This window comes from Aricia agestis, chromosome 3 (genome assembly GCF_905147365.1).
Source record: "Aricia agestis chromosome 3, ilAriAges1.1, whole genome shotgun sequence".
NCBI lineage: Eukaryota > Metazoa > Arthropoda > Insecta > Lepidoptera > Lycaenidae > Aricia > Aricia agestis.
In genome coordinates this window covers 20,524,744-20,576,920 of record NC_056408.1, presented here as the reverse complement: position 1 = coordinate 20,576,920, position 52,177 = coordinate 20,524,744, and the positions used below count along the sequence as shown (strand labels likewise).

At 38.4% G+C, this 52,177-nt stretch overlaps 3 protein-coding genes across 3 annotated transcripts; all 3 read right to left on the bottom strand.

Moving 5' to 3' along the window:
• Positions 1-7,352: 7,352 nt before the first annotated feature.
• Positions 7,353-22,908, bottom strand: LOC121740279 (phenoloxidase-activating factor 2-like). The gene is made up of 10 exons (XM_042132935.1): positions 22,894-22,908; positions 14,060-14,137; positions 13,065-13,161; positions 12,076-12,202; positions 11,655-11,745; positions 9,715-9,821; positions 9,164-9,363; positions 8,438-8,622; positions 8,068-8,232; positions 7,353-7,549 (listed from the first exon to the last, which is right to left on the bottom strand). The coding sequence occupies exons 2-10, from the start codon at positions 14,126-14,128 to the stop codon at positions 7,376-7,378; spliced, it is 1,215 nt and encodes a 404-aa protein (XP_041988869.1). The 5' UTR covers positions 14,129-14,137; positions 22,894-22,908; the 3' UTR covers positions 7,353-7,375.
• Positions 22,909-29,513: 6,605 nt separating this feature from the next.
• On the bottom strand, positions 29,514-30,857 carry LOC121725477. The gene is made up of 2 exons (XM_042112481.1): positions 29,958-30,857; positions 29,514-29,690 (listed from the first exon to the last, which is right to left on the bottom strand). The coding sequence occupies exons 1-2, from the start codon at positions 30,855-30,857 to the stop codon at positions 29,514-29,516; spliced, it is 1,077 nt and encodes a 358-aa protein (XP_041968415.1).
• A 3,443-nt stretch (positions 30,858-34,300) lies between these two features.
• Positions 34,301-43,508, bottom strand: LOC121740280 (phenoloxidase-activating factor 2-like). The gene is made up of 9 exons (XM_042132936.1): positions 43,448-43,508; positions 41,372-41,493; positions 39,658-39,760; positions 39,025-39,213; positions 38,354-38,465; positions 37,676-37,781; positions 37,159-37,334; positions 34,822-34,986; positions 34,301-34,509 (listed from the first exon to the last, which is right to left on the bottom strand). The coding sequence occupies exons 1-9, from the start codon at positions 43,459-43,461 to the stop codon at positions 34,339-34,341; spliced, it is 1,158 nt and encodes a 385-aa protein (XP_041988870.1). The 5' UTR covers positions 43,462-43,508; the 3' UTR covers positions 34,301-34,338.
• Between the last annotated feature and the right edge of the window lie 8,669 nt (positions 43,509-52,177).

Sequence of the window (52,177 nt, the reverse complement as noted above, 5' to 3'; positions counted from 1 at the left end):
GTACATGAAATTAAAAACCAGCACAGTGCGTATCGGGTCACGCGCAATATTGGGCTCTGTAGTACCGCTAGTTTTTGATAATTTTTGTATCGTCAATGAATGTACATTTGTAACGTGTTTTTCACTATCAACAAAACCATCTCAGTTACGTTCAAAAGAATTTGAACGAAAAGTTTCTTTATACTTCTTCGAATACATTTTTTTAGTTGATCGACTATTACTCAATTACTTATTTATGAAGTTTTCTTAGCCGTGATAGTTTTCCTTTAAAGCCAGCACAATATCTCCTACGAATTGTTCCACATTTCCAGAAGCAACCTGAGCTAAACAGCTAAATCTGAACCTGAAACCTGAGCTAAAACAATTTGAGCTAGTGGAAGGGGGACACTGGACTCTAACGATTTTTTCCACTTTAAAACTTCATATTTCACAAGTGGATCCCTAAATCGGAAAATGATCTTTGAATACTCTGAATAATATTTTTTAAAAACGTACCCAACGACACCCCAGACGATAGGATGGACGCGGAAAAAAAATCACCCCCGCTTGATGTGTATGGGGAGGTACTATAAAAAAAATAAAGATTTTATATACCATTTTGTCGCCATCATTAAAATAATATGCATACATGCCGAATTACAGCTTTGTAGATCCTATAGTCTCTGAGAAAAACCGCGGACAGACAGACAGACAGACACACAGACGGACGGACAGACCGAAACTATAAGGGTTTCTTGTTGACTACGGAACCTTGATATGCTTTTTGTTTGTAGAAAAAAGTGATTTTTTGTTAAAAAATAAACACCTTTTTTTGGAGAAAAGTTTATTTTTTTAATAAACCTAATTGATTTTGAAACTGACACGGGTACTTCAGACTTTTCTGGGTCCCAGTGAACAAATCGAGACGCATCCCATAACTGTTGAAGGGTGGGGACGGGGTTCATACAAAATCCCCCATAGGCCTTTAATAATTCGATTGGTCCAATATTTTTTATACTTACTCTACTGATGAAGTATAAGAGTTTCGATTTTGTTTGGATGTTATTTTCCTCAATTTAAGATTATGAGATATTGAGAGCAAAAGCCGCGTACCTACCAAAGTTATCTTGAATGGGTTAACCGTGTTGTAAAACAAACAACATATTAATATTATTATTATAGGCTGTGATGATAAAACTATTAATACTTTTCCTTCCTCAAAAGCAATTGTTTGTTTAGTTTGAGATTTACACTACCAGCCATTTGTAGAGCATCATTGATTGGAATTATAGTGTCAATAATGCAGTAAGTGTATTGTGTATTGTGTTTTAATACATACTTAGTTCAAAATATATTACTTAAGTTTAGGTAATGGACTGATAGGGAAGATGCAGTTATTTTATTATGGCTTAAATTAAATTAATTTCATGTAAGAAAAATCACTAGTACTTATGTTAAAAAAATCGGCCAAGTGCGACTTGGACTCGCTTATGAAGGGTTCCGCAGCAGCAATAAGGTTTACGAAATTAAAAGGTTTTTGATTTATTTTTATATTTCAGTTGATTTAATGAAAGTTGAATTAAGGTTTACCATTTATGACGTAAGTATAAAAAAACTACTTGCTAGATCTAGTTCAAACCAATTTTCGTTGGTAGTTTTTTTAGTAACTTATCATGCTTTGAAGTTAGAGTGGGGGCGGGCACATTTTAGTAGGTACTTTGGAAGAGTCTCTCTATAGCTCTTATATTCTATAATATGTGCTCTTATAGTTTCGGAAAAAAGTGGTTGTGACATACGGACGGACAGACAGACATGACGAATCTATATAAGGGTTCCGTTTTTTGCCAGTAGGCTACGGGCATTAGGCATTTAAAAAACATTTAAATGCCTAATGCCCTACGAATAATAAAAACTAAGGAAAATTAACGCCGTCAAAAAACAATATGTTCTACAATTACTTAATTATACTTGTCAAAAATGTGTACCTAATAGTACGGGAGCCCTAGAATACTGTAAGTTAACTATCAAGCTAGTTTTTTGTGAGTGGCTTCATTTTGATAAGACGAACAACATTTTTATCAGAAATAGAAAGGATTTCATACTTTGACTTGATGGTCCTAAAATATGGATTGTTGTTTTTGTAGGACAATGTTACTCTTAAATTAAGTATATAACTATTAACCTATCAATATACAAAAATCTGATTGTTAGGGTTCCGTTTTAGGGTTCAGTGGTCAACCAAGGTTTGTCAACCCTATGATGTCCAACAAACAAAATTTTGTTTTAAAGGTACAAGATCCTGTGTGGTCTGTTATTCTGGCTGTTGGTATCGCTGGTACAAGCAGGCCCTCAATTCAGGTTGAACATTAACTTGTCGAAAGAATCTACAGGTAAGTTACCTACATTCCTTCTTACCTAAGGAAAATTTATGTACTTACTTATGGAAAAATCATAATTTTTGGTGTTTAAATATTTTGTAGTAAATTTTTGTGTAGGATCCTAGGTAATTACTATTTTACGCTGAAAACTAACTCAAACATGTTAAATATTTTCGTATGAGAAAATGATTTTGGTATTACGTATGTATGAGAATTTCATTGGCACCCGGCCCCTTAAGAGATGAAATGACCTTCGCGGTCCACACATTTTGAGAGATTGTTAAAATATTGATGCAAGCTCTTGACATTAAATTCTGGAGATTTTCATCAGTGAAGACAATAAGTCGAGACTGAAATTTATTTTTAACGAAGTTCATCTACGAAAATGCTTGGTCCGCACACAATGGGTCCGCGGTCCGCCATTTGGTGACCCCTTCCCTAGATCATAAAGTGGCATTTTATTTTAATTTTTGTCGGTCGCGATCGCTTGCCGGCTGCCGCGTTGTCCGTTGATCGTAACGGTAGAAGTCCAAAATAAATAGTAAGTATTTTTTCAGATACCCCGTGCCTAGTCGACGACGTCGTACAGGGGTCGTGTGTTATGTATTACAATTGCAAGAAAATTAACAGAAGCAAGAGGAGCTACTACTTTGGACAGTATGTTTGAAATTTACTATTAACTTGATTTTTTTAAAATATTTTATACCACCAGAAAATCTTCCAACTAAGGGCCAGGCCACAACACTGCGTTGCGGCGTCGCATCGGAAAAAAACTACACTGCTTTTAAAAGGTTGTTTTTGCGATACGACGCCGCAATTTTTTCAATTGTTCATATTTATCAGATTAATAACGATTCTGTCACAGCGGTTAAATCAGTACGTAGATATATGCGACGAGAAAATCTTGCGCGTGCGTCACCGCTCGCTTGTGAGTCCCTAACTCCATAGTGATCTGCCCCCCTAGAGGGGTACTTACAGTTCGATACCTACACGCGCGAGTGGGACAGGCCTGCTTATACAGCCTTTTTAACCGACTTCCAAAAAGGAGAAAGTTCGTCTGTTTACATTTTTTGTCTCTTTCATTGCACACACATAATAATATATCGAAAGACACAACTAGCGATGGGCCAATAGATTTCTTCCTTTTTGGTGGCCGGACTCCATATTGATTATTGAACCTTCCTCATAAATGAAACGAAAGTAAAAAATGTTGGTTTTATTTTCTTTATAAACGCTTGAGTTTAATTGTAATTAAAATATAATAACTAAGTACGTTTTGTTTTCCAGGCCAATACCCTGCAGCCATTACCTGGAGGTGTGCTGTCCGAAGGAGGATATAGTAGAAGATAATGATAATTCGATTGATAAATAAAAGAAAGGGCCTATATACTTAGGGCGTGCTTTACAATAGGCTTGATGACTATTTTTTTTATTGGTAATTGAAAGACCCTTAAAAAATAGAAACATCGCTGAAAGAATGACTCTGATAGCTTAAAAATTCACCAAGATATGACAATTCAAACATCTTATAAAATAGAGCTGCCCGAAACGCTCCATGCAAAGTGCTACGGAAGACTGACGTCATTCTTTCGTAGTTTGTATGCATCGGGAGAGAACTTTGTTCGATAGGTATATTAAATGCGTTTATGAAAGTGGTTTCATAACAAAAGTTGCTTTTAATTGCATAAGTTATCGATTGGTATACAAATATTAACACATTTAATTGAAAAAAAAAATCGACTTGATTATCTAACTTTGAAGGGGCATAACAAAAAAAAATAAAAATGCTATCGAGCTGTAATTTTGGGAACACTTATTTTTCACCAGGATTTCTTTATTTTACTAATAAAATTCGCTAATCTTTGACCTTGTCATCATCCCTATTGCCTAGTAATGTTTTTAATTTGTCTTCCCATTAATACCTTGAGCACACCTACCGAGTAAAGTGGCGACTGGCAAGGCAGTGCCCTCGGCCGAGCACATCCATACAAAACATACCGAGTGCTTGGCTGAGAGTACTGTCTCGCCTCTCTAGTCGGTTGGTGTTATCAAGGCATTAGAGCCTGTCCGACCTGGGGGGTGAGCGAATATCTTTTCTTTATCGCTTCTTTATACAGTGTGTAACAAAAATAAGTGATAATACTTTAGGGTGTGTACGTGTTCCTTGTAGAGAGTTCACTGTGAAAGTAGCAGCTCTGAAAGACGATTTTTTTCTGTAGAATCGCCGATCAAAATGTATGGAATTGACATAAGACGAGTCGAACGTCAACGTGATATTAACGAACGCTTATGTCAATTCCATAGATTTTAGTTGGCGATTCTATAACGAAGCGATAACGAAAAAGTTTTGGCTAAATGGCCTGACCACTGACCACCAAAGGTACCGTCATAGATAGAAATCAAACTCTGCGCCTTTCTTTTTGCTCTCGAACGGTACTATAAAGATTTACGTGGCCCAACAACAATGTGATTAATTATTATGAATAAAATTAGTTTTGAGATAAATCAAATATGTAGTTTTTACTGATTATCCTTTCCATTTTAGCCGTGCGGTCTTACTGTTTTTGCGCGGCATACCTAAACCTACGTTTAGGTATGCCGCGGAAAAACCTAACTACCTTTTGTTAAAAAATACATAAATTATGTAAGTATTAAGTATTAATTTTTTTAACAAAATTAAATTTTGCATTATGTAACATAATGCAAACTTTTGTGGTTTCAAACTGACTATTTAAACCATTAATTCCCAAAGTGGTCCAGGTGGACCCCCAGGGGTCCACGGGAGCCCGACAGGGGTTTACGCTTGCGTGGAAAAAAAATGGGGGTCCACAAGTCGTTAACGGGACCCCCGTTAACGACTTGTGGACCCCCATTTTTTTAATAAAATCGTCGTCGTGGTCGTAAAATCGTGTCTATATCGTGGATTGTGGAAACGTGCCACTTTGCTGATTCAAGCGATGTCATAGACGTGCTATTAAATAATATTTTTCTTTGTAAACCTGACGCGTATATTTATTATTTAAAAATGTAATGGCCATAAATCATAACCACTATAATAATTTTGTGATCATTGACGTGCTCAAAATTTTATGTCGCGTGCCATTGGTTGGCCATCCTTGGAATAGGCGGATAATTTGTTAAGAAGCACAACGACTGTTACTTAATATAATGCCAAGTTTTATTGTGCGGGGGGGGGGGGGGGGGGGGATGGGGTTGATGACACTACGATGAGTATTTCTTCCGTTTGGTCTAATGGGCATATTTTCCATACAAAAGTTTAAAAAGTTACTCTTTCAGTTCGTAAGTTCATAAGGGCCGAGTTGAGACCCTACCATGACCTCCATTATACAATGTATAATGGAGGTCAGTGGACCCTACACACCTTAAAGTACTATTATCACATGGTTTTGTTACCCTCTGTATAATATAAAAAAAGAGTGACTTTGTGCTTTAAACCGTCCCAATACACATTTTTTTAGATTCTTATCTATACATATAAATAAAATTGGAGTGTCTGTTTGTAATATTGAAAGAACCGTTTTTTACTACATGCATATGTAGTAAAAAACGGTTGTATGTTTTTGAATTTTATTGTTGAATGTATATGTCGCAGCCGACTGGTTTAAATAGCCGTTCAATCAAACAGCTAGCCCTTTGACTGAACAACGCCATTCAATCACACGGCTATACGTCGTTTAGCCGACTTGTTGACTACAACGTTCAACACTACAGCTAGACGACGCTTAGCCAACTGGTTAAATGGCAAATTATCTAGGGCGACCATTAGCTTAATATGTAATTTACGAGAATAGGAAAATTTTTTGTATTTTACTCAAAGATTATTCTCGGATTAAGTTTAAGGGGTGACCAAAGTTTAATGCAATAAGTAAAAATAAAAAATTTTGAGGCGTTTTTTGTGACGGTCACTGTGACTGTGCTGCTGCCGCAGCACAGTCACAGTTCTAACCTAACCTACTTTTGGACTTTCTGGATTGTGTTTGTTTTTGTTTTGACGGGGGGCTGTGCCCCCTGAACCCCCCTTTCGGGGGGGGGCAACGTCCATCCATTTCATAATCTCGTAATTTCTCTTCGAATATTTGTTGAAATTTTGATTCACTAGTATGTGCATCCACAATTTTTGTCTCTTTAATAACACTTGTAACTTTTATTAACTACTTTATTTCCGAAAAACAACCACAAACACCAACAAACACCTGCTAGTTGACGTCATATTGTAAATAAAACGCACCTAGCGCCGCAGCGGTGCGCGCTGAACTACTTCAATTAGACGGCGGCTTTTGAATCAGCTGTAGTGTTGAACGTTTTGAGCGACTAAAATATTCAATATAAAAGCTAGACGTGTGATTGAATGGCGTTGTTCAGTCAAAGGGCTAGCTGTTTGATTGAACGGCTATTTAAGCCAGTCGGCTGCGACATATATACGCTACATACACCAAAACAACATTTTTTTACAATTTTTGTTTGTATGTCTGTCTGTCTGTTTGTTCCGGCTAATCTCTGAAACGGCTGGAGCTATTTTGCCGGGTCTTTTTTTGGTAGATAGCTGATGTAGTAAGATGTAACTTAGGCTACTTTTTAACCGACTTCCAAAAAGGAGGAGGTTATATTTTAATTTTTTCATATTTGTTAGCGGACTATCCATCTTTGTTATTATACTATGTTGACGCGGACGAAGTCGCGGGCAACATTTATTAAAATTCAATAGATACATTTCAATTAAGAACATATCTTTTAACATTGTAGTCGCAAAAATAAAAACATAATATATTTTATGCATCTCTATAAATTAATTAGTTACTACTTACGAATAAACTAAGGCCCAATTTTGGCCCAAACGACTGTTATAACTTATAGTTAATGCTCGAATTAGTATCACGTTAACCCTTCTTTTTTTATATGAATAAAAGACAAGCTGTAAACACTAACAGACATTGGTGAAATTGGGCCTTAGTTTTATATGAATAAAAAAGTATGTTTCTTTTATAATATTTAATTTTTTAAATGCGCGCGTTGTGATCGTACGTGTTGAGGTCGAGTCCGCGGCCGGCCATCTTGTCGTCGATCCACGGCCGCAGCTTGACGACATCAACATAGACGCCGGGCACGCCGTCGCCGCCGCAGCCGATGCCCCACGCCACGATGCCGGACTGGTAGTAGCGGTTCTTCTCGCCCTAAAACACGAATAGTCTTCGATGAGAGGCTTGCCACTCGGGCGCGGGCGGTTGGCAGCTTACGTCAGCGTTAACAACAATTTCCACAGGAATATATCCTATCGGCTTCAGCCCTGTTGGGCAGGGAAGTGGGCAGCGCGAGGATGTAAATAGTCATCGCGCTGCCACTCGTCATGCCGCTGCCACTGCCCGACGCGGCAAGTACATACGTTATAGAGGGCTGAGTGTAAACGATATCTCGTGTCGTTACGTTTTAGGGGCTTATCGCGGTAGGCGAACGGCGTCGGGGCGGGCATGCAGCGAATTCGTCACCGACGCTCAGCGGGAAGTTTTGGGCTTTGTACTGAGTTTTTTTCGGACGTCCTTGGTGCGCAATCCTGCAAAACGTGTCCGCGATATATTCGCTGCATGCACGCTCCGCCCTAAAGCCTCTTGCCAATATATAAAAATCTTAGAGACCGTCATCCAAATCCCAAATTCAGACAGTAAAACACCATGTCTTCTAAGTTTTAACCCACCTCAATGGGACAAACAAGCGGTGATCCACCGTCGCCCCTGCAAGTGTCGCGGCCGGGCTCGCCGCCAGCACACATGAAGGTAGAATGCAGCTCGAACGCCGAACCCAGACGCGTGTTGCGAAGCTGGCTGCGGCAGGTCCGCTTGCTCACTACCGGAACTTCAACCTGGAGAGAGAGAGAAGAGTAGAGAACTCATGTCACCTCAGTTCTCCCGTGACAACGATGGAAAGGAGCTTTTATAAAGAGTTATAGGTACCTATATAGTAGCTAATGTATCTAGTTCAGTTTGGCAAAAATGTATATAATGAAAACCTATGGAAATATGACGTTTCGCGAACTGGACCATAAAAATGTTCTAACAGAGAATTACCTTCTTCAATATAATCGCGTTTTGGCCCTCCTCGCCGAACCTGGTCTTGCCCCAGCCGGTGGCGAAGCACCGCGTGTCGTCGGGCGTGTCGGACTCCGGCGGCGGCAGGCACGCCACCCCCACGTTGGGCGCCAGCTCCATGGGCGTTGTGAAGAATAGCAGAGCGATATTGTAGTACAGGGTTTCTGGAAGTATTTGGTCCCGATAGTTATTTTACCAGAAAGCCTTGTGAAATACAGCGCTTTTTATAGCCATTCAAGTTTTAAAGCTCATAAATCGTGTGACGTGTCATAATACAATGCGTAATTGTGTCTGTCTGTTTCATTTTCACGGATTAGGCGTGAAAATTTAAAATTGGATATGGAGATATTTGAGTATGTGAACAAGGCAAAAGCGTTTCCACTAGATATGTGTTCCGAGGAATGTGTTTTTAAGATCCAATAGAATCGCTGCGCTGAGCGAGGTTGGTGGTGGTTCTCAAAAACACATTCCTCGCTGCATCTCTGGTTGAATTTGGAAACGCAGCCCGGACGAATTTGCGGGCAACATCTAGATTCTAGAATAACTCAGTGTCTCGTTGCATGTCTATCCGTACACTGTCCCCTAGACCTGTGTTCGCTTGCATTCTGATAGATTATCATTCGAGTAATATCGGTATTATCAAAACCACAACTAAGTTTTCTTTAAGACAAAGTTAATCCATATAATATTATGGTTGCTTCTTACGTTTGATGAAGTCCTTATGCACGACGACGCTGGCGACGTCTCTCTCCTGGTGCGGATAGATCTCTCTTGTGGTGACGGTATCCCACTCTCCCGCGCGCACCTTCAGGTCTCTCTCCCCGGACACTAGGTGGGCTGCGGTGAGCACGGCGTTCGGATGGATGAGAGATCCGCCACCGAGGTAGGTCTCTTTCGGTAGTTTCCTGAAAATACGTGTCAATAACAATAAATGATATGAACAGTTCTCATGGAGCCTTTTGATTCCTTGAAACACGCCTCAATTTCAATATCTAACTTGGCAGTTAGGTACTAAGCTCTTTTCTGTTTTACGAGTCAAGATACTAAAATACAGTGGCAGCCTCAGGGGTCGATCCGATTCCGATGGTACCAAATTGTGGCACTCACTGGACTAAAAGTAACAGCTGCCCTTAGAGGAGTAGAAGACCGAATAAAATGGAAGAACTTAACTACCGAAGTAGAGGAGAACTTTTCCAGGCGCGACCTTTTGTAATAAAGAAAACGACAAAGAAGAAGAGATAAATTGATGAGCTTACTTCATGACGGCGACCATCCAGGGGAACTCGGCGAAGCCGGCCTCGCCGTCCACCGACTGCACGCGGATGCTGATGCCGTTGGGGTTCCTCCAGCCGCAACCTTTTCTCTGCAACAAGTTGTAAGGCGGAAATGAAAAAACTGTGGATACAAATTCATCTAGATAACAAATAGGTTAGATTAGGCCCTATTATTACCCAACCGCTCACGTGTTTAATATTTCACATAACGAAGTTATTCCAATACAGCGCATCGACGATGGACAAACGGTCCAACGGAATCTTATCTATATCTATACTTATAATAAAATCGTAGAGGTAAATTTTTTGTACATTTTAAATAAACTTGAAAAAACGAGCATAGTAGAAGAGTAATAGAACACATTTTAACTGTTTTTGAAATTTTTGTTTCTCTGTCTGTCTGTTTGTCGGTTTGTCTGTTTGTCTGTTTGTACAGGCTAATCTCTGAATCCGCTGTACCGATTTCAATGAAATTTGGCATGATGATACCTTACATCCCTGGTCAACATCTTAGATACTTTTTTTGAACCGACTTTCAAAAAAGGAGGAGTGAATGTTTACTTTGCTGTTTGTGGTCAGATTTTCAAAATTCTTTTTTTGTTATATAAATTTTGTTACTTTATTGTAAACGTGGTATCAAATTCGGGCAATTTGATACCATGTTTACAATAAAATCGGCCAAGTGCGAGTCGGACTCGCGCACGAAGGGATCCGTACCGTTATAGAGAAAAAATAGGCTGAAAGTTGTGTTTTTGTATGGGAGCCCCCCTTAAATTTTATTTATATTCTAATTTTATTATTAATTATTAAAGTACACATATAATTAAAGAGTCTGTGAAAATTTCAACTGCCTACCTGATGTCATTATTGATATCGAGCAAAAAAGGCCAAAAAAATCATGTTTGTTGTATGGGAGCCCCCCTTAAATATTGATTTTATTTTGTTTTCAGTATTTGTTGTTATAGCGGCAACAGATATACACAATCTGTAAAAAATTCAGAACTCTAGCTATAATGGTTCTTGAGATTCAGCCTGGAGACAGACAGACGGACAGACAACGAAGTCTTAGTAATAGGGTCCCGGCTGTTTTTACCCTTTGGGTACGGAACCCTAAAAACTCCTCGAAATTGTGGTTTAATAATTGTAGATTATGAATCTGAGAATAAGAGGTAGGTTAAGGAGGGATAGAGATGCCTACGTCACATGTTCCTTTCCCCTGTCCTGTGGCCCCCATCCCCTGTCCACGCCAAGCGGTCTTCGAAGAAAGGATTTTTCAAAACGATAAGTATCTGAGGTTCAAGTTTCCTGGGTCTTTGATGTAAATTTAAAATTTCGTGTGTAATATAGATCCAAATAAAATAGTCGTAGATGGGTGTTCAATTTTCTAAATCTCGATTTTAATAACATACATTCACGCGGACGAAGTTGCGGGCAACAGCTAGTCTATAATATAAAAATGAGTCGCTGAATGTGTTGCTAAGCGCAAAACTAGAGAACGGCTGAACGGATTGGGCTAATTTTAGTTTAAAAATATTCGTAGAAGTCCAGGGAAGGTTTTTAAGTGACACGAAGTTCACCGGGACAACTAGTATTATATAAAATTCTCGTGTCACAATGTTCGTTCCCGTACTCCTCCGAAACGGCTTGACCGATTCTCATGAAATTTTGTGAGCATATTAGAGTAGGTCTGAGAATCGGCCAACATCTATTTTTCATACCAAAAATTATTTATATGGCAAAACAACGTTTGCCGGGACAGCTAGTACTCATATAAAATAATATCATTTAGGACTAGCCCCTTTCCCAAATCCCACTATTATATGAAGATTCAATATCAGCGAGATATCAAGTAGATACGGTTAAAGTTTTCAATACACATGAGAAAAATGTAAAACATCTAGTTATTTTTAAAAAAGGTCTACCTGTGGTGGTTCCGGCACTGGAACATTGTCTGGACTCACTTCCGGCGCCTTACAACATTTCTCCAGGCTGGACAAGCACGAGTCTTTCAATCTAGAAGCAGGAATTATACGTTTGACACTACAAGACAGATTCTGTGTACCATTCATGTTTAACGCGGGAATAATGTTTAAAAGTGATAGAGTGGATATGAGGTTTAGCGACTGGTAATAATGGGCATTAGTGTTTAGGTGCAATTGGTAAAAATAGGTTTTAAGTGTTTGGGTGTGGTTGGTAAAAGAGGGCATAAGTGTTAAAGTGCGGTTGGTAAAAGTACGGGTTGGGAAAAAAGGAGCATTAGTAGATGTTAGGGCTGGGACACAAAAACACGGCACGACGTGGTACGGTAAGGTGAAAATGGACATTAATATCTAGGTACTATACCGCATATCGATGAGGTTTTCACCGTCGACGTTAATGACGTCGTTGTTCTTGCACTGGTAGTACAGAACACAGAACCCCTCCTCGTTCTTGTCGGTCGTGCACGGTAGTGACGGTACAGTTTCGTTCGCTGTAAGGGTCGTAATGTTCAATAACATCATAAAGGTCGCAGAGCACGAAGAAATTCGTATATCGACTCTACTTTCTTCTTTTACTTTAACGAGTAGGCAGACAAAGAGAATATAATCACTACTGTAGGGTCTGTATGTAGGTTTATATTGATATCGTAACGTTTTTAGCAACAAGTTCGTCTGCGAGAGTTTGCCTAACAGGCATAGAGCCCATTGTCAACAATCAACATGCATTCGATTTAAATTCGATTCGAGGTTGTCAACATTTTTGACTTCAAGTTGCTATCGCAACTCTAATTTTTACGCTGAAGGTTAATCTATTTTGATATGAATATGAAGATACTAATTCCCGTAATAATTAGTACCTACCTGGATGACCGAGCTTTGCTCGGCATAGCAAACACTCATTGACTTCGTGTTACTTAATAACGCCATCTGCTGGAATAGCTTTAGCTGTTGTTGTGTCCACAGATTACTAGTATATATTTATAGAGTTGTGTCGTAAAGCAATTAGTTGCTCACAAAATAGTTTTATTATTCGCCAATAGATGTCAGGAACAGTCATATTTTTCAGTTTATCGATTATCGATAAAACACGAATAAAAAGACATTTTCTAAAAATGATTCCTAGCTAGATCGATTTATCGCCCCCGAAACCCCCTATATACTAAATTTCATGAAAATCGTTGGAGCCGATTCCGAGATTCCAATTACCTATATAAACAAGGAATTCTTGTATATAAACAAGGAGCAATTCTTGTATATATACAAGAATTGCTCGTTTAAAGATATAAGATAACTACGTAGAAGAGATTAGAGGGTCACTTTTTTTTTCCAATAACAAAATATGATAAACCTTACCCTTTCCCGGCGTAAGATCTAAATCTGACCCAAGACGGGGCGACGGCGACTGTAGAGTCGCCAGCGCCAGCGACAGAAAAACCACACCACGCAGCATCTACAAGAAATACAACAGAAAGATGAGTAAATAGTTCCCAGCTTAACTTTAGCTGGCACCTCAAACAGCATAAAAGGTATTCAAATGTACTAAAATAAGTAAAAGGAAAGATTATTTGACGAATTTGATGAAGTTCGACAGAGTATGATATAAATAAATAAACCTCGATTGATCAGTGACTACGAGAAAATTCCCATACACTTTTCAAAGGCACATTTGTTCAGACACTGAAATACACTAACATATACAAAAACTGGGCAGTTCTGGAGATATTACATACATACGCGTCGAATTGATAACCTTCTTTTTTTGAAGTCGGTTAATAAGAGTATCCATCTTAACCTTGACAACTTGTTCTAAGATAAAAAGTAACAATTTAAGTTTTTATCTTTGTTATAACTTGCTGTTGCAGCGGTTATCGATTATATTATTATTATAACCGGCCAGAGCGGTTCTTTAAGTTGTTTTAAACAAATATACCTACATAAGTTAAAAATAATATGGATTTTTGTTTAGTAAATAGTAGCGGATAGTAGTAGATACCTAATATTCAAACTGTTATCAAGAGTCAACTTATAGTCAAGTACAAGTTTTATGCAGTAATTTTTCAACTTAATTTTTCATTAAAAAGTCAAAACCACGAAGATATTAAAATTATGAGATGGAACCTAAGTTACAGGTACTTTTGATCTAGTGCAGTGATTCCAAACCTGTGGTCCGCGGACCAACTGTGTTATCTATGGACCATACATAATACTAACTTTTTGCTGTTTATTTTATGAATGGGGTCCGTGAAAACTGCTTGCTAGGAGTCCGTGGCTGAATAAGGCTGGGAAACACTGATCTAGTGCTTACTATTATTGAAAAAGCTCCAAGTTATTTTTAAAACACGTCTCACCTTGTGTCGATCCGAAACACGTCTGTAGCTAGCTTGACATTGCGCGGGAAGTCCATACATTTTCCTCATAATTAGAACCTGTGGTTTACCCGAAGATGCACTTAATGGTTGATTTATTACATATTTGTATTGATTTAATATTACATCTAATATGCTAATGCATGATATATAAAAATGAATATTCAATTTTGTTAGTCTAGCTTAAACTCGAGAACGGCTGAACTCAGTTGGCTTATTTTAGTCTTGAAATATTCGTTAATGTCCTGCTGGTAGCTAGGTTTGTTCGGCGAATAAATATAAAATAATTGGCTAAGTACGAGTCGGACACGTGCGCGAATGGTTCCGTACCATTATAGAGCAAAATCAGGCCAAAAATTGTGTTTTTTGTATGGGAGCCCCCCATTTTTTATTTTATTTTAATTAATATTAAAGTACACATATAACTAAGAACTTTGAAAAAAAAACAAGCAGGTACCTGTTGCCATTATTGATAATAAAGCAAAAAAATCACGTTTGTTGTATGGGAGCCCCCCTTAAATATTAATTTTATTTTGTTTTTAGTATTTGTTGTTATAGCGGCAATAGATATACTTACATAATCTGTGAAAATTTCAACTCTCTAGCTATCTTGAGTTGCAGCCTGGAGATAGACAGACAGACAGACGGACAGACAACGAGGTCTTAGTAATAGGGTCTTCTTTTTACCCTTCGGGTACGGAACCCTACAAAAACACCAGTTTACTACCGCGTAAGTGTAAAAGATGATAACACATAAATTTATATAAAACCTAAATTTTACCCTATGCTGTGATATTTAGCTAGTAATCTGTAATCGTTAATGTAGCTGTTATACAAGTACTATCGAGGAAGTTGATTCCTATGCAATTGACAGACCAACGTTATTTGGTCGAATATGTCAATTCAATGTTAATTGTGATCTGTCAGCTGGGTTTGACATGACGCAACTACGTACTTAGGTCCCCGATTTGCATAGGAATTAACTTCTCTGATAGTACATAAGCAGCAATGCACTTTCTTCCATTTGCTATTTTATTTGTACAGGAGTTAATATTTTAATGTAATTAACATTTAACATTTAACACTGGATGAGTGCATGACTGCACAGTGCACACATCGGAGACAATGAAATTCAATATTATAAGGAACGAAAACGTATATAACTGCCCACACCGGTTTTGGTAATGGTGGCCGGTTTCATTGAATCCAGGCCAGTTACGCAGGAGTAATTTTATAGTGCTCAAGTGTGTGCGCAGTACACAAGAGCACTCTCTATTCATTTCACTCTCATAAGTCATAACCCAGTGGAACTGACGCGGGACGACCGACACGACTGGCGAGAGATCAGGCGCAGGACCGACTATTTACATGCCCATCCGACCAAAGAATTCTATTTTAAATAGTAGTTTTTGCATCCGACGCATCTTACTTGTCAGGCAATCAGGTGATCAGCCTTTTCCTAACCAAACTTGGAAATAACATGTTTCCAACGCGGGTATTAAAATTTCGAACCCACGACTTCCGACTTCCGACCTCTGTGGTTGAATCCGAAGCATTAAAAACATGTTAAGTACGAGCTTTTGCCCGCAGCTTTGCTCGCGTTAAGAAGGATTATTATATACAAACTTTCATCCCCTATTTTAACCCCTTGGAGTTGGAATTGATCAAAATCCCTGCATGCCAAATTTCAGCCCGATCCGTCCAGTGGTTTGGGCTGTGCGTTGATAGATCACTATGTCAATCAGTCAGTCAGGACTCACCCTTGAGTTTATATATATATATATATATATATATATATATATATATATATATATATATATATATAAATATATATATATATATATATATATATATATATATATATATATATATATATATATATATATATATATATATATATATATATATATATATATATATATATATATATATATATATATATATATATATATATATATATATATATATATATATATATATATATATATATAAAATAACTGTATCAATAATAATAATATTATATATACTTAATAACAGATATTTGGTATCTATATATATTTATATTTATACAGGGTGTAACAAAAACAAGTGATAATAATTTAGGGTGTGTATGTTTTCCCTGTAGAGAGTTCTCTGTGAAAGTAGCAGCGCTGAAATACCAAAAAAAAATTTTTCACTTTTGTATGGGGAAACTCGTGACGCTCGGACCCTTGCCCATACAAAAGTGAAAAAAAAATTTTGGTCTTTCAGCGCTACTACTACACCCTGTATATATATATATATATATATATATATATATATATATATATATATATATATATATGTATATATACATATATATACTTATATATATATATAGATACCAAATATCTGTTATTAAGTATATATGGGTTTTGCGTTGTTTATTATAATAGTTTTAAGATAAACATAATATTATTATTATTCATACTGTAGTGGTAGTCTTCTAAGTTCTATAATATTATACTTATTACTAACATAAATAACGCCCGCAACTTTTTTGCTTTTGTCCTTTCCCCTCTTATGTATCATTCTTATTATAGCCGAAAGCGTAAGAGGTAACAGACACAGTTTCGCATTTATATTATTACTAAGGATTGTATCAATATGGTGAGTCATTTTGTCTTATTCCCTATCTTTATGCAAACGAGCTATATGTTGGGCGGCCATATTTGTTTACTTAGCCGACCTCGTTTCGACCTTGTGGAACAAGTTAGCCGTGAATCCTACAATTATCTGTACAAGTCGATACAAACAAAATTTGAGCTGCTATATTGTGAGGGCAAATATATTTTATTTTTGTACAGCGCATCACCCGTTTTTTACAACTCTTTTAAATTTATTGGAGGCCAATGATATTGTATGAAAAACATCATTGTTGGAGGCATATTTTTTTATTTTATTTACTTATTTAAACATTTATTGCACACAAGACACTGTTTACATAAAAAAATTACATAGAAAGACGACACAAAGGAACTGCTTATTTGTAAAGAAATTTCTTACAGCAGCCCTGCGGAGAGAGATGTGTTATAATATCAGATAGAGCGTAAAAGTACACAAAACTAATAACAATAATAATAATAAAACATATATTATGTATTATATTAACCAAAATAAATAATAGTACAATATTAATAATTATAAATAATAATAATAAATACTATACAATATGTCTATAATACATAATTACTTACTATAATATGTATATTTAATAACGTTACTTAAATGGATTGAGATTCTTGAAGATAATGCTCTTTCAAGCGTTTCTTGAACACACTGATGGTAGACCTATCACGAACAGTGTGGGGAAGCGAGTTCCACAATCTGACTGCATGAACTGTGAAGGAGTACGAGTAAAAGTTGGAACGATGGGAAGGGAGTGAAAGATTCGAAGAGTGAAAGGAATGGTCGGGAAAAATTGAACCGTTCAACAAGGTAGGAGGGGGAAAGGGGATTATACAGGATATTATACAATAGACAAAGGATATGGGAATTGCGACGGAGACGGATAGGAAGCCACTTAAGTTTTGACCTATGAGCTGATATGTGGTCAAACTTTTAACTTTTTTAAAAAACATAAAGCGTATGCAAAGGTTTTGCAAACGCTCTAATTTTGTTAAAAGCTCTTCGGTCAGGTCTAAGTAGCAGGAATCGGCATAATCAAGGATTGGAAAAATGAGAGTTTGGACAAGTAAAATTTTGGTTTGTGTAGGTAAAAAGTTTTGTAGGTTCCTCATCATGTGCAGCGAGTGGTGTACTTTCCTGCTAACTTCGTTAACCTGAGGCTTCCAACAGAGGTTGCTGTCCAAAATTAAACCTAAATTTCTTGCCGTTTCTGTATACTCAATAATGATACCGTCATATACGATATTCGGCACATGACGTAATCGCTGGGTCATATATCGGCTAGGTCATGTATAGGCCTATTATAATGGCCTGTGACTTGTTGACTCTGACTTTTTGGCATATTGTAAAAAATTACAAGTCATAGTACTAGCTTTTTTCACCAATTTTTAGCCATAAGTTTTCACCAACTCCTGTCTTTAAAAAAATGTCCTATATAACATGTTATCCATAGGACCTAAGATAGGTTAGATAGGCATAGGTTGTTGTTTTATTTGTGTTTGGGACCTAAAATTGTGCTACACAACATAATATTTTATTGACTCCTCAGCACCGAGAAGGGTTTTTCTTAGATAAGTTATTTCTTAGGTCCTGGCTTACTAGTCACCGAGACAACATGGCGAGGCAGCGTTAAGTCGCTACCAACAAAATGTAGAGGTAAGTACCTTTTTTATATGGGGAAATGGCATGCCCGGCGGATTGGGGATCTTGGCCGGGATTACCGGGGTATGTTATGACATACCCCGGTGTGGGTGTGACACCCACACGAGGGGAGCTCACAACTCACATAATATGTTATGTGAGTTGTGAGCTCCCCTCGTGTGGGTGTCACACCCACACCAGGGGAGCTCACAACTCACACGCACACAGCACCTATGGTGCTCCACGGCAGAGTGGGGGTATGAAAGACACTACCGCAACTACCTAGAGAGCAACTCTTGATTTATGTATGGGCAGTGTAGGCCATGGCCTATAGGCGGCAGCGTCCTATGGCGTCCTAGGGGGGGCGGCAGCGTCCTAGGATGGTGACAGAGTTAAAGTGGCCTATACTCATAAAAAATAATAAATCTGGCCCTACTAGAGAGTAGAGATGCCTAGCTAGAGTCGAACTCTACGGTACATTGTCTACAACGTGCACTTTATGATGTTAATTATTATTGTTGTCTAATGGAAGAACACTATACAGTGTACACATATTGTGTATAATAATTAGAATCAATTGTTTTTCCGATGTTGATGTTATGATTATAATACGATTTGATTATTTACTCGTATTATTACTAGCGACGAGTTAATAATCAAAACAATATAACTATTTTACAAGGACAATTCGTTAGTACTTAGTAGTTAGGTAGTAGATACTTTATAAAGGACTTCACATAGGTACTTAGGACTCGATTATAGGTCATCGATCTCACAGGACCAGTGACGGATTAAGATTACTTGATGCCCTAAAAACTTAGTACTTAATTATTTTCTAGAAACTTTTTTAGCTAAGGTTTTTGGTGAAGACTAAGTGGTGAGACGTGATGCCCTAAGGACAGATGTTTTTTGTCCTTCTTCTGGTGACGTGATGCCCTAGGCAATTGCTTAATTTGATTAAGTGAAGGACACTTCAGAAAAGTCCATTAATACCTAGATTTCTGAATTCTGATATTCTTAAATCTTATGTTAACAAGAACCGAGTCCTGTTTAAATTATAATATTATTGTAATGGTTAGCACGTACTTAATGTTTTGCATTTCTCGACATTTACATGTGACAGAATAGTACTTAATCCTATCCTACTAATATTATAAAGGCGAAAGTTTGTTTGGATGTATAGATGTATGGATGTGTGGATGTGTGGATCTATGGATGTTTGTTACTCTTTCACGCAAAAACTACTGAACGGATTTTAATGAAACTTTACAATAATATAGCTTATACATCAGAATAACACATAGGCTACAATTTTAACCGACTTTCAAAATGGGGGAGGTGTTATGTTCGTTTTCTTATGTTCAACGATTACTCCGCCGTTTGTTAACCGATTTTCAAAATTTTTCTTTTGGTATACCTATAGGGTATCATCCCAATTTGGTATTATATTCACAAAAGTGGTGATGAAGGATCCATAAGTAATCGAGGGACCTCCTCAAAATTTATAGGGAAACATGTGGTGACTTCGGTTTCGTGAAAAGTATTCTAAGCATATTATGCTACCAACAAGTAAGATTTTGCACCGAGGTATACCTGGTATACCGTGGTTCGGAAGGTGCTGAGAGAACTCCTGATTCTTTATAGATACAAGTTTGGGAGTTTCGGCATTGTTTTAAGAACGGAAAGCTTAAGCTACTATGCAAATTACATTCATCATCATCATCACTACCATATTATACCATGCATCGTCCCATGATTATGGCCTGTTATTGGTACTTTTCATAGTCTTTTAGATCGAGACTCGAGTTTGTCAAGCGATAATTAAAAAAATCTATACTTATAATATTATAAACCTGAAGAGTATGTTTGCTTGAACGCGCTTATCTCAGGAACTACAGATCCGATTTAAAAACTTATTTCTAATTTCAGTGTTACATAGCTCATTTATCGAGTAAGGCTATAGGCTATATTATTATCACGCTACGACTAATACGACCGAAGAAACTCAGGAAAATGTGGGAAAACGGGGGAAATATTAGAAAGGGTTTACCTCACGAACTACTGGAGCAATTTTTATGGCAATATTTGGCACTTATATAGAGTAGACCACGTGAAGAGAGTATAACTATTTTTCATGGGAAAATGTACGGTTTCTGTAAAATTCCTAATTTACGCGGGCGAAGCCGCGCGGGACATCTAGTACTTTAATATAGGCAGAGTAGACAGAATAATTATGTCTATTGTGATATAGGTAAGTAAGTGCTTTATCAATTGTTATTTTACATATTGATTATTAAAACTTCATAAACTCATGTATACTTTAATAATCAACGAATATAGCATGTCGAAATTCTCAGCGTAGGTACTTATTTGTTTTCGTAACTTAATACGATAATAACTAAACAAACAAGAATTCAAAGTGCATTGTAATGATACTAATTTAAAGTGACCGTGCGCGTGAGTGTTAACTACGTTAACAAGTTTGTTTATATTTTAGTCGGACTGCTCCCAGCCAGTGTATGTCATTGGTGTTTGCATGTTTTATTTTACTGTGGGTTGATGCCCGCTACAAGTCGTACGTGCAATTTTTTTGTCTGTGGTTGTTGTGGTTATATTTACCAGTGAAGTAAACAGGTATAATTTTTATAATTATTCTAGATTCATCCATGCAATATGTATGTAGGTTTTTCTGTGCTTACTCGATATCTTGAATGTAGGTATAACTTTAGGGTTATGACTTAATATGTGTTTTATTTACTAACTTATTTACTTTCTATGGCGTTAGTGTTATTTTCAAACACAGTTAATAAATATTAAACTTAAATGAATTATTATTTATGACAACAACTTTAACTTGTTAAGTATTTATGATGATTAAAATTTAGTCTGTTTACAATTCTCTCGATGTAGCGGTAAAATCGATAAAAAGTGAAAGTGAAATATATTTTCATAAATTATGTAGTTGGTTAGTTATCCTATTGAGAATTTGCTCGATAAACATTGCGAACGTGATTAGTTTAGAAAACACTTCCATTTTAAGTGCTAAGCCAGGGCTTATTATCATAATATTACTTATATTAAACCCTGTTAATTTAGCAATCATTAAGTAAAATATCGAAGATTAAAGACTGGAGTAAAAAGCAGTAACTAAGTAGGCACCAATATTTTAATTTTTAGCTTGTACAGTTACCAATTTCTCATTTATTATCACGGTTTATTATGTGCTTGACTATATTGACACGTAAGTGCAATGCACAAGCGTTACCGTAAAAAAACTTATTTACAACCAGACCCATTATTACTTAAGGAAAAATGATATTAATAACATATTATTTTGTGCCAACTTCTCAGTAGTAAATACGCAGTAAGGATGTCTCTACAGACTACAGTTACACTAATCACTTCTAAACCTTTAAGATAAAACCCGAACAAATGTTTTTAGGGTTCCGTTCCCAAAGGGTAATAACGTAATAGACATTGTGTCATTGTGTATGTTGTCCTTGTTGAGTCTGTCCTTATAGTCTGTCTTCAGGTTCTGTCTCAAGAACCGCTATAGCTAGACTGCTGAATTTTTCACAGATTATGTATAGCAGCTATTGCTGGCTGCTATAACAACAAAATAAATGAAATATTTAAGGGGGGCTCCATACAAGAAACTTGATTTTTTTGCTATTTTATGCTCTGTAATTAAACGTTTGATGAAATGTTTTCAAAATACTCAGTTATATATTTACATTACATTATTAATAATAATATTATAATTTTAAAAAATTAAGGGGGCTTCCATACATACAATACAATTTTTGGCCTACTTTTGCTTTAATATTTAACTGTACGGCAGTACGGACTACGGAACCATTCGTGTGCGAGTCCGACTCGCATTTGGCCAATTTTTACTATATGGACATTGGACATATCGAGTATACCAAAAAGGCCTATTCCAAGTAGAATTCTTGCTGACTACGAACGTAAAATTTACTATGCGATGGTTTAAGAGGAGTCCACACCGCCCTTTTTTCCATACAAACGTTGTCCCCTGTTTCCTCCCTGGATAATGCTAGTAGAGTTATAATTTTTTGCCTGAATATCTACGGCCACTAATACAATGTCCCTATGTTTTCTTTTTTTCATAATTTAATTATTAAATAAGATATGAACGTTCAAAAACCCAAAAGAAGGCCAGATTTTCCGCTGTGTTCAAACATCCAGAAAACAGATTTGGCTAGATTTTCCAAAAAAAAGTAAAACATAGGAACACAGTTCAAGCCTTTCTTTAATCTTTAATGAAAAAAGTATTTAAATCGGTTAAGGAATGGAGAAGGAATCAGGGGACAACGAATCATTGATTTTCTGCAGTTGTCTCTATCGCGTTCTGCGGTATAGGCTTGAGGTAAGGGAGACAGCTATATAGATAGTACACGTACTTTTTTTTTCATTTTTCTAGCCCCTGGTGTATCCTCTTAACTACTAAGTATATGCAATAATTTTTGTAACTTTAATTTTCTTTACTAAAATTAAGATGTACTTACCTTAAAATACCTTAAATGGTGCGAAAAACCCACAGACGACCTTTATTGTATTTATAAATATTTAAATCATCTGAAGACTGAAGCTAGCTTAAGACTTTATTATTTGGACCGAAACCCGACTGTACATTATAAGAAGCGGTTGCTTAGCCTGTGAAGTTACATACCTTCACTACCTTAAACATACATATACTCGAATAATTACTTCCTGTTGACTGTAGGTTCTTAACTGCATAAATATTTCCGGTACGGTTAAGAGGATTCCACACCGCCATTTTTTCCATACAAACGTTGTCCCCTGTTTCCTCCCTGGATAATGCTAGTAGAGTTATAATTTTTTTCCTGAATATCTACGGCCACTAATACAATGTCCCTATGTTTTCTTTTTTTTTCATAATTTAATTATTAAATAAGATATGAACGTTCAAAAACCCAAAAAAATGGCCAGATTTTCCACTGTGTTCAAACGTCCAGAAAACAGATTTGGATAGATTATACAAAAAAAGCAAAACATAGGAACACAGCTCAAGCCTTTTTTTAATCTTTAATGAAAAAAGTACTTAAATCGGTTAAGTTTTGGAGAAGGAATCAGGGGACAACGAATCGTTGATTTTCTGGATTTTCTGCAGTTGTCTCTATCGCGTTCTGCGGTATAGGCTTGAGGTAAGGGAGACAGCTATAGATATTACACGTACTTTTTTTTCATTTCTCTAGCCGCTGTGGTATCCTCTTAAAGGAAATAAAATGCTGCTTTGCTCCTGTGCTCAATACTAAATGATAGAATACGAGAAATGCTAAGAGAATATTATAATGCTTATCTTATATCTTTAAACGAGCAATTCTTGTATATATGTATATACTATATTATATATAATTGGAGTCTCGGAATCGGCTCCAACGATTTTCATGAAATTTAGTATATAGGGTTTCGGGGGCGATAAATCGATCTAGTTAGGAATCGTTTTTTTAGAAAATGTAATTTTATTCGTGTCTTATCGAATACCGAGCAAAGCTCTGTCAAATAGCTAGTATTTATTTATACACTTACATTCTAATATATTAGCTATATAAATGCGAAAGTGTGTCTGTCTGTCTCTAAACCGATTTTGGTGAAATTTAGTATGGTGATACTTTGAGTCTTGCGAAAGGAAATAGGATACTTTTATCCGGGAAATTTGTACGTTTTCCGTGCGACAAACGAATTTTAACGCAACGTAGCGGCTGTCATCTAGCTATTGATAAAACTGTGACCTTTGAAAAACAATGAGTGGGCTCATTACTTGCATTGTAGCCTTGTACGAATTAGGCACTGGGGCCAGCGTTTTTGTTGAGTACTTGTAGAGTTCCAATGGAACTATTATCACAGTCTACAACTTCTACTAATATATATGTGGCTTAAATGCTCAACGTTTAATGCTTTAACTACAGCAACGTTTAGCACAACAAAGCACTATCAAACAAACCTTTTCATTATTAATGAGTGTAGACCAGTTGTAGTAGTAACTTGTGGTTGAAGAGTGTTGACTGTAGAGAGTTTCTACACTCATAAACTGTACTTAGCTACTAGCACTAACTGCGTGGTAAGACAAACATACAAATAAATAAGTTTGATTTGATTAAATATCGACACTAATATTATAAATGCGAAAGTGTTTCACGATACAGTTAATCAATAGTACACTTCTGCTTTGTACGCCCCTGAGCGCACTATCTTTGTAAGTTTTGAGTCTTGACTGATTAGGGACTGAAAGTCATCCTCTTTGGGACTGAATCACTGACCTCCATTATACAAGTACGCTGGACTGATGATATCCTTTGAAATGACAGCTATTTTTTGTGCCTATTTGAAGCGGAATCAGCGACAGCAACAGATTTAGTTCTCTTCCCTCGCATTGGGGGCGCTGATTCCGCTTCAAATAGGCACAAAGAGCAGGTGAATATCATAAGTCCAACGTACTTGTATAATGGAAGTCAGTGTCTTTGGGACTGAATACTAGTCTGACAACAAAAAGTGTAGATAAAAAAAAATACCTGTCAGTTTTGAAATAGCTTCGAAACAAACTGGTACGGAATTCATAGAAAAATATTAAAAAAAAAACTCATAAAACAATATTACTTTTTGATCTCATTTAAAATTATTGTTAAACGTTTCAAAACCTACCTAACGCCTTTTACATGCTGTCTATTCACATTCCACCCGACTTCAAAAGCTTAACATAAAGAACCCTGCTTTTTTCAGAGCCGTAAGAAGTTTCTTCGGATCCCTCAAGATAATATTATGAGTATACTGAGGCGAAGTGTGTGCCTCTCGCAATACGTGGTGTCGACCAGGATCAAGAGTATCGGATCGCACGTAGGATGCCCGTCCTCTAGCCACCAGTACCTGCCCTCGGCGTACCCAGCTTTATCCTCCAAAACCGAGCAAGTCGAAAAAGTAGAAAAAGGTATGTATTTTTAAGAACCAGCAGGACGATTGCCGTTCGTTCGAATTCGGAAACTTTACCGTGCGGTCATTGGTCAATGCCTAGCACCGCGAGCGTTTATTGGATATCGTGTGATGAAGTTTCCGAATTCGAGATTGCGCATTGTGATTCGGCGGTATCCAATCACGAAAATCTTTTGATCTCTAAGCCCTAAGAATATGCTGAAGCTGATGGGAGAAATTAAAGATAGTAGGAGGAGTAGAAAGTTCATTGACAGTGATAAACTGACCATTAAGCATTAACTATCCTAGTATTTGGCGAGTGCTTTTTTTTATAAAATAGGGGGGCAAACGAGCAAAAGGTTAACATCATGGAAAGCAACTACCGTCGCCCATGGACACTCGCAACATCAGAAGAGCTGCAGGTGCGTTGCCGGCCTTGTATTCACCAGCTTAATTTTTTTCCCAGAACCAGAATCCCGGGTGCGTTTCCCGGAGGTATGGCGCGACCGGTTCAGCGCCGCCATCCAGCTCACCTCCACGCCTGAAGCCCGCAGCCTCACCTGCCTCTAACATGTACATAATATACATACACGGTGCTCACAGCTCTGTTTTATTCGACACCAAAATCCCCGCTGTTCCTGAATTGCAGCACACGTCATAATACCTATACGTGTAAGGGCCGAAACACATAACCGCGTTGCGGCACCACAACACCAAATTTGGCGGAATGGGGATTGTCCATTTTTTTTTTATTTTGCTCATTACAAAAACATTTCGAGGAATAAGGTCAGTGATCGTTTTTCTGTGTATAAACGAAAAAAATACCTTAGTTACTTATATTTTTGAACAAATATGTTTAACCTTTGTTTGACCTTCAATGACGTTAAATTAGCAATAAATTCGACCAACATTACGTTTCGAACTTTTGGTAAGCTTCTCGTATCAGCTTTCATATAATGAGAACTTGCATTTGACGAACCAGCCATTATAAATAAGATTGAAAGGAAAAAACATACTGCAAAGGTCAATTATTGGCCGCCGATGATGACGTCAGAGCGAATCTTTAAAAATTTATTGAGAAAAAACTAGCCAATGAATTTCAAAATTATTTAATTTATATTCTTAAAATACCCTATTTTATCGAAAAAAATATAAAAAGTACATGTGATTTTTTTTGGACAATGCCCATTCAGTTTTTTTACGAATTTTGAATTTTTTGGCCGCCGATTTTTGCGGTGCGGTGCCGCAACGCGGTATTGTGTTTTGGCCTAAAGGCCAAAGGGTTGTATTGTGTTTTGGCCTAAGAGCCAAAGGGTTGTCTCTTGTACGCGCGATCCTTAGATCGATAGACAACGAAAGTGAAGTGTTCCGCGCGGGAACCGTACATATTTTCGCAACAAAAACTATCCCATGTCCTTCCCCGGCTTTCAAAGTGTTTCTAAACCAAGTTTTATCAAATTCGAATGCAGAAGTAACTGATACAACGCTTACGGACACTTGTAAAAGGGAGGTCACAACTTTGTTCTCTAGCTTTAATAATAATAATAATAATAATAATAATAATAATTTATTTCAGATTATTCATCCATAGGTGTTAGTAACAATTTATTCTTAACCTATTGTTAGTAAAATTACATATCTTTAACTACATATTAACAACAGTGAATCGTAATCCACCTATGTAGAAGACGAGAGTCCCATCTGTCGGTGAAAACTCTTAGGATGCCGTTGGAGGAGGATCGCAAGCGCGCCAGCATTGAGGCACAGCGTTTGCGCATTATGGCCGCGAACCCGTCCACGCGCGCCTCGGCGAACATTCCTGACGCGCTGCATCTCCACGGCAACCCCAACAGCATCCTAAGAGTATTGTTGTACTGGACGCGCAGGTCGTTGTACGCCCGCTGGGAAAAATTAGTCCACAGGCTACACGTGTAGAATGACTGGCAGAAAGATTTAAAGAGCGTGATTTTAACTGCTTCAGTACAGCGAGCGAATCTACGAGCCAGCATATTGCAACGGACGGCCAACGACCGGCGCTCCCTATCAATGTCGACATTGTCTTTCATGTTTTCTGTGACCCAGTGACCCAAATATTTGAACTTCTGAACCCGGACTAGGGGAGATCCCGAGAGAGAGAGATCAGCCATATGCTTATACCCCTCAAAACCGGATTTGAAGACGATCCACTCACTCTTCGTGGTATTATATTTGAGCCCATGGGCCGCAGCATAGCTTTCACATATTTTAAGAAGCTGTCTCATCGCGCTGACTGACGGACTCAGCAGAACCATATCATCTGCGTAGCTGACATTGTTGACACTAACACCATCTATGTGGCAACCTGTTTTGGCTTTATTCAGCTCACTTATAAGCTTATTGATATACAGGTTGAACAGGCGAGGTGAGCTAAGTCCACCCTGTCTCACGCCACAATCTAACCCAAACGAGTCAGAGTATGAGCCAGCCCATTTAACTGTGTTCGATTGTTTACTGTACCAACATTTTAACAGTGAGATAATATCATCTGGGACGGATGTATCGTGAGCTAACTTATGCCAGAGCAAATTATAATTAACTAAGTCGAACGCCTTTGATAAATCCAGAAAACAGGCTATTATAGGCGTTTTACGATCTGTATAATACTGAACAGTCTGTTTGAGACACAAAATTGCACTTTCCGTAGACAAATTTGGTCTGAAACCAAACTGACCATCTTCAAGTACAATGTGTTTAGCTAAGATTGTATCAACCAGACTGTCCAGTATTTTTGCGATAACAGTCGCCAAGGAGATTGGCCTGTAATTAGAAATATCAGAGGCATCCGCAGTTTTATTTTTGATAATTGGCACTACAATAGTCTTAGTAAGCTCCGCAGGTAAGTAACTGTGACTTATGCATAGGTTAAAAAACATTGACAGCACCCGTGGTAGGTGGCCACCAGCGTACTTAAGATGTTCAATACTGAGGCCATCGTGACCGGGGGACTTGCCCCTAGTCATGTTCTGTATTACTTTTGCAATTTGTTTACCAGAAAATCTAACGGGGCGCCCCCCCCTCACGATAGCCTCTGTACAAAAACAGTTTGTATCGGCAGTTACAATCGAAGTCGATTTTATTTTAAAATGTTCCAAAAAAGCATTAGCTATTTCCGTAGGAGCAGACACGCCCGCGACGCTCACCGGAATGCCAGGTCTATGATTTAAATTATTTGTTAATTTCCAGAATTTTGAGAATTGTTTTGTTTCATGAGATTTGGCTATCATATCCATTTTAATTTGAACCTGATTGTTTTGGCAATATTTTAATTTCGATTTAAAATTACGACGAGATAGGCACATGTCCCTGTAAATGTCACCAGAAGTAGGTTTATTATGTTGCAACCATATTTGATAGCAAAGCCTGGCCTCGCGGTGAGCCTCGCGAACGTGTCTGTTCCAGCCAATAACATAGTTACGTCGCCTTTTCACAGAATGCGAGATTTCGGCGCCTCTCTTTAGAATATAAATTAAATCATTGTACATATTATCTAATAACACGTAGTGTTCATGGTTCGTACAGATATTGTCAGCACAGTTACAAAATTCCTTTGGAAAATCTATGTCCTTTAATTTTTCGTTACAAAATTTAGAATAGCTATTTTTTTGATTCAAATCTCTTTCTCCCCAAATAATACTACTACATTTATTATTTGAATTTATTATTTTAGGTTTAATTAAGTTTATATTACAATTTATTAACAGAGGCACATGATCCGACGCGTAAACGCCGTATAAAATGCATGCATTATTGACTAAATGTTTAGCAGAGTTTGTAACTATACAATGGTCTAACCAACGTAGGGATCCGTTGGCTACGCTAACAAAAGTATGTGAGTCCGACGACAACAACTCTGTATCAATGCACGACCATGACTCATCGGAACAGGTGTTAAGCAACTCACGTGAAAATCTGGTTCCAGGGTGTGCGTTAAAATCTCCCAAGATAAAAACCGATTCCACTTGATGGTTTTCAATTATGGAAATAATTTCACAGAGGCAGTTTGTGAATTCAGGAAGATTCTCACTGCAATCCGTGGGCATATACACACAAATCAATAACAAAGATCGATTATCCTGTTCCACTTTAATACACACTAAGCGATCACTAATACATTGAACTACCGACACAGAAGCAAACAACGATTTTCTCCACAGGAGCGCTACACCCCCGTATGGTCTTCCAATGAGGATTCCGTTTGAGGTATCCACTGCTGATTTCCCTGTGTACGCGAAGTCATTGTGGATGGTTCCCAGGTATGATACGTCGTGGGGCAGGAGCCAGGTTTCCTGCAGGGCGAGCACGTCCACTTGGTCACACAGGCGACGAACACAGTCAGCTGATCGCATAATATTCTTACAATTGAATGTACAAAGCTTAACATTTGATCTTGTGTTTCTATCCATTATTTATTTTCGGGTGGCCTATTCTCGTTCGGAGTATGTACATCCAGCTGACGTTTTTTAAAATAAATAAAACGTCTAAAAGTAACGCCCTCCGGCCATAAATTATCGTCTAAAAATTTACTAATTTTTAACTTTGACACATACAATTTGAAAGCATTGTACGGACGCTCCTTCATCATATTAATTTTTTGTAAGCTAACTGTTTCACCGGTCATTTTGGTTACATATTCACAGATGTCATTTTCAGTAGTTTCTTTGTTCACGTTTGAGATGAACAAAGGAATTTTAATATCTGACGCCTTAAACTTTTCAGATATATCAGAACACGCCTTCCCTGATTTGCTTTCAAACCGTTTCTTTATTTTTTTCTTTTGTACCAGCGACCAACCGTCTTCAGTATCGTTTTTAGGCCCATTGTTTACAATCTGAGCCAAAGTAGGTTTATTCTGAGATACGGGCAATTTTTGCGGCGAAGACTTATTATCAGTGACATTTGTAGCAGTCATATTCGAGTTAGTTAGCGCGACAAGGACGGGGTTACTACAGCTCCCTGGGTCCAAATGCGTGCGTACGGGAGAGGTATACTGTGACGACTCCTCCACTGTCACGTCGTGTACGCCGCCATGATCAGCTGATTGTACCGGCTGTAGGCCGACCGGCCCGCTATCAAAGCCGTACCCTCCACCTCGGATTTTATTCACATTTGAATGAAAAAACGGATTTATGATTTCTTCACTAACATTTTTTAGATGTTCTTTCGTAACGTAATTGTTTTTAATATCCGAAGTCACCGATTGCAGCGTCGCGATTTCTGATTGTAACACCAAAATGTCTTTTAACAGCTTCGTAACGTCGACATGATCGAAGGTAACTGGCGGTAGCTTATGAAGCTCATAGGCCACGAACAGGGGCAATTGATCGGGATCTATTGTTTTAAACACTGTAATTATGTCCTCGAGATCCTTCTGCTTTCTGTCCTTGCGACGGGAAATGCATTTCTTGCTAGTTTTGGTCGAAGTGAATAAAAGTGTTTTTGCCTCACTTATATCCTCTTCAGAGAATGCCGACACGCAAATCCGAATAATACTTTCATTATCCATCACATCTTGTCTATTTCGTATAAACGACAAAACTTCCGAAATAACTACGTTACAATTAGCACACGCACACTTATTCACAGACATTATACTTCAATACGGTCCGCTCGTTAGCGCGCGCGCGCATCGACTGAACCCCCTAACCTTCTATATTCAGAGCCTCCGGCATGATTCTAGTTTCTTACGCTGGCTCCTCTCGCCGGGTTAGTTCCCGAACCGGTGGTGGGCACCAGTAGTAAGAATACATATTTTGTAAAAAAATATTCTGAATAAAGTTTAAGAGCCTGTTTCACCACTTCCTGATTAGTGCTGGATAGGCTTTCCACAACTTTTTTTACAGATGGAGTATGGAGTAGGTATCTGTCAGATAAGTTGTCGATAGCCTATCCGGCACTTTATCAAGAAGTGGTGAAACAAGCCCTAAGGCTGCGTTTCCATTGAAGCGGAGCGGAGCGGTGCGGAGCTTAGCGGTGCCGAATTGACCAATCACCATGCTCGAAATCTTCGCAGTCATTCCGCTGCAATAGCACGATTGGTCTATTCGGGCACCGCTAAGCTCCGCTCCGCTTCAGTGGAAACGCAGCCTTAGTTTTAAATCCATACTAATATTATAAATGCGAAAGTATCTCTGTCTGTCTGTCTGTCTGTCTGTCTGTCTGTCTGTCTTGCTTTCACGCCAAAACTACTGAACCGATTGCAATGAAATTTTGTATACAGTTATTCTAGAGTCTGAGAAAGGACATAGGCTACATTTTGATGTGGGAAAATATCTTATTTCCATGAAAATTTCGATGAAAATGAATTCGCATTGCGCGTGGCCAGCGCTCATCCCGGGGGTCCTGGGTTCGAGTCCCGCAGGCGGAACAAAAAGTTTTCAATTTTCCTGGGTCTTGGATGTGTATTAAAATAAAATTTCAAAAATCTTAAACATATTTTATGTATAATATTATAAAAAATCCAGAAATATATCGATGGAATGAACATTTTAGTTCTAATACGATTTAACAGATGGCGTTTTATTTTTTACTTTATTGTAACATAGAACTAATCATACTTATTAGTTAGTATGTTTTTGTTTATAGTTTTTAATACGTTAGAATATGATGTTTAATCCATACTAATATTATAAATGCGAAAGTATTTCTGTCTGTCTGTCTGTATGTCTGTCTGTCTGTCTGTCTGTCTTGCTTTCACGCCAAAACTACTGAACCGATTGCAATGAAATTTTGTATACAGTTATTCTAGAGTCTGAGAAAGGACATAGGCTACATTTTGATGTGGGAAAATATCTTATTTCCATGAAAATTTCGATGAAAATGAATTCGCATTGCGCGTGGCCAGCGCTCATCCCGGGGGTCCTGGGTTCGAGTCCCGCAGGCGGAACAAAAAGTTTTAAATTTTCCTGGGTCTTGGATGTGTATTAAAATAAAATTTCAAAAATCTTAAACATATTTTATGTATAATATTATAAAAAATCCAGAAATATATCGATGGAATGAACATTTTAGTTCTAATACGATTCAACAGATGGCGTTTTAATTTTTACTTTATTGTAACATAGAACTAATCATACTTATTAGTTAGTATGTTTTTGTTTATAGTTTTTAATACGTTAGAATATTATCTATATCTATACTAATATTATAAATGCGAAAGTATCTCTGTCTGTCTGTCTCGCTTTCACGCCAAAACTACTGAACCGATAGTAATGAAATTTTGTACACAGATAGTCTAAAGCCTGAGAAAGGACATAGGCTACTTTTTAACTGGAAAAAGGGGTTGTAAGGGGGTGAAAATGCGTAAATTTGGTCAAATTAACTTAGTTCCAAAAACTTTAAACAGATGGCGCCAAGAGTCCCCTAGATCGCGCTATTGCTTGCTCATACGTATTTCTATAAGAGGTGGTACCATATTGAGCTAGATTTTTCGATTCTTTCGATTGTTATACACGTTATTAACTAATAACTCACCTACCAACTTAGACATCAAATTCAAAAACAACAGCGCCAAAACTACTGAACCGATTGTAATGAAATTTTGTACACAGATAGTCTAAAGCTTGAGAAAGGACATAGGCTACTTTTTAACTGGAAAAAGGGGTTGTAAGGGGGTGAAAATGCGTAAATTTGGTTAAATTAACTTAGTTCCAAAAAACTCAAAACAGATGGCGCCAAGAGTCCCCTAGATCGCGCTATTGCTTGCTCATGCGTATTTCTATAAGAGGTGGTACCATGTTGAGGTAGGTTTTACGATTCTTTCGATTGTTATACACGTTAATATTAACTAACTAGCTGTTGCCCGCGACTTCGTCCGCGTGGACTTTAGTTTATAGCGCGCGGTGTCAACAAAATTTGTGTCAAATTTAAAAACTTTTTAAAACCCTGGTAAGTGGTACCCCTCTTAGGGCCGCGTTACACCGGAATGGCAGCGCTGAAAGTGCTCGCCTCGCCGCTGCCATTCCGGTGTAGCGCGGCCCTTAATTAATCAAAATACCCAAAAACAGCTGTGCAGTGTGCACATAATCTATACTAATATTATAAATGCGAAAGTATCTTTGTCTGTCTGTCTGTCTGTCAGTCTCGCTTTCACGCCAAACGCCAAAAGTATCTCTGTCTGTCTGTCTGTCTGTCAGTCTCGCTTTCACGCCAAACGCCAAAACTACCGAACCGATGGTAATGAAATTTTGTATACAGATAGTCTAAAGCCTGAGAAAGGACATAGGCTACTTTTTTTACTGGAAAAAAGGGTTGTAAGGGGGTGAAAATGCGTAAATTTGTTCAAATTAAGTTAGTTCCAACAATTCATAATAGATGGCGCCGTGCGTCTTCTACATCGCGCTGACGCTTGCTCAAAAGTCTTCCTATAAGACGTGGTATCATCTTACATTTAAGTTTCGATTTTTTTCGATTGTTATATCTATTCTACGGTATTAAATAACTCAGTACTTTATCTGTGCAGTGACGTAACCTTAAATCTATCAATGATAAATAGTTTATGGGTAAAGTTGTGTAATCGGAGGGCTAAATAAGCTTTAAAATTTGGCATAAAATATAAAGTTTAATATAAAAAAATGAAATACTTATTGTGTGCACACTGCACAGCTGTATTGATTTAAGGGGTACCAGGGTTTTTTCATAAAAGCTTTTGACACCAATTTTGTTGACATCGCGCGCTATAAAGTACTATAAACTGAAGTCCACGCGGACGAAGTCGCGGGCAACAGCTAGTATGATATAATATTTACGCTAGTCAGCTTAGGCTCATATTTTATTGGAGCATGGCATGGCATGGGAGACCATGCTACCAGATCTCTGTTAACAAGACAATCCCAAAATTAGCTAAGAGTGTACTCAGTAGTAGATTACCGTTGCCAATCCGAAAAAGTGGCATTAACTGTATGACGGACCTTACAAATTGGCATTGAGAAATTCAGAAACAACAAAAAATATAACTAAATTCTGAGTATTTATTCATTCTGCTGACTTCAATAATCGAACTGGGTATTCGGTAGCCCTTCGGCGACCATCTGATCCTTCACCCACTGGTACACTTGGGGGATGTCCACGTACACTCCAGGCACGTCCTTCTCGCCGCAGCCCACGCCGTAAGCCACCATGCCGTACACCGCATACCTGGTTGACTTCCGAGACGGATCCTGGAAAAAACGAAAAGGTAGTCAAAATTAATAATATTTAAATAAACCGTTATGCTAAGTACTCACATATGGTTTTGCTCGATAGTTTTACTCCAAATCGAAGGAAATGACATATTTGACATATTTAATTCCATCGAGCCGGCTCGAAGCGAGCGTTCGAGCTGTCAGTTTTGGCGGTCCACACGGTGGTTATTGCTCGATTTGGAGTTAAACTATCGAGCCAAACCGTATGTCAGTACTAAGCATTACCGTTATCACGAAAACTCATGTTATTTGCATACAAACTACTACGCAAGAAGTAGTGAAACCTACCGGCAGAGGACAGACAAGCGGTGACCCTCCGTCACCGACACACGTGTCCACGCCCTCCTCGCCGCCGGCGCAGGTCAGCGAGTTGTGCAGGGTGTACGTGGAGCCGAGCTTCGTGTTTTTCAGGTTGATCTCGCACTGCTTGTCACGGACTAGCTTTAGGAGAATCTGAAAACAACATACGTATTGTATTGTTAATGAATTCTGATCGAAAAAGAACACATTCTTGTGTTTGTGACTTTATAATATCATGTTAAGATACAACTAGGACCACTTGCGCCAGACTGAGCCATTGCTATTCATAATTATTCAAGACGTGAGTCATGAGTGGATGAATAGGGTAAGTAACATGAAAAAACTTCCCTGTTATGAAGTAGATAAATCACAAGTTAATTATTAAAATAATTAGGGCAAAATGAGTTATTGTCCGTATGTTGCGAAATGTTACTTGTTCGATTGTTCCACTCACGTCTTCAATTATTTAGTCAGAGCGCCAGGCAGGGGCGGATCTTGAATTTGTGGGGCCCTGGGCTAATACTGCTTACCTAATTACTCAACTAATTGCTATTTTGACAAGAAACTGTTTTCTGTAGTGATGTAGGTATATTCTATGCTAATAATATTATAAAGCGGAAGAGTTTGTTATTTAGTTTGTTTGTTTGAACGCGCTAATCTCTGGAACTAATGGTCCGATTTAAAAAAATCTTTCAGTGTTAGATAGCCCATTTATCGAGGAAGGCTATAGGCTATACTTTATCACGCTATCGCTAAGACTAATAGGAGCGAAGAAATAGAGGAAAATGTGGAAAAAAAACGGGAGGAAATATATTTGAAAGGGCTTATTTGAACGCGCTAATCTCAGGAACTACTGGTTTGATTTGAAAAATTATTTCAGTGTTAGATAGTCCATTTATCGAAAAAGGCTATGGGCTATATTTTATCACGCTACGACTAATAGGAGCGAAGAAATAGAGGAAAATGTTGAAAAAAACGGGAGGAAATTAAATAATTTTATAATAAGCCCTTTCAAATAATTTCCTCCCGTTTTTTCAACATTTTCCTTTTGAAAAGGCTTATTTGAACGCGCTAATCTCAGGAACTACTGGTCAGATTTGAAAAATTCTCAAAAAAAAAATTTCACGAACTACTGGAGGAATTTTTCTGTTATTTGGCACAGATAAGAACGGACCAGTAGTTCTTGAGATTAGCGCGTTCAAATAAGCCCTGTCAAATAATTTCTCCCCATTTTTTCCACATTTTCCTCTATTTCTTCGCTCCTATTAGTCTTAGAGTGATAAAATATAGCCTTTACCCTTTCTCGATAAACGGCCTATCTAACACTGAAAGAATTTTTCAAATCGGACTAGTAGTTTCTGAGATTAGCGCGTTCAACTAACAACTGTAAATTCTTTTATTTGGTCATCGCACTGTAGGTCTTTTGTTAAATCGAAATTTATCGAAAGAACTGATAATTAATGATGACATTGTGGTCCTGTATTTATTTTCTATATAGTATATACGACATCGGAGAAAGAACGCTCTGCTCCCCGTGTATTATATTTCTCTATGGCTCTGATTCACAGCTAGTGGTCGGCATCGTTGAAAAATCTTTAAGATGGTATAGCAGTTTGGGAAAACATCAACAAGTTTCTTTTCATAAATTATCCAAAAAATTTCACTGCAAGAGGTGTAAGACTCTGTCTTATACTGCAGTAAGTAGTATTTTAACTGAATGCACTCATTCCTTATATGTTCGTCTACGGCATTTGGACAATGCGCCAACCTTATGATCGGATTTTTTTTAATTCTGGATAATTTTTATTATTGACAATATCGTCTATTGGTTTCAGTTCGGTTGGGGGCCCTCTGTATTCGCGGGGCCCTGGGCTGCAGCCCAAAAAGCCTTATAGTAGATCCGCCCCTGGCGCCAGGGATTGGTCTATTCCTACAGTAGAGCTACCGAAGCGATGCCACGATGCTTCTAAATCTATCGTATCGTACCAGATATTCACAATACTGCGAAATTATGAATATTCTCAAAGCAACTGATTGCGTTGATGACATACTCGTTAAGTTAATGTAAGTCTTAAGATAACTTAAAATTTAATCAACGATAACTTTAAGCCGGTCTGGGGAAAATCTTATGATTCTAGGAATCTCTAAGACTTTCAGTTCAGACCACCCGTAACCACGGCTGAAAATCAGGCGAAAAGTTGGGAACGAGAAAAGTGCTTCGCGATAAAATCCCTAACTCATTAAAAGCAAACTGCAGTTAACAGTTTTGACTTCTCCTAGAGATATCTCTAGGAAAAGTAAAAAAAAATTGAAAAAGAAAAGCACCTTCTTAAGAATTCCAGAGTAGCTGGTGTTTTTTTTTATGTCGGCGCCCCAGCCCATGCTGTAGCACTCGGTGCCCGCGGGCGGCATGATGCGGCCCAGGCAGGCGACGCCCACGTGCGGGGCCAGGGTGAAGGGCTCGCTGAGGATCAGCAGCGCCACGTCGTTGTGCGCATGGACTGCAAAATCATGATGGTTATTAGAATGTTCAACAAAAATGTACTTTAAACAGTATCTCCTTATCGTAGGAAAGATTTTCCAAAGGTGGATTACCTTTGGAAAATCTTTCCAAGAGAAGAGTCTTCAAAATCTTTTAGTCAATGATTAAGTTTCTTTTAGTAAACGATGAAGTTATCCGCATATAAATATAAAATCGTCGAAATGAGAAACCTCCTCATTTTTTGAGTCCATCGATACCGATTTTGATATGGGTCGAGGGTAAAACAAAATTTAATGTATAAGCTACAATGTGATATTATATTATAAAAAAGGAGCTAAGCTAAATACTTGCAAGACATACGTTTCAAGAATTCGGGATGAAGGACAATTTTCTTCACAAGTCTGTCTTGGTGAGGGAGAACCTCCTTCGTGACTTGCGTGTCCCACTCTCCAGCTCTGCATTTTATCTGAAATAACAAGATAGGATTTACATCAGTAAATTAGATGAAAGAGATGTAAATGTGAGAAAAAATTAACATAGGACGCACAATCTTGTATCGATATACTTATAACTTATCGAAGGTTCCAAAACAAGTGCGTCATAATGTTAAAAATAAAAAAGTAAAAAAATCTCAAATAAAAACAAAAAAACAAGACATGGCTGTTTGTTTTCACCGACTGCCTCCTAACACTTAGGCATCTAGCGGCGAGGGTACATAAATCCATCAAGATTTCATAAAATATGTTTGCGTATCACCTACGTCCAGGGCGTAAGAACTTTTGTAAAACATTTTTTTTCAAAAACATGTTTGCTTTGAGAGATAGATGATCCTAAGCCGGCCCTTAGACGATCAATTATTGTAATGTGCAATATCACGCTTCAACTTTATTGAATAGTTTATTTGATAATTAGATTGAAGGCGCGCGATGTTCAATAATATTACGCAATAAAATTGCTCGTCTAGGGCCCGCTAAAAGACTGCTAGGGATCACTCAGCGTTAGGAGACGGTTGGTGAAAACTGGCATTAGTAATGTTACCTGTCCGGGGTTGTAGTCGTCGATTTTGTGGGCTGCGGTGATGACCACAGAGGGACTGATGATGCTGCCGCCGCCGATGTAGTCCTCGTTGTCCCAATCGGTCTTACCCGTTCTGGAAATGAGGAACACACGTGACACGATCACATTTCTGATAAGCTATTAGCCATTATCTCTGAGTTATGACGATGACATTTTAATACTCATGTATGTCGCGCCGACTTTAGAAAATTAAATTGGGCGATTTAAGATTGGACATCGTTTGGTCCGCTACAATCGACTTCACCCACCCAGGTGAAGTATGCCTGCGTCGTCAGTGCTAGTAGAAAAAAAAAATGCATTTAGTATGCTGCCCGATATGAGGATTTTATACGTGGGAGAGCCATGCTTCGGCACGAATGGGCCGGCTCGACCGGAGAAATACCACGTTCTCACAGAAAGCCGGCGTGAAACAGCGCAAGCGCTGTTTCACGCCGGCTTCAGTGAGTGAGTTTACCGGAGGCCCAATCCCCTACCCTATTCCTTTCCCTACCCTCGCCTATACCCTTCCCTTCCCTATCCTCACCTATTACCCTAATCCCTCTTAAAAGGCCGGCAACGCACTTCGTATAATCGATAGAGGCAGCCCGTTGCAAACTGCCGAAATTTAAGAAAGTATTTTTGACAAAACTCACTTGAGTATGGCGACCATCCAGGGGAAGTCGGCGAAATCAGAGAAGTTCTGGTCGGTCTTCTCTCTGAAGGACAGGGCTCCAGGGTTGCTGATGCCGCAGAGCGCTGGCGGCTTGTAGGGCTCTGGGGGAGTCTTCGTGATCACCTTGCTCTTCTCGCAGCATTCCTCTAGGAAATGGCATTCTTTACCCCTGTAGATTTCGTTACGAACATGTTACAAACTAAGTAAGTACCAATGAATGTAACTTACGTAGCTTAACTATTCAGTTACTGGGACATACGAATGGCGACTGCTTAAATCTCATTTATAAAGGGTTTCCAACAGTTGGGAGATAACCCTGGCTATACGTATGCACGAGGTGAAGGTGTCACGTCTATCAAAGAAACAAAACCTAAGGGAAAAAAATTGGGATCATCATATTCTATACTACCATTTTTGTTTTGGAAAAATCCCACTCTTTTTTGGGCATCAAGCCTAAATCGTTTTTTATTACTAATAATGATTATGTTTCTGATATCTATATCAGAAACATCATCAACATCATCTAGGTTACAAAATTCTAATTGCCTATGATCCCTGATAATTGGGCTACTGAATTACAATCAATCAATAATCCGCCATAAGCTGAACATACCTGTAAGTGAAGACCGTAGTTGGGTCTATGACGTTCTGTGTGGGAGTGTCGCACTGCGCCTTCTTCACGCAGAACCCGTTCTTGCCTTCAGAGGTCGTGCAATCTGTCAATTAGAAAAAAACAGAAAATCAGTATATAAACGGCGGAGTAATCGTTGGACATATACCCCCTTACTAATAAACGCTGTTTAAGCTTTGAATAGTTATACAGTGTTTTGTTTTCTTCAATCCAACTAAAAATGTCACTTGTGTGACAGGAACAAAACACTGTATAACTATTCAAAGCTTATACAACGTTTAGTTCCGGTATCTAGATCACCTGCTGACTGACCGGCTGGAGGATGATGCTGACATTGAGCGAGAGCGCAGGGCTCTTACCGTCAGAGCTAACATGATCGCTCGACGTTTTGCCAACTGCAGCAGGGACGTTAAAACCACACTTTTTAAGGCGTATTGCCTTAGCATGTACACCTGCCAGCTGTGGATAACGTTTAAACAAAAGACGATGAGCCGTATAAGAGTTCAGTATAATGATGCATACCGAACTCTTATGCGGCTCCCGCGAAGCTGCAGTGCTTCGGGTATGTGTGCGGAGGCGGGAGTCCCTGACTTTTTTGCTATCATTAGATCTCGGGTGGCTGCATTTCGGCAGAGACTGCGCAGCTCTGGCAATAGGATACTCGCGGCTATCTCTGACGACTACTACAATAATTTAATGTACGTGCGGTGGATCTCTGTTCACATGAACCAGAACAAGAAGTGATTTTATGACTGGACACCCCTTTACAGTGTCAACATTATTTTATTTTAATTTTACATAATATTTTATATAATCTGTATGGGTACATTAATTATGCCTGAAATAAAGACATTTTATTTATTTTTTATTAGTAAGGGGGATAATCTACAAACATGGAACCTCCTCCTTTTTAGGGTTCCGAAGTCAACAAGGAACCCTTATAGTTTCGGTCTGTCCGTCTGTCCGTAGCTTTCCTTTTAAATTCAGCATAGGTCCTACTCCCGTGAATTTTTTCACATTTCCAGAAGCAACCGTTTAGCTGGTAGAATGGGGGGGGGGGGACACTGGACTCTTAACGATTTTTTCCAGTTTAAAACTTAATGGTTCACAAATGGATCCCTAAATCGGAAAAATGATCTAAGTATATATACTTATAATATTTTAAAAAAACCTATCCAACAACACCCCATGATGATGCGAGAAAAAAAATCATCCCCCGCCTCATGTGTAGGTAGGGGAAGTACCATAAAAATATTTTTTTAAGATTTTATGTACCATTTTGTCGGCATCATTAATATGTAACATGTATTCATGCCAAATTACAGCTTTGCTATTTATAGTCTCTAAGCAAAATCGCGGACAGACAGACGGACAGATGGACAGATGGACAGACGGACAGACAGACGTACAGACGGACGGACAGACCGAAATTTTAAGGGTTCCTTGTAGACTACGGAACCCTAAAGCAGCCCGTTATAACGTTAGCGCTATTAATACGTCGAAAATCTGACAGTGTTTACCACAACTCATGATTTATGTATAGGCATATTAGTCATGTCCTATAGGCGGTAGCTTCCTATGGCGTCCTAGGGGGGGCGGCAGCGTCCTGGGATGGCGGCAGAGTTCGTACATATTATGGGCAGCAAAATTAAAGTGGCCTATACTCATAAAAAATATAAATCCGGCCCTGATTTACCATATTTCTGGTCATCGTTGAACTTGTTCTTGGTCTCGCTCGCGACCTGCTGCATCACCCAGCTGAGGGAGTCAGGCTCCTGGCAGCTCACGGCAGCACACAGGAGGCCCACGAGGGCTAATCTGAAATTCATATTTGATCAAATCTTTAAAACTTTACGTAGAGTCGACGCAAATTACCTAATAATCATTTTTATGATAATTAACATTATTCATAAACATTTCCCTACACCATGTCAATATTGTAACAAATACCTTAAGGTTCTTGTATGTTATATATAATATCGACCTTTTGTATTTAAACTATTTTATTTCTTTTCCGTAACTCGATTTATGGGGGTAGGGGTTCGCGGAAGACCAGGGACAGCGGCGACTGTCGCTGTCAAAACCTGAGCGGTCCCCTTTTCCTTATTTTTTGGCATTGCACTGCCATAAATATTATGTTGTTTAAATATGCAATTTTTGTTACTTTTATTTTAGGATAGTGCTTTCTTTTTTTTTCTCATTCTCTTATGTACACTTTTTTTTTCTTTTGTATTTTTTGTTTATTGTGGTTGTGTAATGTTAAAAATTGGAATAAAGATTTTATTTATTTTTTTATTTTTTATTTAATAATAATTGAAGACCATCAATCCCCATTATTAATTCCGGCCGCTTTCGCACAACTTCTTGCTTTAATCTAATCAGTTGTTCGCAGTACAGTTCAAAATCGATGGTCCTGCTTTTTTGTGTACCCAGCTTTTTTTAAAAGCTGTATACACAAAAAAGCTCGATACTTGGATGCCTCAATAGCTCACTGAAAGAAACCTAATGAACCGTGTACTCATTGGTGATTCTTTATTACGACGTAATGAAACCGAACCATTTTTGAAGAAGCTGATAACTGGTGATGAAAAGTGGATCACGTACGACAAGAACGTATGAAAAAGAACGTGGTCAAAGGCCGGTCAGGCTTCACAGACTGTGGCGAAACCCGGGTTAACTCGTAACAAGGTGATGATGTGTGTGTGGTGGGATTGGAAGGGCATTATTCATTATGAGCTGTTACCGCCAGGCAGGACCATCGATTCTGAACTGTACTGCGAACAACTGATGAGATTAAAGCAAGAAGTTAAGAGAAAGCGGCCGGAATTAATCAACAGAAGGGGGTGTGGTTTTTCACCATGATAACGCTAGACCTCACACATATTTAGCCACTCAGTAAAAATTACGGGAGTTTGGCTGGGATGTGTCAATGCATCCGCCGTCCTGACCTTGCATCTTCAGATTTCCACCTGTTTCGGTCGCTACAGAATTCCTTAGGCAGTGTCAGGTTGACATCACAAGAGGACTGCCAAAACCACTTGTTGCAGTTTTTTCATCAGAAGCCCCAAAATTTTTATAGCAATGGGATCATGTCCCTACTCCCTACCAACAAGACGGCAAAAGTTATCGAACAAAATGGCACCTAAGTATAATAATACTTTAGTCAATTGTAAATAAACTTTAAGAATAAAAAAAACCATTTGATTTTTATATAAAATGCGAAGAAACTTTTTCCCCAACCTAATATATGTTTGACTTCGATAGTTCTCATTATTCATATTTTTTTGTATATATTTACTCCTCTACTATTTCCCCTGGCTGTGTTTGGCAAGAAACCAAGAAACACAGCGACACGAGTATTTTACACATTTAGTATAGTATTTTCAGAACAACGGAATCCTTAACCTTACAAAAAAACATGTTTTAATTATTATAATTGCAGTATCTAAAAATAACTAATTTAAACAAAAAAAAGCGCCAACAGTAGGTATCTAAATGAATCAAAAATTATTAAAAATCTTTCGAGACAAATGTGCAATAAACATTAATAATAATCTGTAAAACAGACCTCGAATAACGTTTAAATCATAAAAATTTATTGACTCCGGTTTTATCTTTTTATAAATACGAGAAACAAATAAATAATATCAACGCTTTAGAATTTAACCTTATGCCACTGCGATGATCCATAGAATTAGCTGATAAAATTGTAATTTATAATGTTATTGATGATTATTTATGATAATATTAATATTATAGCAAAGTAGCTTACTGTAGAACGGCCATTGGGGCAGCGTGTTGCACCGGTTCCGAACCGAGACTGCGGTCAGCACCACAAGATGTCATGAGGAAAACATAACTAGTTATAAATAATGTGACCATCCGTCCCGATTTCGGTGGGACAGTCCCGCTTTCAGGCCGTTTGTCCCGCTGTCCCCCACAAGACGCAAAATGCCCCACTTTTCGCTATCAAGCAAGAATAGTCATGTAATATATTTATAGAGTCGCTTAGGCCGTTTTTGACCGACTTCCAAAAAGGAGGAGGTAATACGTTCGGCTGTATGTATCTTTTTTTTCTATGTAACGATTACTCAGCCGTTTATGGTCCGATTTTCAAAATTATTTTTGTGTTGTCTAGGGTTTAGCTCTTATGTGGTTTAGCTCGAATTTGGTACCATGTTCACAAAAGTGGTGATCTGATTATGAGATACGTATGAAGCCTTGTCTTGTAGATAACTAAAAATAGTAAAATTATTACTTTTTTAGAAAAAATTTAAACCGACTTCCAAGGTAAAAACAATATTCTTAAAAATATGATCTAAAAAGTATGAAATAATTCTTATTCTTCAGTAGCGCAACAGAATTAGTTGAGGTTTAGTCGAATTTCGAAAAAGGCGCTATGAAGAATAAGAATTATTTCATACTTTTTAGATCATATTTTTAAGAATATTGTTTTTACCTTGGAAGTCAGTTTAATTGTTTTGTTAAAAAGTAATAATCGATAGGTCGAGGCCGTTCAGCGAAATCTTTTGCCAGGAACACTTTTGTTTACTCGTTCCCATGTCGGCCGTCGGGTGTCCTACGAAGTCGATGTTGTCTTAATGGCAAACTTCTAATAGATTTGCAATCTTCTAATAGATTGTAACTAAACCGTCTTTTTAGGTAGAATTCTACGTCCTTAGAGATGACATTTTGGGTTTTTCTAGTGCGATTACCTAGATTTCCCGCTTTGATAAGAATATAATAATATGGTCACTTTAGTTATTATACACTTAGGGATGTCCAATGTTTTGATGTTGCTTATCGATAAACCTTGTTTTGTTTATGTGTTGATAACCTTACTTATACTCGAATCCATAATAATATTATAATTTATAATTGCGAAAGTGTATGTCTGTCTGTCTGTCCGGTACCTCATCACGCCCAAACTGCTGATACTTTGAGTCCTGGGATAGGACGTAGGATACTTTATCAAAAATGTATGATTCAGCTGTACGATAAACGAAACTTATATAGTTTGCGGTTGCGGTTTTGCTATGACTATATTATAGGGCTTACAAAGCCGTAATTCGGCATGGATTAATGATGCCGACAAAATGGTAAGTATAAGTATATAAAACTTTTTTTATGGTACACACAAAGCGGGGATGATTTTTTTATTTCGTACACCCCACACGGTGGGGTGGACACGATCCGTTGGATAGGTTTTTTTTTAAATATTACGAGTATTTAAAAATCATTTTCCGATTTAGGCATCCATTTTTGAAATATGAAGCTTTAAAGTGGAAAAAATCGTTAAAGTCCCTTCTACCAGCTAAACGGCTTCTTCAGGAAATGTGAAAAAATTCACGGTAGTAGGAAATATCCTGAATTTAAAAGGAAAGCTATCACGGCAGAAGACTTAATATAAGTTATTGAGTAATTATAATAATAATAATATCTATGGACGCTTCACACCACATCAGCTTGGCCCTGTGGTAAGTACCTGAAGGACTTGTGTTATAGGTACAATTATAGTCAATCAACTAAAAAAAGTGTATTCTGAGAAATGTAAAGGCACTTTTCGTTCAAATTCCTTTGAACGTGACTGAGATGATGTTGTTAGTAGTCAGTAGTAGAATACGTGGGGATTGTCCATTTTTTTTTAATTTTGTTCATTACAAAAACATTTCGAGGAATAAGGTCAGTGATCGTTTTTCTGTATATAAACGAAAAAAATACCCATTAGTTACTTATATTTTTGAACAAATATGTTTAACCTTTGTTTGACCTTCAATGGCGTTAAATTAGCAATAAATTCGACCAACGTTTCGAACTTTTGGTAAGCTTCTCGTATCAGCTTTCACATAATGAGAACTTGTATTTGACGAACCAGCCATTATAAATAAGATTGAAAGGAAATTTAAAACATACTACAGAGGTCAATTGCGGCCGATGATGACGTCAGAGCGAAACTTTAAAAATTTATTGAGAAAAAACTAGCCAACGAATTTCAAAATTATTTAATTTATATTCTTAAAATACCCTATTTTAATGAAAAATAAAATAAAAAGTACATGTGATTTTTTTTGGACAATGCCCATTACCAATTAAGAATCCTTACTAGACGCCTAACTATGGGCACTGCAAGCTCAACAAACACCTGAACAAAATGGGTATTTGTAGCATAACGACTTGCAGATTCTGTGAGGAGGAGGATGAAACACCTATTCACCTTCTCCTCGACTGTCCTACTCTACTACAGAACAGGAACAGGCACCTTGGTCGCCACCAATACTCATCCACAGAGGAAATTCGTGGCACCAACATCAAACATATCGTTCAATTTATGAGCAGTATTGGGTTGGGGATGATACTCTAGTGCGAAGGAGTCACAATAGATCCTCATGGATCGCAGTGACGTCAGGGCTACAGCGACTTGCCTTCTTTAATAAAAAAAACACGTTATAAATCTTCGATCACTAATATACAAGATACACAGTCCGCGGCAAAAAACGACCTCACTAAAAGAGCACCAAACGCAACATTCTGGTGGACTTTCGATTTAGTAGTGCTCGAACGCTCCGCTGGGAAACATGTCCCAGTGCTCGTTCAACAATTGTAAAAATCAAATGTTTAAAACACAAAAACAGGATAGAATTTCATATTTCCGGTAAGTATTAATTTTATCCTAATGTATTTCATACAAATTGTATCGTAAATATTGGTATTTTGTTAAGAAATCAACAAAAAACAGTTTTAAAATTAAGTCGTAAATAAATCAACACGAGGTATAAACCATCTCAATTGCGAATACTCATACTAAAGGTACTTATCGTAGTTTATCATGCCCACTTGAAATGTTCGGGTAACACACTGTGTTTCTGTTCCATTTGGTGGTGTTTAATTTTAAAATTAATTATTATTTATTTTATTGAGGAATATTTTTTTTCTAGGTTTCCTCGAGATCCAGTTAGATGTGGAGATTGGATATCAGTTATAGCACGGCAAATATGCGAAGAATTTTTCAAGCCGACTTTAGCGAGCGTTGTATGTTCTAAGCATTTATATTCAATGTATACACGTATATTTTGGTTAATTATAACATTAAACATATTAGAACAACATAATATTACAAGTAAAAAATAATTACTCCACACTTTATACATTAAACTTCGGAAAAAAAATGGACTATTAAAATTATTACAATCAACAAAAAAATGTTGAGCAGTTCGACTCCACTCATACTTTACTTCACCCTGTTCCAGCGGCGAAGTGTGGCCGTAAAATTGAAGTTCTTTTTGGGCACTGTAATAATTTAAACTTTAAATATATACGCGGATGGTTGAATTTAGTTTGAAGCGTGCGTCGTTCGTAAAAATTTATTGCTTTGTAAACACGCATACGTACATTGTTTTATAAAAAGATCTTTAATAACTATGATTAAGGTTGATTTTAGATAAATGTATACTTTTTTAAACTCTATTACTCGGCGACAGATTTTCGAGAGGTTTTCTATGGGACTGTGTATCTTGTATATTAGTAATCGAAGTTATAAATACACGTACATTCATTGACCACACAAAAATTATCAAAAACTAGCGGTACTACGGAACCCTATATTGCGCGTGGCCCGATACGAACTTGGCCGATTTGTTTTAAGTATAAAGTAATATAAACTATCATTTTTCATTATATTTCCTGCAGGCCTAGACAAGTGGCAAGCGATAATCGTAAACGCTAACAAAATGTATGCGATTTGACATCTAATCCATACTTCCATACTAATATTATAAATGTGTCTGTCTGTCTGTTACCTCTTTACGCTCGAACCGCTGAACCGATTTTGCTGAAATTTGCCATGGAGATACTTTGAGTCCCGAGAAAGGACATAGGATACTTTTTATCCCGGAAAAATGTACGGTTCTCCCGCGATAATCGAATTTTGGCGCAACGGAGTTGCGGGCGACATCTAGTTAAGACATGACAGTGGTCGACTTCTTCGTGGCGATATGATCCGTGGTAGGATTAACAATTCTTTAATCATCATCATCATAATATTAATACGCGAACGAAAAACTTTGTAACCCTTTTTACGAAAAATGGGGAAACGTAGGTGCATGAAATTTTGCACAGTTATAGTTTATATGGTGAAGGAGTGCATCGAACTAATATTATTTTGAAATTATGCTTTTATCATACATTTTTTTACCAAATAAAACATTACACACACTACAACACACACGCATGAGAAATGACAGATTTTTGAGTGACAAGCCTATACATACGAATTATACTCTTTTATTTATGGTTGAAGTCTGTTGACAACAAGGTGACAAATTGAAAATAGATTATATTTTTTTATTGAATCTAAGATACTATTAGACAATGCTTACACGGCCAGTCTGAGATCAGCTGAGTCCCAAAGACAAGTCAACAAGTCAAAGTCAATATTTTTTACAAAATTTAGGTAGTAGTCCTAATGTCGTTGAAACTAAGGTCGAATCTCGACCATTGGGCGATATCTAGTATTTATTAACCGACATCTAAAAAGGAGGAGGTTTCTCAAATCGACCATATATTATGTTTCACAAAATAACAACATTTTACATTGATGTATAGAAACTATGTATCACCAGCTACTTCGGGTGCACCACAAACCGCAGTTTATCAGGCCATTGAAGTTTGCACAAACATGTACGATTTCCTTATTTTCTAAGGAAAATACATCAAAATCATTTAACACAAGCTGTTGTGCCCTGAACTTTGCTAAGCGGGGAGTGGAGCACCACGGTCCATGGGGTGTTAGCAGAAAAAAGGTGGTCAATGGTGCACAGAGTGCGAGTGAGCTGGAACAGGGTTCTGACTTCTGAAGCTGATAGGGTAGAGATTTGAGATGAGCTGCTATTATACGGGTGTAACAAAACTAAGCGATAATACTTCAGGGTGTGTAACTGTGTACTGTGTATATTATGTGTGATGTGTCCCTACACCCTTGTGTGGAGTTCACTGTAAAAGTAGCAGCGCTGAAAGAGAAAATTATTTTGGTGATTTGTGGGCAAATTCCTGAGGCTGGGGCGTATACGAAAGTTAAAAAAAGTTACTCTTTCAGAGCTGCTACTTTCACAATAAACTTTATACACGAGGCACGTACACTCCCTAAACTCTAAAGTATTATCACTATTTTCGTTACACCCTGTATTCTTCACGGTAAGTGGAGGAATCTCGTCTTGCAGTACCGGACATTTTTGACAATTGCCAGATACCCTTTAACTTTCTTAGGACCTGTTTCACCACTTCCTGATAAAGTGCCGAATAGGCTGTCCACAACTTTTATGACAGAATCTCCATACTCTATCTGTCAAGTTAAGTGGTGGATAGCCTATCCGGCACTTATCAGGAAGTGGTGAAACAGGCCCTTAAAGACTTTAAACTCAGAGGGTGTCTAGCAGTGGAAAGCAACTGACAAAAATGTCCAGCACTGGAAGACGAGATTCCTCCACATACTGCGAACAATATAAGCTATGAAATTGAGCTTCCTGGAAGGTCAAGTAGACCTTCAGAACTGGAATCTGGGTACCTCATAAAGTAACCCGACCGAAATTCCATAGTTGCTGGTCGTTCTTACTCTCTGAGGTCACATACAGGTAAACTTTTAGTTTTCCGAAACTGAGGAATGTGTGGCTCTTGGTCCATACGAAAAAACAGAAAAATTCTTAAAGCGGCCGGTACGCTTGGAAGCAGTCTCTTCAAGGCAACCAATAGTTTCATAAGCTTGTACAACCATATAGACCTGTATTTGGTATAACTGATTACAATTACATAATATTTGAATATGTTTTATTTCAATAATATACAGTTTATTACAATCAAATAAAAACAAATTACTCACAAAGGAGCCTCTTCACAATGGTCTATGCTGGCCCACTACAAGCCATCGCCATTGGGTAGACGGGGTAGTAGTGTATGATGGCGGACGATGGCCAGTGTATTGCCAATTTGCCAGACAGTAAAGAGACATTGTGTTTTACACCAAGTGATCGTGGTTGTAAATAATAGCTTAGTTTTATTCCCTCTTTTTGTTTACACTTAGATTTAAGATTTCATATTAGTAATTCCTATTGGAAAATGTTTATCTTGTGTCTCATTTTTATAATATTGCTGTCCCTTTCGCACGGGAATGTAGTGTGTTTCACACAATTGTTATTGCTGTCTCTTTCTTGCATAGTTGCACTCGAACTATTGTTGTCTCTTTTTTACATGGCTTTGTTTTACACATTTTATTGTTTATTTATCTTATAAGAATGTTTGTTTACCATTGTATTAGCTTATAAGAATCCCATTTGATGTCATATTATGTGTAAAATGTTATATTTCAATAAACGGACTGCATTCGTTCGACAACAACCGATAGAACCCCACGGGCTCTAACGGTACAAATTTCATATATAAACACGCACTTTCTCGGTGCATACACATTCACTTCCGACAAGCCAAGCAGATGCATGCGTAAGCCCTGCTCCACCACACTCCGCTCCAAGCAGTACCAAGTTCACTCCTGTGTTTCCTTCTCGTCTCCTGCACCTCCTTCTCCAGGAATCTTCCATCCGGCATCCTTCACCCTTCAAGATACAGTCCACTGCTCTGCCACCTGGCGACCACGGCCCCGCCGAGTTTGTCGTGTCGCCAACAACTGGTCCTTCAGAAGCCGGATCACTGCGTCAGCTCGTGAAGAAAGAAGCTCGCCCTGAAGATTGCAGCCAGCCCTGGAGAAGAGAGAAGCTCGCCCTGAAGACGGCAGCCCAGTCCCGGAGAAGAGAGAAGATTGAAGAGAGAAAACACAGGAGAAGAGACGAAGCCCCTGCAGCCAAGGCCAGCGTCTACCTTCTGAAGAAAGAAGAAAGAAACAAGTACGCGCGAGTGTTGGTGGTTGGCTTTGCTTACCTCCACCAATTACTTGGAAGCAATCCTCATTAACGTGCGTGGCCACCTAGCGGTGTTAAACGGCCCCTGCAGAGCGCACGGAAGCATTGTGGACGACCTGACGCCTCCACACACCTACCCAGGTGAACAGTCAGACCCCGCCGGCACGGTACGGTAACGCTCTGGGGCCACAAGTTGGCACGCAACGACGGGTGCGGACATTCCTCCCGCACTCTGATGCACCCGTGAGCGCCCGCGCCCTCTACCGGGAGGTTCCTACCTTCCTATTCCCTGCATTCCTATTCCCGGTTCGGCGTCACCGCGGTAGCAAGCTGACCGGGCTGTTAGTAGTAGGCTTGGTAGGTCGCGTTACGTAAAGACATTAAGTGAAGTGAAAGTGAAAAGTGTTAGTTTTAAGGTTAGGGCCCCTCGTGCGCAATGGAGAACGCGCGTGTGTTGCGCTCGGGCAAGTCCACGCCCTCGCGGGAAGAGACGCCATCGTCAGGGCAGACCACGTCCCACGAGACCAACACATGGAGCAGAAGCACCGGCGTTGAAGACACGACGGAGAGCAGCACGCGTACCGACGCTAGGGCCAAACTAAATTCAGTACCCGCACAAATCGACAACGTAGTCGAAAATGTAGGAAGTGCGCCGGGCACTATAGTTAACGTCCCCGGGGACAGAGCAAGCAGCAAATTATCCGCGTTGCAGGCCGAATTAGAGTATCACAACTCCGAACTAGCACGGGCTAGGGCGGCGTCCGCAGCTGCCATGAGTCGGCTGGAAATAGCTAGGATAGAGCTAGGAGAATCCACCGACGCGGACCAGCCACCCAGATCGAATAAAACCCGAGTTGAAGGCTGGATCTCGGAGCAATGTGTTAGGCCGTCAACAAGCGCTCAAAACCCGGGACGAGACCCGCGTCCGACCGAAAACATCGAACCGCGCGCCGGTAACACGTCGCTTAGCGACATGACATTGCTAGCCAACGCGATAGTTCAAGCGGTCAATTCGAGTAGGTCGGAAGCGACGCCTAAATTCATTCATGAGTTGCCCCACTTCGACGGAACAATTACGGAGTGGATGGCGTTTAAATCTGTTTTTAATGACACCGCGGATATGTTCTCGGACATTCAAAATGTAGCTAGGTTAAGAAAAGCATTAAGAGGCGCGGCCCGCGAAACAGTTAGATCTTTGCTATACACAGTATCGGACCCGTACGAAATAATAGATACGCTAGAACGGCGATACGGCAGGCCAGAACTACTTATTCTCTCCGAAATCGAAAACATAAAACGTTTACCCCGTATGACGGAAGACGGGCGCAATGTTAGTAGTTTCGCGAGTAAAATATCAAACACGGTAGCGGCCATAAAGTCACTTAACCAGCCACAATATTTGTATTCTCCCGAGTTAGTGGGTCGAATAGTCGACAAGTTAAATATTATTTTAAAATATAAGTGGTACGAGTTCAAATCTGAACGACCCGGAGCACCGGAGCTCGAATTAATGGCTAGATTTTTAAATATTATGGCGGATCAGTGCGGCGCGATGTTCGCGTACGAAACAGCTAGGGAGGAAAGGAGAGGCAAGATGA

Coding starts and splice junctions, on each gene's coding strand:
- LOC121740279 (XM_042132935.1), bottom strand. CDS start 14,128: ATGAGGAAAATGTATGGACTTCCCGCGCAATGTCAAGCTAGCTACAGA. Junction 9,364..9,714: donor TGGATGGTCGCCGTCATGAA/GTAAGCTCATCA, acceptor ACGTATTTTCAG/GAAACTACCGAAAGAGACCT. Junction 7,550..8,067: donor CGCTTGTTTGTCCCATTGAG/GTGGGTTAAAAC, acceptor TTCGTGTTTTAG/GGCGAGAAGAACCGCTACTA.
- LOC121725477 (XM_042112481.1), bottom strand. CDS start 30,857: ATGGATAATGAAAGTATTATTCGGATTTGCGTGTCGGCATTCTCTGAA. Junction 29,691..29,957: donor CCAAAATGACCGGTGAAACA/GTTAGCTTACAA, acceptor TTATGCGATCAG/CTGACTGTGTTCGTCGCCTG.
- LOC121740280 (XM_042132936.1), bottom strand. Junction 37,335..37,675: donor TCATCCCGAATTCTTGAAAC/GTATGTCTTGCA, acceptor ATGATTTTGCAG/TCCATGCGCACAACGACGTG. Junction 34,510..34,821: donor CGCTTGTCTGTCCTCTGCCG/GTAGGTTTCACT, acceptor CGTTTTTTCCAG/GATCCGTCTCGGAAGTCAAC.